The following is a 72,089-nucleotide window of genomic DNA, read 5'->3' on the forward strand; positions in this document are numbered from 1 at the left end:
GATATTTACTAAGTGATGTCCTAAAGTGTTTATATACTACACAGCTACAACAGATTAATCTAAGATATGCATTATCAAAAACTAACTGAAACTGATACATATCTTAAACTAAACAGATAAAGTCCTATCTCTTAGACGTAACAGATATCTTCTCCACATTATAAGGAACAGAACAAATCCTCTAATGCTGACCGTCTTCAAATACTGATGTCATACAAATCCCGATGACATACCAAATCCTGACGGTACATCAGATCCTGATGACATCCGAACAACTAGATCCTGAGCTTCTTCTTGATCATTGAGAATTCAATATGTAACAGTAAGTGAACAAGTTATGAAAATTATTAAATTTTATTTTTAGCAAGTTATACTTGTGTCTTTTTTAGGAATATACTTGTATTTTGGATTTTTTCATAAATATCCAAAGTTAAAATATTTTATAAAAAGAATATTTTACTTTAAAATATTTGCAAAAATAAGTTTTGTAACTTTAATTTGCAATTCGAATTTTTAAAATTATTTGCATAAATATGTTCTACAACCTTACAACTTTAAATAGTTGCACAATTTAAATTCAATGTAACATATTATGCAAAATTGATTTTTTTTTCTTTCAAATATTTGCATAATTAAATAGAATTTTTTTAAATATTTTCAAAGAGTTTCATACACATAACATAAATTATTATGCACTTAAAAACTAGATAAATATCTAACATTTTTATTATTTATATGTGCAAAAAAATTATTTAAATAAAAATGACATTTACATAAATTTGATATTTTGATTAGATATTTTATTTATTTTTGTCTAGAGCAATGTTAGGGATTTTAAAATGAAATTCAAATTTGTTCCTGAATTATACTTGACATGTTTTAATTAGTGAAATTCATATTAGTTTCAAAATATATATCTATATAAAGGAAGATCTCAGTTGGCTGACATGGCGGACTTAAGCTTTCTCCAACTCAGTTTCTCTCATTTTCATCTATCTATATCTATCTATCTATATATCTATATATCTATATATCTATATAAAGGAAGATCTCGGTTGGCTGACGTGGCGGGCTTAAGCTTTCTCCAACTCAGTTTCTCTCATTTTCAGCTTTCTTATATTTTGGACAATTTTGTTTATTTTAAATTATATTAAAGACAATCGATATATCTATATAAAGGATCTCAGTTGGTTGATGTAATATCCCGTAATTTTTAGAATTAGATTAATAATAGAATAATAGATTAAAAATGATTAAAATTGGATAAGGATTAGGATTTAAAAATGAATTAGAGTAATGGGCCTAAAATTTGGATCAGATTCTAATATGGATAACTTGTAGGTTAATATATTGGGTTTTGTAGCATTATAAATACATTATAAATACATTATATTCGTCTTCCTCATCTTTAATATCAAAATCCGTAGGCCTTTATTCATAAAAATCAGCAGTTTTGTAAAATTCGTAAAAAAACCATCGTAGGTCAGAATTTGTTGATTCTGGACTTTTCAGAAAGATCTTTTCGTTCTCTACAACTTCAGTATTTTGTGTTTTTTAAGATAATGTCATTTAGAGGGTCAAAAGGGCTATATTCAGATTTGTTCAGGCTTTGAGGTAAGTACTTTTTGACTTACTTTTATTTTCGGAAAAGTTTTGATACTCTGATTTTCGAATTTCGTATAAGATATAAGAATTTTGTTTTGAACTGTATAAGAAATAAGATACGAGAATCTTTTAAAACCCAGTCTCAACGTTTTCGAACCCGTTCATAATTTATGTTATAGTTCCGGAACTAGCCTTAGATACCCTTATTAGGCGCACACGTGTGCAACTTTAGATACCTATTAAGAGCGCATAATTATTGAACTTTAGATGCCGACCACTGGCAATGTGTGGTATAAAGAATAAGAATAAGAATTAGATGTCGGCTACTGGAAAAGTGTGGCCGTAGATCAAGACTGTGGTATTTATAAGAATTATCGTTTCATTTTATTTTATTCTGTTCTGATCTGTTATAAAATCTGCTCTGTTCTATTTTAAATTCTGAATTTTCAAAATATAAAACTTTGGGTTGGATTTATTTTAAAAAATATTTTACAAAATTATTATTGTTTTGAGAAAAAACCGTTTTATTTAAAACACCCATTATTTTTCGGTTAAATAGTTAGTCAATTTGTACTTGCTGAGCTTTGTAGCTCACCCCTTCTATATTTCAGGTTTCATGTAAGAGTTCGAGTTGGATAATATTGGAGTTTCGTGGACTTAGAATTGGAGTAGATTGATTTTTGGTCTTTGGACTTCCGCTAGCTGCGCTTTCGTGACAGTACCTTTGTAATAGATTTTTGAATTAGTAAATTGTTTAATATTGTAGTTTTGATTTAGATTTAATAGTCCGGAAGTGCGGGCTGTTACAGCTGACGTGGCGGGCTTAAACTTTCTCCAACTCAGTTTCTCTCATTTTCAGCTTTCTTATATTTTGGACAATTTTGTTTATTTCAAATTATATTAAAGCCGATCAATTATAGGACCTTTCATCTCTCAAATCCATTTGTCCAACTTTTGGCTTTCTATCTTCCATATTCGGTCAGTTTTAGGCTTCCTCCTATTAAATTCTATCAGTTAGTAAATTCTATATGTCTATCTATTTATTAATAATCGTGCAGCTACAGAAGCTATGCCAGAAGAGAGATGGAAGTCACCGTAATTTTTCGTCTAATTAGGTTTGTTTCTACGCAATTTTCGATTTATAATTTAGTTATTGCCTTTTAATTCGATCGCATGCCTTGGAACTACAGAAAGGGGTACATACTCAACACAATATATTTTACATAAATTAAAATTTTAGTAATAAAGCTCTTTGCGGTAATTGTACAAATGCAGATTGTTGTCAAGCCACTAGCATTTAATTCAGCATGTGTGTGTTTGAGGTTTTTTTAAAATTCTCGTATTTGTTCTTGGTGTTCTGTTCACATTATTTTAGACTAGATTTATGAAGGGTTTATTATTTACATATATTAACTTTGGGTTTTGGATCAGAAGGATGAACATTATGATTCTGTTATATTAAAATAAGGGCTATGGAGAACTCTGATATTATTTTATGATAGTATGTTAGTGTGTTGTATTTGCATATATTATATGTGTCAATTGTGTGTACATTCTTCGAATTTTCTAAATATGCACATAACATTTATTTTCAATTTTCTATTACTAATCTTCATTTAAATATGTAGTTAGCTAAAGAAGTTTATTTATCAACGTCTGACCAAGTACTGTTGTCACAGTCTTACCAAAAGCTGCACTAACAGCCCCTTCCACAGCATTAGTGCCTCCTACTAAGGGTGCTTCAGGAGTAAATGGTGGCTCAAGTGCCGGAGGTAGTTTGAGTTGTTTTATCAGGTAAATTTATGTATTATAGTAATTTTTTGACTTAGGGGGTGTATTGAACTAGGATTCTAAATGATTTTTTTTCATTCATGAAATCCAGGTGTATTCAACTGGGATTTTTAAAAATGTATCAAAATTTTATGGTATTCAACTAGGATTTTAAATTATGCTACAAAATCTGGTGGTATTCAATCGGGATTTTAAATTATACTTAAAAATCTAAAGGTATTCAACTGGGATTATTTAAAATCCATTAAAATCTGAAGGTATTCACATGCTGATGGATTTTTTTGAACTTCATAAAATGATGGATTTTGTGGCATTGTTCAATGTATTTTATGGTTTTTGAAATCCCACCATAATTCATGAGATTTTGAAGGATTGTGTTTAAATCATAAAGACTTTTCTTCAACTCTACGACCTTTTATCTAGAATCCGCGTAAAAACAAAATCTGATCTAATCCATTAAAATCCATGGATTATATATAATACATTAAAATCCTAATTCAATAGACCCCCTTAGTATTTGCTCCTAATACCGTTCATTATATATGAAGCGCCCTCGAGGATTCACATCAAAGATTTGGCTTCTGATGTCACACAAGATTCCTTATTGAGAGTGGTCCAGAAATATGATATTGTTAAACCAAGGGGTGTCCAAATCAGTGAATATCCAGATGTGTAATGGGTTTACGTTACATGTTAATAAATGTAATTACAGGATTAAGGAATTGGTTAGTTTATTTGTAGAGTTAAGTGGTCGTAATCTTCTAGACTCTGGACTACTACTACCAGGATAGTAAAGTAGGCAGATTTTCTTGTACCCTTTCCATGTCCATATTATTATCATTTTTCCACTGTTTAGAAAAGATATATACTTCTATATAGTGAAATAATTGTGTGTGAGCCTTTTTAAATGAAATTTAGCATAATAGAATTAGTAGCCTTTTAACTGTAATTTTTAACTTTTTATTAAACCTTAATGTTCTTAAAATTGGGTGTACATTGTTTGTGAGCATTTTGAATAAAAAATAACAGGATACATGATGTTACATTGTACATCCCCTGACTTTTAGTTTTGGTTCCTTCTAATTTTGGTGGTTGTTACTTGAATTTTAGAGTCCCAAGAATATAATCAGTAGTATTTTATCCACTCTCTAAATGGATTAACTTTTGTAGTATAAAAGAAGATTCACTTAGTTCTTTTTATAAGTACACATTGTTACATTGTTTTGTGTACCAAAATCGAGATTTCATTGCACTATGCAGGTTGCCTTTAAAACAGGTGACTAGAAATAATAGATATTTATTGGCTGGCTGACAGACGGATTTTTTACTATTGAGTATGTCAAATGTTGATTGCTCAATTTTTATTCTTCCCAGATGATTTAAACCTTTACTTTCTAGCACATTATATATTATCTTGTAACTGCTTTCTCCTTAAAAATGGTCAGATATCATTTGAACCCTTCATTTTGGTAAAGTAGCTACAAAAACTATATGCTGAAAGGAGCAAGAATCGGCGATACCGGAGGAAATTACATTCAATCAGGTATCGTTCAATCAGGTTTGTCTTCACTCATCTTTCTCATTTTTTTTTATTTTTAAAGTGTTATATATATATTCAACTGGAGTGCAATGATTCGAGATTGTTACTTTGTTGTTAAAGATTCAATTTGATTGGGAGTTATTTCATGTGATAATGAGCGAAGGATTAGGTGGATTTTACAGTGGTTTGAAGCCTTCTTAGTTTGGAGTGCAGCTTCCTTCCTGTTTACTACTTTTTGCCTCTTTTAACCTCCCATTTTTATATCATTTTCCTCTTGATATAAAAATAACTAATATATTGAAAACCACTGCAAGATATTTTTATTTGGATTACGAAGTTAGATTTTGGATTCTGATGATGCTTAGCTACCTTCTCATAGTAATCGTGAAAAAATGGAGCACACAATAGTTTATACTCATACAAATATGTAAAATTTGGAAACTCTTTTTAGCAAGATTAGGCTTATAGCGATTTCTAACAGGTTCTTACAGTTGGTTAATTTTGTCTTAGAAAGTAGGCGATTGAATTTTCCCTATGCCCCCAAACAAAAAAAATCGATGCACAATTGACTTGAGGTTGAGGAAACTATTTGCATAGATTAAACTCAAACTGATATCTTCTACAAACCATGAGTAAAATACTTCATTATTGTGATTCGCGGAACCACATGTCTTCTTATTTAGTTGTATTTTTGTATTTACAGTACTTTGCTAATGGTGGCTGACATGGCACCTCCCGAATGTGTTTAAATATTTCCTCTAAATTCTCACGCCCCATCCTTTTCCCCATTTTCCCTCATCATCTCTTGGTAACTCTTTGTGACTACACTGCAATTGATGCAGAGAACCAACAGACGATCCCTAATGCAAAAAATAACTAGAAGGGACATCAATAACCAATTCATTTGACTCAGTTTGGACTCATACTTACATGCTAAGGTTTGCCATTTTATGTCTAATTGGTCTATTAATATTTCCGTTGCTCATTGCGTTGTTATAACATTATTATTCAAATCGTGCTCCAAAGACGAGTCTTACTGAGTATATATGCAAATAATAGGTTTACCGGGTCTTAGAATTCCTGATCTATAAATGATAAAGTTCTTTGAAAACATATTTTTCATAATTTACTTCCCTTCTCTAATCCAATTAATATTGGTGTTGTTCACAAGTACAAATTACAAATGAATAATGAAAAGGTTGGATCTGGTTGGATGATTCCCCTGCCAACAAGCTCGGGCCACTTGGCTACTGAACGTATTATTTTATGTGTGGCTGCAGTAAGTGTGCTCTAAGTCAAGGTTTGTAATCTTGCGCCTATATTGTAGTAAGAGAAAAGTATGAAAGATGAATGAAAAAGAATATTTTCTCCAGCTGTTGGGATAGAGTTATATGAATGTATTTATTATGTACCTCCTATTTGATTTTGTTAGTATTTTTAAATAATATTTGTTTATCATGAATTACTTTCTCTAATCTATCAGAGCAAGTATCTGATCGACTAATGCTAAAATGCTAGATATAATTATAAAGTGTGATCGAATATTACTTTGGATTATAATGTTCTTTATACAATATGTTGGTGACATGGTGTTCTTGATATCATAGGAGTGTTGTATTTTTCTTAGCCCGTACGAGGATGGAACAGATTCATTCACTGCCTTGTGACCATTATTTTGTGATGGGGCTCAAAATGAATGTCACTTTTCAGCTCTGCAAGTATACGCAAGAGTGGTGAGCCGGTTTAAACTTTGAAGCATGTGGATGGCTATGAAACATGTAGATTCAGGTTTTTCAAATCCATATGCAAATTGTGAGTGTACATCGAAGATGAAGGTCAAATAATGTCCTAGAAATTCACCAATTAAGTTATTCGAACCATTTTATTTAGCGTTTCTATAATATCTTAAACTCTTCGAGATGTTGTTATATTATCGCCAAACTTTTGCTAACATACATTTAATCTGTTGTTAGTTTTGTGTATTCGCTACTTATATGATTGTTTTTCGATTTTAATAGTAATTTGTAAATGAATTATGTGTATAATTTTACATGTTTGTAGATTTATTTTTGCATCATGAACTTTAGAAGATGAATTTTTCCAATTGGCTTTGAAACCACGTGGATGTATAAGAAATACTAGCGTAAAAGCCCGTGCGATGCACGGGTCTGTATATGTATATATATGTGTGTGTGTGTATTAAAATATTAGCTCGAACGAACTTGTACCTGTAAAGAAATATTTTTTAATACGTAAAATGATTATTTTAACTTAGTTTTATATTCACATAGCAATTATATAATAAAGAATGATATATTTTTTTATAAATTTGATTACATCTCATAAATATATATATATGAAAATGTGATGACATAAAATTCATCACTGAATTATCTTACTTATTCTTTCCATACATATTGTTAAAGTTTGATTAGATAATTTAAGTGGTGAGAGTTTACTTTTTGTAGAGGGATTCGATTATCGCTCATCGCGTGAAATGTGAATTTTGAGATTAGATACTTATTGTAAGGTATATAAGACTAATTATTGAACAAACCAAAATTATGTTATTATAACAAAAATATTTGAAGTTTGTTTGTAGGGATATGTAACTGGTCACTTCTGGATCCAGAAATGTTATCACCACCCCTAATCCCGAACTGGGATTCATTTACTGTCTGATCCCCGCCCGAACGGGAATTCTCACGGGATTTGGGAAATAATTAATAATAATAACCTTGTAGTTTTAATAAGTTTTTATGATTAAAAACAATCTACCAATTTTTATTATATAAAAAACACTAATAATATCTCAATTTTTTAACATCAAATCATATTAAAATTGATTTCTAATATAAAAAAATGACATTAAAAATTAAAAAATATATATTATAATGCATTGTAAAAAGAATTGGTCAAGAAAAGTATGGATTATTTTAAAAATATAATAATAGTATAAACCCTATAATATATATAGACACATATACACACACATATCGGGGTCGGGGAGACACTGATATTAGACTCCGCCCAAATCCCTGAAATATCTATAAAACTTTCCTCGTTCCCTGCCCCCTAAGAATTCCCTGAATCCTCGACCTAAACAGGGCGGGGATCGTATCGGGGTCAGGCGGGGCGAGATTAATGCACATCCCTATTTGTTTGGTTGAGACGCTTTCCGACTAATCCAAATCATTGTTAAAAACTCGACCATATTAACCAATATATCGACCGAGTACACATACTCGAACATATTCACGAGCTGATTTTTTATTAGTCAAATAAAACCCTATTTTGAGTCTAACTCGGATCAAACTCGGTCTTACTCGGATTAAAAATTAAAAAGTCTAAAAATAAATAATAAAATAAAATATTGAACCACTACAGTTATTAATTATTTAAGAGTATTACAAAATTTACTCATTCAACTCACTATGTAATCTATATATACCCGATTTTATAAAAAAATTAAAGTTTTTCACCTTCGTAATGAATTATAATCAATATTTTTTCCGCTATATAAGAGGTATATGCAATAATGTTTAGAATAAGAGTAATATATATTTTTCTAGTTGGTTTCATCTTTAAAATAATATATAATTTTTATATTATACATATCTATGCTAATAAATTAGTTTTAAAATTTAACTTTTAAATATATTTAATATTTTTACCCAAGTACTCACTCTAAGTACTCCCGAATTAAACTAAATACTCTTGACTCGACAAACTCATTAAGTCAAACTTAATTAAACTAAATTATGATTTTTTAAAAAACAAATACAAATAGAGTAAAAAGAAATATTTAATATTATTAAAAAATATAAATGATGACAATTAACAAAATGATTTATATAAATGTGTGTATGTGTTTGCTTAAATGACATAGTCACATGAATACTATAAGCCAACTCTTTATTCACAAAAAAGTTAAAGTTATAAAAAAAGAATTTGATAAAAATAGAGAATCTTATCAAATAAGAATTTCAAAATGAATGTAGTAGGTAGAGACTTGAAGTTTGTAAGTAGGAGGCGTGGGGTTTGATTTCTATTGAATACAAAACACTACTTAATTTTAACAATAATTTCGTAAAAATGACATTTTTATAATTTTTCAATATAAAAGGGCAAAATCGTAAATTTACAACCATTAAAATGACTCTTTTTATCCCGTGTTTCCATTTAATGTATAGGAGTAATAGTAATTGATAATAGATAGAAACCAACATTTTATTCACTCAAAATTTAAAGTAAAAAAAAATTTAATAAAAAGAAAGATTGTGCCTTATCAAATAAGAATTTCAAAGTTAACTAAGAAATTATATAGCACATCTGGTAGGAACATAAAGTTTGTAAATAGGAGGTGTGGGGTTCAACTCCTAATTAATACTAAAATAGTACTTAATTTTAACAATAATTTTGTAATAATGATATTTTTATAATTTTTCAATATAAAAAAGTAAAATCGTAATTTTATAACCATTAAAATGACTTTTTTTACCCTTTTATTGCCATTTAATATATAGTAATAGATACAAGATTTACCAAATTGGCTTTTGAACCATGGGGATGTATAAGGAATTATGAATGAAGTTGAGAATGGATCAAAGTTTTATTTATTAATTGCGGTCCCGTTAGACTATGTCATTTCTAAGTTGTAGGTAAATTTTGGAGCAAATGCTTGCGATTAGTCTTTATCAACTGTCATAAATACTAATAAAGTCAACGAAACAAATAGCTTAAATTTTTTTGTACTATCAACAAGTGTTTGTGTTGGCAATCATATATAGTTATTATCAATCAAATATAACATGATGCAATTCTGTAAACTAAATCTCTATGAATATGCAAGTTTGACATTAAAAGGTAGGATAATTTTATTTAGCCATTAAATTTGATGCAGTATTAATATCCATTCAATATAATGTGAGATAATTTTATGGCCAATAAATTTGAAGTACGGGGTTACTAAAAATTAACTTGAAAAATTATTCTCATTTCTTAAAATATATTTATATTATCCATTTTCTTGAACCGCGAATTTAAAAAGAAATAACCAAGTAAGTTGACACATCATTATTTGATAACCATTTCAAGAACGGGAAGCTCTAGCAATTCAGTAGTTTTGGGAACTCTTACATTTGTCTCTGCAGTTATTGTCAGCTTATCAACATGAACTACAAGAGCATGCATTACATATTCCTGTAAACCGCCTGTGGTTGTGGAGCCTGGGAGCACCCGTCCAACCGATTTAAGCGGTAATTTAAATTTAACGGTTATATCCTTTCTGCACAAACCGATGTTTCCAATTTTCAAATATTGGATGCCCAAATAACTACTCTACTTTCAAAATCCCTCAAGTCTACACTTCACTAAACTTCATCGTATTCCAGAGACCACAAGTGTTCTCCGATTAAGACATTCCAAGGCGAAAAGAATATTAGCATCCTCTACTGCTCTTCTTAGTCTCAAATCACTTGGCACTTGCATGTTAGTGGTTTCTCTGTATTAGGTACATATCTGAAATCGGAATGTATTATCGGTTTGTTGCAAATTTAGATAATTCTTGATCATGATAGACATACGAACACGCATTATTTTGTTACTAACTTATCGAAATTTCTTTGCAGTTTATTGGGTTGCCGATGTACGTTGGCAGGATGAATGATCTAATGACAAAGTCATTTATAAGTTATGTGGATTTGAAGAAACAAGCCCGGATGGATCTCCTGGCAGAGGCAGACTTAGAAAAAGGCTTACGTAATCCTAGCCAGGAATTGAATTTATCTCGATTCTTTGAAGAAGTTGAGGCTATCAAGTCTGAACTGGATAACATTACTAAACTCCAGTATGATCTTCAGAAACTTAATGAAGAGACAAAGTCTACTCGCAGTGCTAAAATCCTAAGAGGGATTAGGGATCGTATGGACTCTAATATGGTCTCTGTTCTTCGCACAGCAAAAATCATTAGATCAAGGCTTGAATCACTGGACAAATCTAATGTTTCTAATCGCAAGATATCAGTGGCATATAGAGAAGGCAGCACAGTGGACAGGACTAGGATTTCAGTCACAAATGGATTGAGAGTCAAGCTAAGGGAGATGATGAATGATTTTCAGTTGATGCGAGAGAGAATTCTGTTGGATTACAAGGAATATCTGAAGAGACGGTATTATAATATGACCGGAGATGCCCCAAAGGAGGAGATGATTGAGAAAATGGTTTCAGGAAGTGGGAAAATTGAGATATTTGAAGGGAAAGCCGAACTACACTTGGAGAACAAAGAAAGACATGAAGCTGCCATGGATATCCAAAGAAGTTTGAATAAGCTTCATCAGGTGTTTCTTGATATGGCAGTTCTGGTCGATACTCAAGGTGAACAGATTAATAATATCGAACATACTGTAGTCAGTGCTAGAAGCCATGTTGGTGGTGGAACTAATAGCCTACTTTCTGCAAAGCAGATGAAGAAGGAAGACAGGTCATGGGCTTACTGGCTATCTGCAGCGGGATTTATTGTGTTGCTGGTGTGCTTCGTTGCGATGTTATCAGCTTGATAATCATCATTCTAGTTCTATAATTTAGGGTAAGAGTAGTTTAAACTTTATAGCATGGGTCTGGAGATTTCCTTTATGGCCTGCTTTCCTCATTAATGTTATCACTTCTGAACTATGTTATTGTTCCTGTTATGTTGATAAATTCCTAGTATTTCTCAATTGCTTAAGTTAATCCAATAAGTTTCTCCACTATAATGGATTTTTCTGCATCTTTTGTATATCGACTGCATCAATGACTTAATGTTGCAAAAGTGATCTCAATTAACTGTAGTTCCAGGTTCCAGATATGATCTCATATGTACTAATCCAACAATGCAAAATAGCATGTAAAAAACTCGTTAAATCAAATTTTCCACATTATTATTACCTCTGATGTAGACAACTATGGATATCGAGATCTTTTAGGAAATATATTATTTGGAGGACACAAAAGAAACAAAATCATCTCAGCAGACATCACAGATCTCGACTTCAGATTACACTTAGTTGTTGAGTAGCTGTCCATGATTGCTGAGGCTCTAGCTGAACTTGTCCAATCTAAGTTGCACATGAGGACAAGGGAAAAAAGAGCAATAAGAAGTAGAAATAAGGTATCTAGCTTACAAGAAGGTAACATACATTTTCAAATTGATAAGATGAGTTGCATAAAAAATTCTTTGCAAATTGTTCGATTAGCAAGCACGTCTATTTCCCGAGAATAGGGATCATAGAGAATGATTCTACCATATTATTTTGTAATTGGAGTTGTCTTTATTAACTTGATTTAATTTTGCATGACAAAAGATAGAATTCAGTACATAAACTGATCTAGTTTTAAGGACATAGTATGCAACTTTACATGCCACGGTTTTTGTACATACCTTGGCATTTTCAACACAAACAAAGTCTTTGTAGCATGCCTCCATCGTCAAATGTGGGTTCCACAATACCGCGTCTGTCCAACTTTATAAACAAGAATGTTAAATACAAGTGAAATGCATATAATAATGTGGATAGAATAAAGCATCACTTGATTTACTTTGTATTGCTAATGGATATAGTGTTGCCTAAACCATTGTCCAGTTGTAGCTCACTAGGGGCGTCAAGGTAAACACAATCAACAAATCCAGGAAAGGTCACGGTATCCCTGTTTATTCAAGAAATAATAAGAATCTTTAGTAATTATAAAAGGGTTGATGAGTTTTATTTTCTTGTCATGATTAATGCTTAAATAATAAGGTATCTCATGCGATTTATATGTGAAACTTCTGATTGCACAATGTATTAGCAGAACGGCAGAACAACTCAATCAGCATAAATATGACTTGTAAGGGTCAAATATAATTTTCGGAAACAATTGTTTAATTGAATGGCGTCAGAACTGGAAGGACGTAGATACGTTGATTAAAGCTTTATGAGATGGGATACAAACCTTTCCTCTTTACTTTCTACTGGATTTTTAGGATCTGGGTCTTTGTTCAGAGTTTTGCAACCTTTCAAACCTTTCACTGACGCGCCACTTACAGAAGCCTGCACATAAACATATAAACTCTATTAAATGGTTGAGAACATAATCCCAGATATAAATTTGGAGAAGTTGCTGTTACTATGCTAGCATATTCTGGAAAAATGAAAGAATCTAGTTAGCAGCTAAACATTATGATTTTCAAAAGCAATGCACGCTCTATGGAGAACAAATGTTAATGTGTGAACAGGGAGACAATGATTCTGCACTCTTAAAAAAGGGTGGAACGATATGATCGAAAAAGTGTAAAATATGTGCATAGGTTGCACACTTCTTTACGAGTGCAGAACAACTGGCCTCACTATTCTCCTGGTAAAAACTGTTCTCACCTACATCATTGCCTATATATATAATATATATTCACTATACACTGTTAACTATTAACCATCCACCAAAGTAGCATTGTTTATGCTAAAATCTTGTAATTCATTTAGCAGTTAGGGAAATAGAACACATACACTGAAGTATGTGTGCAGAGCTGTGGTGAATGAAAACTTTTTCGAGTCATTATTTGTAATAACTAACTCTGTTGAAAGGCTCTTTTCATCGAGAATAATCTGCAAGCAAGAAAAAAGACATATTACATTTAGATCAAGTATATTTTAATGAAAAGAGTGCAACAAATACAACAGCAGAGCGGCAGATGTTACTCTGACTCTTCTGTTTAGGCTGCCGTACCCGTGTCGGACACTCGGACACGACACTTATTCCGTGTCGGATCCTTTGACTAAAATAGGGACACTTTGACCAATTAATAAACCAAATATTAGTCGCACTTAATATTCAAAACTAATATTTAAGAAGAAAAAAGAAGAACGAGATAAAAGTGGGGAAGATGCCAAATTCGCAAAGTTCTCTAGAAAATCAAGTTTGATCAAAGTTCTAATGCTACTTCATACTAAGATGTCTAGCTTAACGTACTTGTTTATTACAAAAATATGTCGTATCCCCGTACCCGTGTCCAAAAATAGGACAGTGTCCCCGTGTCCCCAATTTTTAGACTTGATAAGTCCGACAATCGGATATGTGTCGTGTCCGACACTCCATACTCGAGTCAGAGTAACATAGAGTGGCACCAAGGCACAAAGAGATAAGACTTGTCTAACATGTAGTTAGGGTTGATTATGAACAGATTTTAACAGTTTTTTTAGTGCACTTTTTACAGTTGCGGTTGTGGTTCTTACTAGTATAAACCACACATAGTCGGTTGCCACTGTATTTTAATATTCAAAATCACATCAATTAAACCAAGCCCTGCCATGCACTTTTATGTATAGTTTAGATTTTTTCTAGTTCTGTATAATCATAATCTATTTTAATAATCTATATAACATATTAAACTAGGCATATGTCTCATTAATTGTTACTTAAAACTTGACATCTTTTTAGAATACGTCTTTGTTTTATTTTATAATACCACTTATAAACAGAAAACATACAAAGTCTAGAAATTTTAATTATTAGTGTTCTTTATTAACGCACAACACCTTTGGTCATAGTAAAAACTTAAGTAAACATTCTAGTTGAAACTTATAACCTATATTTTGTATAGTACTGTTTAAAACAAATATAAAATTGATGACAAAGTGACAAATCTTTTCAAATGATTTCGGAATTGGACTGAGCCATTTAGTACTGAAACTTTACATAACTGAACAGTATGGCACCAACGATATAGTTGTGGACTAGTTATTCCTAACGCTAGAAACTCCACCTAGTTGGCTTCCATTATGGTATAGGGTAAAGTTTTCCAACATGCACCATGATCATCCCTACCCTTAGTCACTTGGTGTTTAAAATCATGGCTAATGGCTTATGTATTGTTAATAAAGAAGAGATAATAAGAGATCACATGCTTGACCTATTCAATCTGTACTGCATGTATAGAATGCTTATTACAAATCACCTTGTACAGTGCCTGAAAACTGAAATTCCACATAGCACGACTGTAAGCGTCATCCTTCAACTCCAGAGTGATTACAGGATTCCCTTCCACATTTTCAGAATCAAGAATCGACCAGTTAACATTCCTTGCAAATCCATGCTGTTACAGATAAGCATCTCTAAACGTCAAAAGAGTATGGCAACCAACATTCCAATTTTGCGAGGTTCAACAAAAAATTGACAGGAGTGCAAAATTTGAATTGAAATAGTGCGTTTTTTTGGTGACTTTGGACAACTCTTACTGAACAACACTGCTCCTACAATTGCTCGCTAGATAACTTAAAAAATGATGTTTTCCTGCCCTCAAAAGACAGATTAGACCCAGATCAAGGATGAGGTAAATCATAGAATGTTTATGTGGAGTATGGAAGGGTTAAACAAACATCATCTGATTTTGATTTAGGAATACAAGTATAAAGCTAATCTTAGTGATTAGTTATTATGTAATTAAAACTTCATAAAAAGATCAGCAAGTCCCAAAGTGAGAGATATTTACAGGCAACTTGTACAACTGCTAAAGAAATTAATGATGGATTTTGTACCTGCTGTATTGCGCCAGGTCCAAATTGTGGGAAGCAATGTGGCACACCTCCACTGTTCCAAGAGTATGCAGTCAGTTAAATGAGAGATTCAAGTCTTTAGGAGAATAGGCAATTCAAAATTTCTGCTATGCAAAGTGATTTTGAGGAAGTAAGACAGATTCAAAAGTTATCAATTTTTGAGTTTGCAATATAAATATAAGTCACAATCTGAAAAATAATACTCCTGTAACACATAAAAACTCATTTAGTATCAAGAAATAAAAAAAATGAAGTAGAAGAGTTGTTCATGCATGTATAATGAACCAATTTCATCAACTTTGATAGCTTAGTTTCAGTGTCATGTCATTATTTCCACATCAAAAGTTTAAAAACTCCAGAGAAACATGGAACAAAAATGCTTCCCAAAATGTTTGAATTTTGACTAAGGAGACATTTTTACAAGGACGGGAGCAAGTGTGCTTCTGTAAGTAATGAGTTTGGTCAAGGAACAGCAGTCAACCTGATTGGTTTTTGTCCATTAAATACAGCATCTGGCCGGACGAACAGGAGATCTTTTCCAGCAACTTTCCAAGATGTAACACAACCTCCAAATAAGTACAGCTCAGCCTCGCTGCAATTAATTCCCCAACAAAAAATAGCCCAATTAGAGGTCTTACACAAAATACTTTACCACATCTTTCAGATACATTGTGTGCATAACAGCCTAGCAGAAGCAATATTATAAATCTTATAAATACTAAATGATCACACATATATGCACTACATTTTTGCAGTAAGACTTCGGAAAGAAAAATCTATGTTAAAAGCTTCCTACATGAGGTTCAACACAAAGTTCAGATTTTCTCATCTTTCCTTACATGGTAGAATACCATCACACACACAAAACAAGTATCAAGCCTATGGCAAAGTGATCGAAGAAGAAACGTAACTCATTGAAATCAAGTTTATATCCATAAGTCAACTTCCTAGTGACAAACACAGCGTAATTAACTTAATCAAATAGAACTACCCTATCGAATTTATAGAATCAATACCCCTAAAATTACATTAATTTCGGTCTAAACGTGCTACCCCTATCGAATTTCAAACAAAATGTGGGAGAAATAACAATCAAGATACATTTGCAAAAGAGTCAACCCAAACAATCAACATAGCAATTTTGAAAAAACACCTATGTACACACACAATGTAAAAATTAGAGGGCGATAAATGGTACCTGCCATGAGAAGAAGTCAAAACAACCTTAGGCAAATTGCCTAAACCTTCAGTAAGCTGCACCCCTAAACATTTGTTTACACTTGCAATTGACATTCTTGTATTATATCTGTGCCCAAACTGTAATTTCTTAAATTTCACTCTTTTTAGTTCAAGTTTCTAACTTTAATAATGGAATTAAAGAATAAAATAAAAAGAATCAATCAATAACACGAAATGGGGAATAATAAAAATCAAAACTTGCCTTCTGAGTTGGCGATTCTTGGAAAATCTTGCAGTGGGGAGAAAGGTGCATGACATTGATATTGTCGCCATCTTTTTGTTGATGAAATTAGAAACAATAGAAGTTTGAGTTTGTGTTGTCCAAATTGTAGTGGATCAGCTCAGAAGATTTATTTGTATTAAATAAAAATTAGAAGTTTATTAAAAAGTCCACTGGCCATGTATATATTTTTTTGCAGGTGACACTTTTTTTATGGTTGGTTGTGTGATGTTCTTGTGTGTGGATATATTTGGATATTCCTTTTTTAATTCCATTCTCCTCTATTTCTACATTTTAACAAAAAATTAAATGTTGATTTAAATTTGTGAAAGTGAGATGCCTCACACACTTGTTGAATATTAACTATATAAGTTTTTTTTATGCATACGAGCCACAAAAACAATACAAATTATAAAGGGGTGGGAGAATCGAACATGTGACATATCGTACACATAATCTCAGTCTTCGTCACTAGATTAGAACCTCATCGGTATTTTAAATGATTGTAACGAAAATCTGCGGCTTTGAGTACTGTTGAATTTTCACAAATTTATGGTAAAAGAAAGCTATGTTAAACAACCTCCCTAAAAATAATGATAAGACGGCATACATGAGGAACTTTTAGACAGGCTTATTCGAGAGTTTTTACTTTACCTAGATTATCTGCGGTAAATCTGATAGCATTCCAGGACAAAGTGGAAACTCCAGATGGTTGATCAAGTTCAATTTAGCAGGGAGCCATTTTTATTATCAAAAAGTTGAGTAAGCTGGTTTGTGAAGTCTTGTTCCTTCTGTTGTCCTAAGATTGGCTGTCAGTGTGCTGTCTGCAGAGTGGGAAATCAGTTATAAACACCCCTTTTGTTTAATGTAAAGAGCTCACAAATGTCACCAACTATGACGAACATTGCAGCTAGTTTTTTAATTTAAAATCGAGTGAATTTAGATTGCACCCCGTAATTTTGGCAGAAATTTAAAGTTAAATACCTGTTTTTAGAAATTGCAAATTGCATCCCTCAATTTTAAAACCCGTTTTATATTACACCCCTTCCGTCATTTTCTGTGAAAATTGACTCTTAACGTTAGACAACTGGGGTATTTTAGTACTTGCACAACTTAAACATAATTACATCCAATTTCACTCTTATTTACCCGGCATTTTTACCCCCAATTACCTATCGATTGAAACCCTAATTACTTGTTATTGAAATTGGCATCAATTGAAAGCGTAAAATGAGGGGAAAAGTAAGATTTGTGGACGATGAAGCTCCCGATTACAGTGTAGTACCAGGATTTGCATTCATCCAAGCTTTCGATGTACGACAATTACACTTCTCTACCATGATTACTTAAGAAAAAGTGTGTGACTTGGATGAAGAAGACAACTGTTGGGTATATACTGATTAAACATGAGCACAATATATACACACACAGAGTTTTTACCGTTCAAAAACAAAATGCCAACTTTACCCTTCAACCCATTAACGTTAACGGTCAATTTTGACGGAAGGGATGCAATGTGAAACGGGTTTCAAAATTAAGGGGTGCATTATGCAATTTATGAAAACAGATAAACAACTTTGAATTTCAGCCGAAGTAAAGGGTGCAATCTGCAATTTACTCTTAAAAATTTGAAAAGGTAGTTAAAGCGGTTAAGGTACCATTATTACAATAAAAAAGTCTCATCTTTGTTATATTTGAATATTTACAAACGCATGCTTGAAGAACATCTGAAGATTGGGACATTTTGATTGACCGGAGAAATTTAAGCTTTGTAGCTTGATAATAATAAATGCTAGCTGAAGACGCTTGATTTGACGAACCAGTGTTGCAAAAGATATTCTTAGTCCCCAGACTGTATGAAGATCTAAATGACTGTCTGTGGATGAAGCATGCTCCTATACATAATGTTAAAAGCAGGAGGAATCGTGTTGGTATCTTTTAACTGCAAAAGGTCTGAAAACTGTTGATGCATTTCTTGGAAAAGTTTCTCCTTATTTGCTTTGCATTGATTATCAGCTGATAATCCAATAGTAGTCCAGCCACCAATGATCAAGCTATATTTCGCAGGGTCATTTATAGGATCAGAATTTTAAATTCTCGTTCCAACTACCTCAACTGTCAAATTCCTTGTGCTGTCAGCAGGGAACCAGTGTAATTAAATGGAGTTGGAGGCGAGTCTTGAAAATCAGTTTTAAAACCCTTTTGTAAAAAAGATAATGAGCTTTAGTACTCCGATATATGGTGGCATAAATGTGATGGTTCCATTAGCACACAATGGACGAGAAAGGAATCCATATCGGCTGAAAGAAGTAGGTCCATGTTCACTTTTAAGGTAACATTTGCTGGTCATTTTGGAGTAGTTAGGCTCTTGAGCTTTTTCTTGTGACTCCCAGCATTGTTGGGTTCTACAGTGCCTGGGATTCCTTTTATGCAATAATGTGGTTTTAACTTTTGTTGTCTACTGATATTTGGGGCGTCCATAAGCCTAATAGCCATGAAATTGTATCGACCTGCCATTTGGTTCGAGTGAACTAGAACTTCTGTGGTCTAATTATGTGCAATTAGAACTGTAGAGGTGGTTAAGAATTTTGTGCCAACCGTATCGATCTCCTCTCCTGTGAAATTGTGACCATCTATGGCACAGACTAGCTGAGAGTGCCTTCCTATTTCCGAAAGTAATATTCAGAAGTATCCTGCAATGTGCAAAGTGTAAACAAGAAAGTACTTCAACAGATAATTCTCATGTAGCAGTATCAATCAGTAAAATGATCCTACTAACTTTTGTAAGAACGCGGAACACATATATTTTCATAGATTGTATGTGCATCTACTTACATAGAGGCTTTCCCTTATTTACGCAGACTCACCAAAGAGCAATGTTTATTCACCCACTGGCCTTTGGAAAATAAATGGAGTTCCCAGTATTGGCTTATTGAAAGGTTTATCAGAAACAGTAGCTCTGAGCTAAAAAAAATTATACAGCATAATGTTCCCCTTTGTCCCTGTCACATTGAAGCTAACCATGTAAGTGTATGACTGCATTTGGGTGCTGCCAATCTGAACTGGAAACTGAGTTCTACTAGCCGGTCCAACAGTCCAACCATTCCAGAACTGTTTCAGCTCATGCCTAATGGAGATAAAGAAGAAGCATCAACTTTTTAAATTGATAGCATTCTCTGAAACTAAGTTAATAAAAGTATACAAAACATAAACTCAGTACCCAGGAATAGAAAAGTTATGTTGTCTATAATTGTAAACATTGATTTGAACGCTGTGACCTTCCCAAGCATAGACAAGGTAAGATAAGTACTTGCAGAAAACATTGATCTGTTACGAGAAATAATAATTTACCCAAGACAAGCTCAGTTAGCTCTTGCAGATTAATATATGCTTATTTGAATTGTTGGGTTTGGCTGAGGTGAGCACATTTAAAATTTTGAATTTCATTGGCTACGACATTAAGAAAAAGGCATTAGGCCATAAAACAGAAATATGAAGATGCGGTTCAAATTATTGAGTTTGTAGTTTGTACTTTGTAGGATTCAGATATGCATTGTATAACCAATTCTTAAGCACATTCACAACACTAATCACTAAAGACACTCCATATATATAGTCCAAACAATAAACCAACATATAGATGTGCGATTGGTAACTTACCAACATAAATATTGGAATGCAGAAGAAGAACTAATGTAGCACCAATACATTTTCATTTTTCAAATGTTTTTACTGTAAGCCTTAAAATGGTAATTAGGTTCTACATGTATATCATGTTGTATAAAACTAATGTGATACTCCATCATAGACATGTTACATAGATAGATAGATTCAATGCAAAAGAAGCTAGCTAGGATACGAGCACGTTCAAAGGATCCAGATCGAGTAGGATTGCAGAAATCAAGCTGGTGAATAATGATAAGATCTCCCATGCTACTTTTTATCTTATAGGTTAATAAATGAATGATGACAAGTAAATACAATAGAAGCAGCAGAGCATGCATATGGGACGGCTGCAAAACTCTCTGCCACTCCGAAAACATGGAGGGAAGGGTTGGTGACAGAGTCGCAGCATAGGGGTTGCTGCTGTTGCTGCATGAAGGGGTGTGTCAGGTCAGGTGTTGTTTGAAGAACAAATTGAACCATGACATTATTATGACAATGTTTGCGTTTAAAATACAAGAATATCTCTTTGGCGTTATCGCTAATTAAACTAAAATTTCTAGATCCGCCATCTTAATCTCATGACTTGTGATTGTATCACATTTCCCTTTAAAAACATCCTCAACTCACTGCATGCAGTTCCAGAACTTCGCTACACTCAGTCCCCAACTCCCCGTAGCGATGGATGGGTTCGTTTTAATAAAAGAATTGTAGCCTAAATACTGGGCATTTACTTTTAGTGGAGAACCGACTGGCGATCATTTTTAGACTCGAATCTATAAAGACTTTTATTGCACTTGTATTGCTTTATTATAGATTCAATTTGGATACCGAAACTAATAACTTAATGAAAATATAAAATCCGGTTCACGTGGGTTCATGATATGGAATTCAAAAAAGTCTGAGTATTTCTTTGACAATACAATTTGAATCTCGTATATACTTCCTGGTCTTGGTTTCAAAGTAGCGTCAGTGGTGCAATGCAGTAGGGGTGACCGTGTGCCGTTTTCGGCTCGGTTTCCGGATAAAACCGGAATCGCAATTAAATATGTTCAGTTTTTAAAATCGAAAATCGTAATCGCCGGTTCGGATTCGGATTCACGTTCGGTTTAAAAAATCCCGGTTCGACTATAATCAGCTCGATTTCGGTTACAAAACCAACAATTATAAAAAATGAAAAGTAATATACAAATGTGACTTTTTTAATTATGATTTTTATTTTTTAATCGAAATTTTAACAAACGAGACTCAGTTGTGATGTTGCATATTGCTGCCAAGACTCAGTTATGAACATATGATGTTGCATTTTGCAACCAAGGTGCAAAGGCAAGGTTAATTTTAAAAAGGCAGTAACATAAACAACAGCCATTTATATCTTGGTAGGGAAAGTGATTCACTTGTGTATTCTTGAACCGGAAAGTCATTCCCTATATACTGTTTTGCATTTTGGAATGGCAAGAGTATATAATTCTATACTCAAACAGTTTAACACATATGATAGATTAAGGATTTAAAGCAAGCATAGATTAATATAAATGATTGCAGCCATATCCAAAATCTTTAACAAAATGTCGAACATATGTATTATTTTTCAAAAAATTATTTAGATAATATATAAAATTACATGTAATATATATTACTTAATTAGTTTTTAATAACCGGTTCGGTTCGATTTTTATCGGTTCGGGTGTGACGTATAACCGGAACCCAACCATTTAAATCGGATCGATTTTTAATTTTTTGGCTTCGGTTTCGAATTGATTTTATCCGAATCGGTTTTCTTCGGGTTTTCCCGATTTCAGTTCAGTTTCGATTCTAATTCAGTTTTTTACTCAGCCCTAGTGTTAGTGTAATGTAATGCTCTAAAGGCAATTTAAAATCATTTAAATGTTTTTTCAATCCTTATATTTTACTCATATAATATCGATATATTACATATTCATTCACAAAATTACACTACTATTACTTTTTGTGTTATATTTTTTTAGTTCGTAGTAACCGTATCTTTTAAATCTAACCATAATACAAATAATATATTAATTTGATATATTAAAAATCTAAATATTATTGATATAAAAATGTTGACTTTCATTATTTTACTTTGAATTTCAATGATAAAATAACCTTTTTTTGTTAATTTTAATTGGTTATGATTTGAGATCACTGTCCGCATTATAAATTTAAAATATGATTAGATATGTACGTCAAGTTATTTGCACCTAAATTTTTTAGTTTAAAGATCGTTGAGACTGCGAAAATTTTTAAACACATTTTTTTATAATTTTTGTTGGGAACCGGTATCCGTTATGTATTTACTTCTAGATTGTGGTAATTTTGTTGATTCATTCGCATAAATAAAATGAAGTGACTGATAATGCGTATGCATAAAATAAAATGAATAAAAAATAAAACTGAAACAGTGGGAGTGGGACTAGTATATTAGACGGCTACGATTTCGAAAACTCATCAAGCCACACAAAAAGTTAAAAAGGCGCGGGGGCTAAACATATCAGTGTGCGTGCCTATTGTGATCATTTCGAGAAACTTCACGCCGGTTAACCCCCTCCGTCGTCGCGGCGGCGTTGGTGGTGGTTTACCGGTTACCTTTTTCTCCGGCTGCACCTCTAACTCTTAACATGCTTCACATTTCATAACTTTTCCCTGCTTCTCCAATCTTTAATATATAAAATCATATTATTATTTTAAACAATTCGAGATCTGATCAAATTTATTCAATTTTTCACGCTCTTCTTGTACAGGTATCTCTTCATTCTATGTCATTTTCATTTATATTATAAACATTTGTTTTTTTAATTTATTTTTGTATTTTATCATGCTTAGCATTTTTTTTTATTTGGCATTGTGATATAATTCAAATTCATATGATCTGGTCTAGTGTTTGAATTACATTGTTGGTGGTGGATCTGAGTTTGCAGCTGGTGATTATTATAACTAGTCGTGTTTTCTATTTTTCGATAAATGAGGAGAATCTTTTATTAAAGGAAATTGCTAAATGGAAATGAATTTGTATGCTAAGTTAGTTATTTTAGTTTTCGAAATTCGATTATCTGATTTTGTTATATTGTTTGTACATTTTTATGTGTTGAAGGGAAGTACATTGACATCGAGTAAGATGTCTCTCAAGTTCCTTGTACGAGAACTGCGAAAGCTAAAATATGGGATTGGGGGGAAGATTCGGGGAAAAGGGAAGCATTGGCGTAACCGTGCACGCTCACATATTGCACCTATTGAAGCCCCGTTGGAACAGACTGAGCAGGGTAAATGGGCGGATATGCCTCCTGAATTGCTTTTAGATATAATTAGAAGGGTTGAAGAGAGTGAGACGTCGTGGCCTGCCAGAAATGCTGTTGTTTGTTGTGCATCAGTGTGTAAGTCGTGGAGGGATGTTACTAAGGAGATTGTTAAGACTCCGGAAGAATGTGGAAGACTTACGTTTCCCGTTTCATTGAAGCAGGTAATGGTTTATTATTGCTTTTGTAGCTCTAGTTGTACCCCATCATGTTCTCGTTGTGTTAATTTTTTCTTTTCTGCAAGTAGCCTGGTCCTCGTAATGATCCAATCCAGTGCTTTATCAGAAGAGATAGAACATCTTCCATTTTTCGCTTGTACAGCGGTCTAGCCCCATGTAAGTCGGGTTTCTCAATTGAACTTACCTTTTTTTATTTATATTTAAAATCAATGAAGATGGATAGGTTGTGCCGACTATCTTGCAGATTCGCCTGATATCAGAGGTGTATAGCTCTTGTTGGTAATGGTGTATGTGGATGATTTACCTAATTATCTTGAAGTCTATTAGTTAAACCGATCTTGTGCATTAATCATTTATTTCCATTAAGTCATGGAAATTTAATAACATTCATGCTATTTCAGGATAAGCTATATTTCCATGCCATTTATTGAATCATTTTATTTATAGTTGTCAAGCTTTTATACTAGGATTGGAAGGTCTTGACCATATGTAGCAGCTCTGGTTACTTTTTCTATTTCCCAGGATTTTTTTATGCATTATTAAATTAAGTGCAGTGGTAGTTTGCAGCAGATCCTCTCTTTTAAAAGTTTATATTCTACACAATTCTTTGTAATCGGACGGACAGGCCAAGTTTTAACTCCAGGAAATTTAAACCGTTTAAATGAGACTCTTTCGAAGTAGTTTAATGTTAGGTCAGAGTCCAAGGTATACTTGCTTAGTCACTTGCCATGTTACAGGACTCTAAGCTAGCCATTGCTGCACATCCTTTGTGTTGATAGGTGTAATATCTGTTAGCGTCAAAGAATCTATTGTTGATTAAAGAAGCAGTTTGACCAAGTGTATTGGGACAAGGTTTGGGACTTAGACGCTGATAAGCCAATAATTATATATATATATATGACACATACTTATAAAAGTAAAATTAAAGCTCTCTATTCCTTCTAAAAAGTATTCATATGATCATATCTATGCATTAAAGATGAAAACTTTAATATTTTATCACCATTGACTATCGACTTTGTGTCATGACATCAACAATTGTGTGTACTCGTAATAGTTTTTTGCTCGAGTATTTGATTAAGCACCTTATGTTATGCACATATGAAAAAAATCTAATTAGTTAGAGTACATAAATGACAGCTGAGGACGGGAATGATAAGCTATTGTTAGCAGCCAAAAAGATCAGGAGAGCGACCTGCACAGAATTTGTAATATCTTTGGTTTCCGACAATTTTTCGCAATCCAGCAGCACATATATTGGCAAATTGAGGCAAGTTGTCAATTACAATAAAAAAGTCTTTGCGTTAGGTAACATACTTCTGTATTTTAATATACTTTTCTGATTGTTGATATCAGGTCAAATTTTATGGGCACTAAGTTCAAGATATATGACAACCAATCTTCAGATGATGCAGCTGCTCAATCTAAAGGTAAGCTGGGTTGGAGACTGCATACAACTGCATGTAACTACCACACTGCCACCATTTCCTATGAGCTTAATGTCCTCCGCACAAGAGGGCCTAGGAGAATGAATTGCGATATGCATTCAATTCCTATCTCCTCCGTTCAGGAAGGAGGCACAGCCCCAACACCAATATCACTACCAAACTCTGTTGCCAAAACATCTTCTTCATTAGTCTCAAAAAGAAAAGCACAGCCAGCCAGAGACTGTAGCCCCTCTAAATTTCCTTCTACAAAAGTCCCTTCTTTTGAGGAGTCGATGATTCTTAAAAATAAATCCCCTAGATGGCATGAGCAGTTACAATGCTGGTGCCTTAATTTTAAAGGCCGTGTGACTGTAGCTTCTGTAAAGAATTTTCAGCTCGTCGCAGCCGTTGATCCTTCACACAATGTATCAGAAGCCGAGCAAGAGAGAGTTATTTTACAGTTTGGGAAAATTGGAAGAGACATATTCACCATGGATTATTCCTACCCGATATCTGCATTCCAAGCCTTTGCTATTTGCTTGAGCAGCTTTGACACCAAACCCGCATGTGAATGAATGTTATTCATATGAATGCATAGAGCACGTATGCTTAGCTGCTTCCTCAAAACCTTGAGCTTATACTCTAACGTTGTACATTGTAATGATTATGAAGATCTTACAAGTAGAGGACAGTTGCTTAAGAAAGTGGTTATCTCCATCAGAATTTTTGTAGCTGGATAGCTTTCTTACACACATCTTGTTTTGGTGTTATCTGTTATCTATCATTATCATCAATCCACTATATATTATCTATGAAATGGAGAGACATGGGGAAAAGAGGGGGTCAAGACAGTCATTTTTTTACGAGTCTTTATACAAAGATAAAATAACCGAGTTAGTCTTGCCTAATATTAAAATTTTGGTTGATTTATTTAATAAATCTAAATTTTCGAACAATTTATAAAAGTCTAGTTTTCAAATCTTGTTAATCACATCAAAAATTATTTTTTATATCAATTTTTTTAAACTAGATATATGTTACAGTCAGGGTTAGCGAGGGAAGATAAAGATCCGGCAAAATGCACATTTACTATTTCACATCCTTGACCAATAATGCTCATATTATACCCAAAATTTGGCATCAGATCAAAACGGATTGAAAACGAGTCAATTGGAATAAAATTGGATCAAAAGAATGAAGGGTTAATTTGTAGGCTCTAATGTGCTAAAGGAGGACGCGTCCTCTATATATATGAATGCGCCCAATATTAATTGGACAGTGTAATTTGGATCGTTTATAGTCAACGTTGTCAACTTAAGGGATTTGGGACGCGTCCGGCTCTCAGGGCGCGCCTAGCATAGGTGAGGTTAACAAGATTGCTTGTCCACATGACATGTTTGCAATGCAGGGAAAATGTGTGCATTTCACGGGGGGAGGACGCGTCCTGTCTTTGAGGGATGCATATTTTGGATGGTTGGGATTGTCCTCGTATAGGATAAGGCAAGCATGGAAAGGAGAATGAGGATTTTTTTACTAATGTATTTTTTGCAGGTACTCCTTGAAGAATTCCCTCCTTGAGTCGGTCAAGGAAGGGGATGTCCGTGAAAAGCTTGAAGGCCTCCAGGGGTACACCTGATGATTGCAGGCCTCCTTCTGTATTCAACGGGTGTCCTCGTTGGGGATGCGGGGTTATCATTGATGTGTGCTTTAGGAACTCTGTTCTTGTATTCAACGGATGTCCTCGTTGGAGAACTTTGGAGTCGGCCTGCACTTTGCACCCAAGAGCTTGGGATCACCTGTCCTATTATCTGGTGGGTTATCCTCATTCGGGGGACAGGGACGCGTCCGACATTTGGGGTGAACCGTGGCTATACATGCGTCCGTAAATCAAGGGAGATAGCTTTAGCGGAGTGTCATCCTTGCGCAGGGAGATGCACAATCCGTGAAATCCTACGATTACGGACGAGCCTTGGGCCTTCACGGTTGGGTCTCATAGTTGGACATTCATAAAGCTAGCGGAAGATGGATTCTGGAAGGATTTCTACAGGGCCTAGGAATATGAAGTCTAAGCCTATTAGATTTCTAGCTCCCCAAGAACTACGTCAGGCTTGATCCCTATATAAAGGGTACGTAGGCACATTGAGAGGGGTAAGAAGTTGAGAGCTGAAAAGGAGCCACCACTTTCTTTAATCAATCTCAGCCACCAATTAACATATACCACCACACACCGCTTGATTTTCCGGTAAAGAATCACTGTCATAGATCTTAATTCCGGCGAGAAATCTCAAACTTTGTTGTTACCAGATTCCTCCGTCAACAAATTGGCGCTAGAAGGAGGGGTGCTGATTAAGATCATAGTCTTGGGAGGAAAAGATGTCTTACAATCATGATGGAAGTTCTTATGATGGAAGTGATAGCAGGTCTGAAGGAGAGGGAGAGGGAGGCTACACTCGCCATGAACCCTACGTGCGCAGAAACATAGTAGATCCTCCGAGAGCTCCAGATGTGGGAGGAACACCTCCAGTTCTCATCAGCAATGCTGATATCTTGGAGCAGTTGTATTGCATGGGGGATACTTTGAACAACTTCCACTCGAGGCTGAGCACGGCGGAGCGTCGCAAAACGAGGAGGGGTCATCGTTTTTCCCGCCTTGGCCACGCTGTGGGGAAAGTACCCGTGGTTGAGGGAGATGCCCAGGATGCCTGTGGCCAGGCCCGCGGAGAAAACCTGCGAATCACTCTACAGCGCTTGGAATACTCTGATGATGTAGAGCCTATTGTGGAGCTTATCAACGAGGATATTGACGGAAGAGAAATGCCTCTTATCGGAAATCAGGTTGTTCCGCACCCACATAGGTATGGGCATACAATGGACGAGCGCCGTCGTGCAGAAAATATTCAGAATCAAGATGAGGAAAGAAGAGATTTTTCAACTCTAAAAAGAAGACTTGGCATAAGGTTGGAAGACGACGATTTGAGAATGTTGCTGCTAGAATGACAAAAGGAAGGAAATGGTGGAGAAGCGAGGCCCCGTGATACAACACGTGTGTGTTAGGACGTTAACACGCGCTAATAATACACGCAAGTATTCGCGTTCACAATTAGTATAAGATTTAGATCAAATTCATTCACACAGAGACTCTTTGGTTAATTTAAGAATATGCACCTATGCAACAATGACATGGTTCTTATCCAATGCTAAGACAAATAACAAATTGAGATTATTTATAACTAAGAATTAAACTAACAATTATAACTAAGAGAACAAGAATGGTTGAATCAATATATATGACAAACATGGGATCCTAACTTCATTAAATACTTCGTTCAATAGCTTTTTTTGTTCTTAACCTTAGCATGTAATGGTGATGACACTAATTAGATAACACGAAACTAGTAAACGCCAACTTTCGTTGTACGAATACCCTACTACCAAGCATTCACAAAAGAGATAGAAGTTGAATATACACCAATTATGCTTAGTCTTTATATGTCTATAAGAATTGAAAATATAACGGTTTAATGCACAAGTTATCTATCGTGATTATATAAGGCAAGTAAGATGGTTAAAATTACCTATGAATCATGCATAACAATAACACATGAACCTATGCTAGCATGGCAAGTTCTAAACCCTTAAATTCACTTTCGCTTCATTAAGAATTAACACACTATCTTATAAGTTCGCGACACTCATAAAACGAATAAGCACAACCAATACTAGGTTATCATACAATCACCACACACTAAGGTATCGAAATAAATTAATTAAAGAAATCCATAAATAAATCCGCTAGAACCCCATGATAACGATTAGCCCATAATCGGACTCATCATCAACGTGGGTTTCAATGAAAGCATGGTATAATAAACGTAGTCTTTATACTGAATAAATAATAAAACCAAGTATGAAACAAAAGTAAGGTTCACGAATAAGAAAACTAGCATCCAAGTTACAACTTCGAACAAAGATTCACAAGTACAAACAAGATCTTCTTCGTCTTTGTTGAATCGTGCTAACACGGTCTTCTTACGGCTCTCCTTGTGCTCTGGTGTATCCGTCTCTCTAGAATACATCCTTTATTTAAGTATATATAGCAGCCTGTGCAAGATAGAAGTCCTCCAATTGTAAATCAACTAGAATTAGGATTCTGGAATCCCGACCCGGAGCGGTCGCACGCTTCATCAGCGCGGGCGTGCTGGCTTTTTGACAAATGGGCGCGGGCGCGCCGTGCTTTTGGAAAAACTTTTGAATTTCTTTAATTCCTCCTGCAATCGAGTTGGCTTCCAGAGCTTTATTCTTTGGACATCATCCTAACACCATATTAGCACCAAAATAATGCTAATTCACCTGATTTTTAGAATAATGCCTAAAATGCAAAAATACTAGATAACACATTAAAACACCAACAACTTGAGCACATTTACACCAATTCGAAGCTTTATAGAGCGTAATAAAGTGTCATAAATGCCACTCAACACACCCCCAAACTTGAACCGATGCTTGTTCTCAAGCATAAACAGACTCAAAGAACAAGAAATAAAAATGCAATAATGCAACTAAATGAATGCAACGATCCCCAATAGAATAACTAAACCAATCAACAAGTAACATTTCAACAAATGCAATTATTCGTATAAGATCAATCAAACCTCACAAATCAATCTACAAACCAGAGACGTGCGTGTGTGTAACTGTTTACAAATATATTATCGCCACTAGATCAATAATCATGACTCATTATTCATCAAATCAATCACAAGGTTATAAACAGAATAAAAGCTAGACTCAAAATAACTTATAACACTTCAATTCTTATATTGGAGTTTTATATGGATTCATGCTTTTATTCAAACACAACAACACACTTATGCTTAATTGATCGTGCAATAAGTGAGGTCCATAAATGAATAATACAATAGTACCCATGTAGCGAGCGTTAGATTAGCGGATCCCACACTATAAAAGCCTTAGGTCACTAGGCACAAAGTCCCCTAAGAACCTAATAACTCGAGTACTAAAGAGCCCACTCGTGATCAATTATACATAACAATCATTTTTTTTCCTCTTTTTCTCTCTCTTTTTTTTCTTTTTCTTTTTTCACAATTTCTGAACGAGTGCGTTTCGCTCCATCTCATTTAAACCTAAACTACTCATATAAATATGAGCCGACTACTAGCCATTTGACACCTAGCCAACACAACTAGCAATGCAATCCCATTTTTCTCCAATTTCTAAAAATCCGTGTTATATTATTATTAAGAGAATATCCTAAATTCTAAATATAAACAAGTGATTAAACCTCGACAAATAAACAAACCATGACCATGATCTAGTACTTTAGCAACCTATAAGTCTTAGTGAAATACAGTTGTCTCTAGCATGCAAATCAATTCGATAAGACTTAACATCACTAAATACGACATCACTATACTAACATCAATATCACAAGTCAATCGGAAAAAATTATCTACAAGATCATGTTATTATGCAAATGCATGAACTATATGAACAGACTACTATAAAAACTACCAAAAATAAAAAAAAAGCTACATGAAAAAATATACAACTATATGAACTAAACTATCATGAATATGCAAACTATATGCGACTCATACAAAACATATTCCTCTAACTACTACCCCCAAACTTAAAATATTCAATGTCATCAGTGAAGGTAATAGTAAGGAATCATGCATACCTAATCCGAATCAGGATCCTCACCCTCAACGAGTGGAGTGTCAGGCGTATCTGGAGGTGAATACATGGAGTCCTCACCAAATACTGGCCATTGGATGTCAACACCTGTGGCTCTGAAAGCCATCCTCAATGCCTAGGTGAGATAACGTATAAACCTGCTGTGGATGTCATGCATCGCATCCATCCTCCTAGACAGACGCTGTTAGTCCCTAATAATGCAACAAGAATTACAAAAGGGGGGTTGAATGGAATTCTTGAACCTTTTTCAAAAATATAAAATGTTCTAACTTAAAATATATATGACAGTGTTTTGATTTGCAAAGTGCGGAATAACAAGTCAAATATAAATCAAAACACAGATTAATAAAAACACAAGTCTTTAAAACTTTCTGGTGGATTAGAAAGTATCCACCAAATATATATATATATATATATATATATATATATATCGAGAGAACTCTGTGAAGCTTGAATAGCTCACAGCTGCTTACAAATAAGAACAACTAAACTTACAGAGAAATCCTAAGGATACAATTTACAAATGTTTCTCTGAGAATTTTTTGCTTAGTCTTCTCGTTGTTCTAATTGCTACTCTTAGTTTATATATATCACCAAGATTACACAGTAATAAGACAAGATAATAAAACAAAACCTATCAAGTCTAATACTATGCTACTTCATTACTCTATTCTAGCATCTTTGAATATCTTCATAATAGCATGGAAATGGAAATGCTTCTTTGTTCTCAAAAACCCAGTTGAATGGGCTTCCACATTCCTTTTGCATACACTCGACGCATGTGACTGTGTTGTCACTGTCAACAGATGTTTGAATTGATTATCCGTCAGATACATGATCATCCGTCGGGTTGCCTTATTGATCATCCGTCGAGTATCTTTGTTGATCATCCGTCGAGTAGCTTTGTTGATCATCCGTCGGGTAGCTATTTGGCACCTGACTTCATTTCATTTATACAGAATTACAAGACATCATTTATGTACAATTAATCAACCTATTCTGCAGATCTAATTAAAGTCAACATGACTTATATGATACTACATAATCTAAACAAAGGTGTCTACAGAAATGTACTTATTATTACATAAGTTACTCACTCGATGGATGTCAAATCCTTATCCGTCGGGACTATATTGAGTCATCCGTCGGGACAATATTTGCTTATCCGTCGAGTGCTATATTTTTCACTAAGTTAAATCTACTAAGGTATTTTGTTAATGAGATCATCAAGTCCACAACATATACACAACAATCTCCCCCAATTTATGTCTACTAGAATTGTATCCATAAATTAAAAGAAACTTGATGATAACAAAACACCCTAAAAAATACAAATTTAAATGGAAATAGATAAAACTGTAAAGTGCTTCAATTAACAAAACGTACAAAGATTTGCTCACAGTCATTTTCAAGGTGTTCCTCTAGCCTGAGCAGATTAATCTATTTCCTTGAAGATCTGGATCTCTTTCCAAGCTTTCTTTTGTTTTCTTCTATCTGATTTCGGAGCTGTCTGTGGAATTCCAGTTCATCAGATTTTGAGAGATTTAGCATTTCTTGCATTTCCAAAAGAGTCTCATTGCTAGAGATGCTCAATTGGTCTTCTAATATGAAGAATCTTCTAACTCCTTTATCATCCATGAATTCTATCAGCCAGTAGGGCCTTAGATGCACTCTAGTTCCTGTGTACGGAATAGTTAGAGTCTTTGGGAGTGTATCTTTGGCTCTAATACTCCTCAGTTCTTCAATCTTCTTTAGAACAAGTCTTCTAGCTGTCACATTGAATCCAAAGTTCTTCTTGAAGGATGAATAAACCTCTATCAGCACATATTGGCTTTTTTGAAGGATCCTGTGAAGTGGCCATTGTATCTCTTTTCCTCCCTTGTACTTGAATACTAACCTTTCAGGTAGATTCCTGTAAGCATCAATCTCTCTAACTTCTTCCAGTTCATCTAGATAGAGGTTTAAATCTGAGAATTCCTTGATGTCACGGATGTACATGATGTCTCCCTTATTGACTTTGGTTTGAGCTTTGGTTAGAGACTTGGATCTGAGAGTTGATGGCTTCACTTTCTTGACTGCTCTTGTCTTTGTCTTCTTTGGCTTCATGAAGTGAGGTAGATTGAGTTCAGGTATTGGTAGACTATCCCAGTCTATTGGCTCATCCTTTGGAATGATAGGTTTACCATGAAAATTCTTGGTTGGATCTATCTTGAATTCTTCATGTGCCACAGAGGGCATGGATGTTTGAGTTGTTGTAGAACTAGACTCTTTGGGAAAGTACCCTTCCATCTCCTCATCACTGAAATCCAACTTTCTCTTTATTCTTTGCTTGTACCTTGGCTTCTTTGTCTGTGGAGGTTCATTTTGCATTACCTGATCTTGAGATTCAACTGTTTCAGATGGTTGTACAGAAACTTGTTGGGTAGGTTTCACAGCTTGTAGCTTGGTCAAGATAGTAACTTGCTCCTTCTTTTGTTTGACCTTTTTAGCATCTAGAGCAGCTAGCTTCTTTTCTTGCTTCAATCTTACCTTTTCTTCTCTCTTTGCTTCAGCAAATTGAGGGTGTCCAGCCACCACACAAATTTCTTTACCATTCCTGAAAACTTTAGCAATTCTTCTTTTCAATGCTGAATCAACTGGATCCTTGTAGAATGCTATGGACCTGGCCAACAGCTTCTTTTCATCAGGATTTGGTGTCTCATACATTATGTCCAAGGGGTTCTTTAGTGAAGATTTTGGATAGTTCACCCTTGGCTTCAAAATTAGCTTAGCCTTTGGAGACTTGATGCAGGATGGTTGTCCTCTTTCCAGATTCTTCATGCTCATTTCATTCACAGATATTTGCCTGAATTGAGAGTGATGAATGGCTGATTTTTCTGGATTCTTTACTAACTCAAATCTCTTTTGTATATCCTTATCAATTTTCTCCCAGTTGATTGGACTCAACTGCTTCTTCTCAGCTGCTCTCAATATGGCTGCTGCTTCATTTATGAGATCAATACTGTTTGTTGTTGGTGGCTTGCAATTATAGGCACAATTATTTTACTGACTTGAATGTTAAGCTGTTTCTCCCCCTCACTTGATCCTTTCTCCCCCTTTTTGTTATCATCAAGTTGTGTGGGAGGGAGTTGAGCTACCATTAGTTGTTGGAGGAATGCAGTTTGAGCTTTTTGATTGTTTAGTATCTTGGCCATTGACTTCTCTACTGCAGATAGTCTTGAATCCATGGCCTCAATTTTCCTGTTTAGATCAGCCTCCTTCCTTAGTTTGTGAGCAATTTCAGTCATGGTGGTTGCAGGGAGTCTAGCATCCATCCTTTCTATAACATCCTGCTTGACTTCAGAAATTTCCTGCTTGATGGCATCCACACTCTGACTATTTTGGAGGGCTTGAATCTTATGCAGCTGGAGTGCTTCAAGATGTGCTTTGAGTAGTTGCTTTGTGCTAGGATTGGAAGATGCCTGAATGGCTGCTTGGGTGACATGAATCAGCTTGAAAAGTGTTGATTGGAGATGTGAGTATGAGCATTCTTTTGTGAACATCCAGGCAGGAATATCTGCATCTCCCCCTATGTCCATGCTATCTTCCTCATCATCACCACCATTATCCCCAAAAGAAGTCTCATCCAGTTCTAAATCACTGCCAATATTGGAAGACATAGCAGTGATTGCATCCTTTGCTCTTTGTAAAGATTGTGTTGTATGCACCAAGTTCATCAATCTTTCAGCCTCCTCATTGCCCTGTACAACTAGAGTTTGGTAAGATGTCACAGGGTGAGTAAATATCTCAGCATCCAGGGAAATGGAATCTATAACAGCTTGATATTCTTGCTGAAATCGCCTTTTCCTTTTTGTATCATTGACACTCACTGACTCACTTGCAATGGTTTCCACCCTTATCACTCCTGTACCTGCATTTCTCTCTTGATCTCTCTTTGTTGCATCAAGGTCTCACCTTGGCTCCCCACCCTCACACCCTCACCTTTACCATCTAAGGTAGGACTCCTCACACTCACTTTTGCCAATCCTGAAGAAATAGATTGCATTTGTTCACTCTTTTCCTCTCCTTTTCCTGGGAGCAACCCATAATCTCACTCATTTCACTCCCTTCCCTCAATCCTAGGAGTGATTACACTACCACTAAGTCTTCTGCACTTGTAATAATTGAAGAAATTTGAAGCTGTGCAGAGACACTCGACGGATAATGGATATCCGTCGGGTTAGCAGTTTGACTATCCGATGGATAACTGCTGTTAAGCTTATCTGTCGGGATACAATCACTACTCGACGGATAAACAATATCCATCAAGAGAGTAGAAATAAATGAGTTTGGAGTGGAGACTATTGTAGACTCTGTGCAGATTGATGAAAGTTTTGGCACGGATGTCTCAACAGTCTTAGAAAGAAATGGCAAGTGAGCCAACAAATCATCTAAAAGATGATGCTCACTTGCTTGGATTTTTGGCTTCTCCAAGAGAGTTAAAGATGAAGAATTTGGAAGTAATGTGTTTATCATGTCAACATCCGAGGAGTGTGTGGGAGAGTTTGGTGTTTCAGGGGCTTCAATTTTTAGAGATTTTGGCTGTGACTCCACAGTGCAGTGACTGTGTCTTTAGCACTAGTTTGCATAGTGTGTGAACCCTGTGTATCCCCAAGGGTCTTTGGTTTCTTTTTTCTAGTATAGGTTTGGGGTGAGCTTGTGTCCCTTACCCTTTTGACCTCTGCTCTTGGTTGAGAGCTTTGTTCAATAGTCATTACTTTTGGGAGGATGCAACTAGCAATGAGCTTATATCCTTATTAAGCACTGCAGTTTGTTGGGAAACTGCAGTGTCGCTAGGCTGGGAAACACTCGCCTCTCCAACCTTATTCTTAGGGTTTCTTTGATGTTCACCCTGTCCCTCACCTTTATTACCCACCTTCACACACTCCCCTCTTTAGGTTTGATGGATTTTACAACTGGCATCTTTTGAGAGACACCAGAGGGGGCTTTCTTTGTCTTGTTTTTTGAAATTTTGGATTTGGCAGCTTGGGTAGGAAACTGTTGGGTCAATGACACAGTTTCCATAGCTACACTAGAATGCAAAGAAGTGTGTGAGATTGGAAGAGTAGAGATAGATGAACTTACCTCACTTACCTGAGGTGCCTCCATAACAGGAAAATAGAAAAGTGGCACCTCTTTGTGATGGTTTGCCCTGTTCAAATCTGCAATGATTCTCCTTTCTTGAACCCAACAATCTAATTTGTTGGTTGGGTTCTCAAGCACAATATCCTCAGAGAGGTGGTTAGCAATCATCATTAAAAATCTAGCATAGTAAACATTTTTACCCCTCTTATTTTGCTCCCCTAACTTAAACCCCAACTCAATTATAACAAGATCACTAAAGTTGAAAAATTTATCAGTTACAAGAATGTAAAACATGTTAAGCATAGAGATATTAACTGAATCAAAATTACTGATTTTACCAGAAAATACCTTAGTAACTACATCACATAAATAACTTCATTCCTTCCTAAGACCCAACCTCCTAATTTCACTTATTTAGAAGTAGAGAGTGCATAGCCCATGTAGTTAAGCATATTAACAATGTCAGTGTCTGTGTGTGGTGAAGTTACTGTATTATCAGGAATTTTGAAACATGCTTTAATAATGTCACTATTAACACAGAATTCCTTACCCTTAATAGTGAAAGTGATAGTCTTATCAGCTGAGTTGTATATTACAGTCGTCTACATCTCTTCAACAACTTCACAGTATATGGTGGGTGATTCCAGCATGGCATAGTTTAGTTTGCAGTTCTTTACAAAATCCATCATCTTGTGGTAGTCGCCAGACTGTTGAATCCCCTTGTTCACAAGAGTAGTGAAGTTTTTTTTCTCATAGATAAATCCAGTTTGAGACATTATCTTGACGACTGGTGCCATTGTTAGAGAGTAAAAACTTGCAGAGAGAGAGAGTAAGTGCTTTTAAGAAAGAGAGAAGTTAGAACAGATGATTTGAGAATAATAAAAGAAAAGCAATGAAAATGAATTATGCTTTTATACTATCTCAAAAATAACTGTCAAAAATAATAAAGTAAAATAAAGTGACCAATAAGAATTGCCCAAAATAGCCGTTTAAAAATAAACTGTAAAAATTTCATCAATTATCCGTCGTGTTATGCTTACAAACTGTAAATATACTCGATGGATAATGTTCAGAGAATCAACGGCTAAAAATAAGACAATTCGATGGATGAGGATAAATCAGTTATCCGTCGAGACATAAAATATTCTAGAAAAATAATTGATTTTATTAACAAATAGTATACCGACGGATGATCAAACTCGATGGATAATGATCATCCGTCGAGATGTAAATTTTGACTTAGCCAAAATTTCATCCAAGACTGAAAAATCAATTAAATTTCTGGCTTCATTACAACTTGAAAAATATCTATAAATATTCAAGAGTAATTTAGCATACCTAACTCACTTACCAACCTTGAAAAGGTGGATTCATCCAGTGGCTTAGTAAATATATCTGCAAGCTGCTTTTCACTTGGAATAAAATGTAGTTCAACAGTACCATTCATTACATGTTCCCTTATGAAGTGGTACTTGATGTATATGTGCTTTGTTCTTGAATGTTGTACTGGATTTTCAGTGATGACAATTGCACTTGTGTTATCACAGAAACTAGGAATTCTTTCCACTTGCAGACCATAGTCTAGCAATTGGTTTCTCATCCACAAAATCTGTGCACAGCAACTGCCAGCAGCAATATATTCAGCTTCAGCTGTAGAAGTAGAAACTGAATTTTGCTTTTTACTGAACCAGGACACAAGCTTGTTTCCCATAAATTGACAGGTTCCTGTTGTACTTTTTCTATCAATTCTACAACCTGTATAATCTGCATCTGATTAACCAGTTAGATCAAAACCAGAATCTCTAGGGTACCAAATGCCAAGTTTTGGTGTTCCCTTGAGATATTTGAAAATTCTCTTAATAGCTACTAAGTGAGATTCTCTAGGATCAGCCTGATATCTATCACAAAGACATGTAGCAAATATTATATCTGGCCTACTAGCTGTTAAGTACAGAAGTGAGCCAACCATGCCTCTATAACTTGAAATATCCACAGACTTTTCAGTAGTATTTAATTCAAGCTTAGTTGCAGTGGCCATGGGAGTTTTTACAGATGTGCAATTCATTAGATCAAACTTCTTTAAAAGATCATAAATATATTTAGTTTGACTAATGAATATTCCATCATTAACTTGCTTAACTTGCAAACCAAGAAAGTAAGTTAGTTCTCCCATCATGCTCATTTCATACTTACTTTGCATCAATTTGGCAAATGTTTTGCAAAGTTTCTCATCTGTAGAGCCAAAAATAATGTCATCTACATAAATTTGAACAAGTATACTAGAGCCATTAATATTTCTAAAGAATAAAGTTTTGTCTATGGTACCTCTAGTGAAGTGATTCTCTAAAAGAAACTTTGACAAAGTGTCATACCATGCTCTAGGTGCTTGCTTCAGTCCATAAAATGCTTTCAAAAGATAGTAGACATATTCTAGGAAATTTGGATCTTCAAAACCAGGAGGCTGACTGACATAGACTTCCTCCTCCAAATCTCCATTCAAAAAGGCACTTTTGACATTCATTTGATAGACCTTGAAATTGGCATGGGTTGCATAGGCTAAGAAGATTCTGATGGCTTCAAGTCTTGCAACAGGAGCAAATGATTCATTAAAATCTATTCCTTCTTGTTGACAATAGCCCTTAGCAACCAATCTAGCTTTGTTCCTGACTACTATGCCATTTTCATCCATCTTGTTTCTGAATACCCATTTGGTGTCTATTGGATTCTTCCCTTTAGGCTTGGGCATCAGCTTCCATACCTTATTCCTTTCAAATTGGCTTAGCTCCTCCTGCATAGCTAAAATCCAATCAGGATCCAACAAAGCTTCTTCTACCTTCTTCGGTTCTTCCTTAGAGAGGAAGCTGCTATATAGGCATTCTTCTTGAGTTGCTCTCCTTGTTTGAACTCTAGAAGATACATCACCAATGATGAGCTCAAAGGTGATCCTTTGTCCATTTCCTTTGTTGAGGTAGATTAGCTCTAGATGAAGAGGCCTCATTGTTGTCTTGATGTGTGATTGAGTTTTGATTATTAGAAACCCCCCCTGAATTAATGGATCTTTGATTTGAGAAAGGGGAACTTTCTGTAAGTGATCTATTCTAACTTCCAGCTTCTTTTGATGATCCGACGGATGGTGAATTTTGAGTACCGACGGACGAAGCTAGTTGTCTCCCGATGGATAAAGCAGATTGTCTCCCGACGGATGAAACATTTTGCAACTCGACAGATGTTGAATTTTGTGCTTCATTGTTAGTGGATTTTTCTGCATTATCCTTTGATACTATTTCTTGATCACTTTCATCATCACTGTCATCACTAACCATCTCCACATTGTCAAATTTGAGGCTCTCATGGTAATCTCCATCTTGCAGTCCTTCAATCTTTTTATCATCAAACATAACATGTATTGATTCCACAACAATGTTGGTTCTCAGATTGTAGACTCTGTATGCTTTACCAACAACATATCCAACAAAAATTCCTTTCATCTGCTTTAGCATCAAACTTCCCATTCTGATCAGTTTGATTTCTCAAGATATATCATTTGCAGCCAAAGACATGAAGAAAGTTTAGAGTTGGATTCTTGTTCTTGAACAATTGATAGGGAGTCATGCATTTTGCTTGATTAATCAGAGAAATATTCTGAGTATAGCATGCAGTATTTACAGCTTCAGCCCAGAAATATGTTGGTAACTTAGACTCTTCAAGAATTGTTCTTGCAGCTTCAATAAGTGATCTATTCTTTCTTTCTACTACTCCATTTTGTTGTGGAGTTCTTGCTGCTGAAAACTCATGCAAAATCCCATTTTCTTCATAAAATACTCTCATGACAGAATTCTTGAACTCAGTTTCATTGTCACTCCTGATTCTTCTAACTTTGAAATCAGGATGATTGTTGACTTGCCTTATGTGATTGATGATGATTTCACTAGCCTCATCTTTGGACTTAAGGAAATATGCCCAGGAGGACTTTGAGAAATCATCTACAATTACTAGGTAAAATCTTTTCCTTAAAATGGACAACACATTGACTGGTCCAAACAAATTCATGTGTAGCAGTTGCAGAGGTTCTTCAATTGTTTAATCAAGCTTCTTTCCGAATGATGCTTTAATTTGCTTTCCATTTTGGCAAGCATCACACAGTCCCTCCTTAGAAAACTCCACTTGAGGAATACCTATAACCAGTTCTTTCTTTACAAGTTCATTCATGGTCTTGAAGTTTAGATGGGATAGCTTCTTGTGCCATAACCAACTTTCATCTTGACTTGCTTTACTTAGAAGACAAGTAACATATTCTGTATTTGATGAGTTGAAGTCAACTAAGTACATATTTCCTTTTCTCACTCCAGTGAGAACCACTTTGTTGCTCCTCTTGTTTGTCACAACACAGGCTTCTGAGGTGAAGGTTACTGAATTGCCTTTGTCACACAGCTGGCTAATACTCAACAAACTGTGCTTGAGACCATCCACTAAGGCAACCTCCTCAATGATGACATTGTCTTTTGAAATCAAGTCATATCCCACAGTATAACCCTTGCTGTCATCTCCAAAAGTAATACTTGGGCCAACTCTCTCTTTGAACTCTGTGAGCAGGGTAGAATCACCAGTCATGTGTCTTGAACAACCACTATCCAAGTACCATAGATTCTTTCCATTTCCCTGCACACATTAAAATCAAATCAAGTTGATTTTGGTATCCAAGTTTCATTGGAACCAGCCTTGTTAGCTTTCTTTTTCTGTTTCTTAGGTTTTATCTCATTTGACTTGGGGATATCAGATTCATCCTTAGTCATTTGAGTTGAACCTTTGAAACCATTCATTACAACAGAATTATCATGCATATTTTGATTAACAGGAAATGACATGCTATTAGTAAACATGTTATTCCAATAGGGCATGCTAAATGGCATTTGAGGCATACTAAATGCAGCATAATAAGGATTAGGTGCAAATGGCATATTAGCAAATTGTGCATTCGTATTCTGTGTAGACATAGCATTCATAGGCATAGAAGGCATGGCATTCATGTTGGGAAAAGAAGGTGGCACAGATATGAAAGTAGGTATGGCAGTTTTGTAGTTAACATGCAGATGATTTACACTACCACACTTAACACAGATTTTTCTTGGAGCATATTTATCAGGTGTGTAGTTGTTATGCTTTTTAATCCCTACTTTACCATTTCTATTATTTTTCCTTTTAGCCTCTGGTTTAACCTCAATCTTTTCTAGTCTGTCATTCAATTGCTTGATAGACAGATGACCAACATTCACTATCTTTTCCTTCTTCACTTGACTAGATTCTCCTGAAATGAAGTTTTTGGAAACTGATCCATACTTTTCATTTAACTTGGCAAGTTTGGCTTTACTCACAGGTTTGCTCACAGCCGACGGATGAGGATTTATGTCACTCGATGGATAATCCTTTTGGTTATCCGATGGATGACTCTCATCATCCGTCGAGTCCACATCTGTTAGCAATCCCTCAACCAAGTTGGATTCCAGCTTCTCCTTATTTTTCTTCCAAGCTGCATCACAAAAGGACTCAATACCTTGAACTTTGGTGATTTGAGCATGAACATCTCTAGATGTTTTCCATGCCTTGAACACCTCTTGTTCTCGTTCAAGCTGCTTCTTCAAGATCTCTTCTTTCTTCAAGGACTCAATTAATTCATCCTTAGCAATTTTAAACTTAATTCTCAATTTTTCAAATTCAATAAACTGAGATTCTAGCACATTATTCCTCTCACTTAAAAACAAATTATTTTCTTTGATTTTAGCATTTTCCTTAGTAAGAGACTTAAGTGTAACACGCAAATGATATAATTATGTAGACATGTCATTTATTGCATCATTACACCCAGCTTTACATAAATGTGCAAGGTTAGTGGTGATTACCTGATTACTTGAAGAACTTGTCTCTGTTTCATCAGACTTGGCCATTAGGGCTAGATTGACATAGCTGACATCCTCATCCTCATCCAGACCATTTGCTGCCCAGTCATTTTCTTGTGTAATGAAAGCCCTTTCCTTTTGTTTGAGCAAATCAAAATATTTCTGTTCATAATCCACAGGCTCAAACTTCTTCTGTTTACAAATAAGAACAACTAAACTTACAGAGAAATGCTAAGGATACAGTTTACAAATGTTTCTCTGAGAATTTTTTGCTTAGTCTTCTCGTTATTCTAATTGCTACTCTTGGTTTATATATATCACCAAGATTACACAGTAATAAGACAAGATAATAAAACAAAACCTATCAAGTCTAATACTATGCTACTTCATTACTCTATTCCAGCATCTTTGAATATCTTCATAATAACATGAAAATGGCAATGTTTTTTGTTCTAAAAAACCCAGTTGAATAGGCTTCCACATTCCTTTTGCATACACTTAATGCATGTAACTGTGTTGTTACTGTCAACAGATGTTTGAATTGATTATCCGTCGGATACATGATCATCCATCGGGTTGCCTTGTTGATCATCTGTCGAGTAGCTTTGTTGATCATCTGTCGAGTAGCTTTGTTGATTATCCGTCGGGTAGCTATTTGGCACTTGACTTTATTTCATTTATGCAGAATTACAAGACATCATTTATGTACAATTAATCAACCCATTCTGCATATCTAATTAAAGTCAACATGACTTATATGCTACTACAGAATATAAACAAAGGTGTTTGCAGAAATGTGCTTCGTGACTTATTATTACATAAGCTACTCACTCGATGGATGTCAAATCCTTATCCGTCGGGACTATATTGAGTCATCTGTTGGGACAATATTTGCTTATCCGTCGAGTGCTACATTTTTCACTAAGTTAAATCTACTAAGGTGTTTTGTTATTGAGATCATCAAGTCAACAACATATACATAACAGACGCCTATATTGCGTCATGCTCATGCCAGCTCCAATATCAACTCCTTCATCCTCCTCATGTGCCTGCTGTGATGGCCCCGCCTTATCTCCTAGCTGAGATCTCCAAGCAGTCCTGCTCATCTGGGTGGCCCCAGCAGCTGGCCTCCCATCAGGTAAATAGTCAAAAGTATAACCAAGCCCCTTCAGATAGGGCTTACCTCTATCCCACTTCTGCATCGTAGCCAAAGTAGTGCTATCAATAGGAGCACTCGGGATCTGCAACTGCTCATGTACTGGCCAATGAACACCAACTGCCACGCATAATTTTCGTGACAACGGACGCATACGGAATAGACCCCGTGGTACTCCCCCTTAAGAACTTCAGAATATCCTGATAAATCACTATCCCAAGATCCACATAATTGCCTTGAAGAATGCCCCACAATAGTCGTGCACGCTCCACAGTAATCTCATGCACATGCAAAGATGGCATGATGTTAGCACAAATAAACGCGTTCCATGCACGGGAAAACCTGTTTATGCTGGAAGCTGGGAACGTAGAGTACTCAGTAGTTCCCCTCTTAATCTTCCAATATGTATCAGGCATGCATAGTGTAGCAACAATAAGATCCAGATCAAAGTCCTCTAGAGTCTTATCATTCCAAGTGTCCTGCCCGGGCTTCCTCGCGGGCTGCTCAATCATTCTTCTAATAGCATCAGCACTATACTTTACAGTCATCCCTTGCACCACCGTGAAGCCATTCTTCTCAGCCTTCGCGTTCGCATAGAACTCGTGAATAACAGTCATGGGCACAACAGCGGGTGCCTTACAAAAAGAAACCCAACCCATCTCCAGAATCATCTCCAACAGCTTACCATCCTTCCCCGATGGCATAAAACCTCTCTCCTTGATGTTAGGCTTCGAAAGAAGCCTCGTATACTCCGCTTCAGCCTCGGGAGTAGAAAACTTCGGCCTCACACCACCCGCACTAGAAAAATCGGTGGTGCTGCTGCTTACTTGTGTTCTTTGTCTCTTGGGTGCCATTGGAATTGAGTAAAGAGAATAAGAGTTTATGTTTGAGAGAGAATTTGTGTTTGAGAAATCTGTGAAGTGGTGAATAAGTTTGTGTATAAGTGTATGTATTTATAGGAGGTGAAAAGAGAATTATATATGGAATAGAAGTGGGATTTGATTATGGAAATAGTGGGAATAATAGGTTTGATTTGGAGAGGGAATTTTGGGATGTGGGAGAGTAAAATTCAGGTAGGAATTGATTTTGTAGCAAAAATCCCGTTTTTCCTCTTCAAAACTGCTTTTTTTATTTTTCTAAGTCAGGACCTCGGCGCGGGCGCGCTCTACTTCTGCCAAATCGGCGCGGGCGCGTGCTTGATCAGCGCAGGTGCGCCATGTCTCTGTAATTTCAGCGCGGCCGCGCGCTATATCAGAGCGGCCGCGCCGTGTCTCTGAAGTTGGCCCTGAATTTTTCTGTTTTCTGATTTTTTTTGTGATTTTCTCTTTTCTTCTTGCTTCCTCTACTTACTAATGTACAACAAACTTGGGTTGCCTCCCAAGAAGCGCTTGCTTTACATCGTTAGCTTGACGTAGAAACTCGAGATCAAACGGACAACAAAACGACACTAACCACCTCGCGGTTTGCCGTGTCACCATAGTAATGCTTCAACCTCTGGCTATTTACCTTGAATGCTTGGCCCAGATCATTCTCAAAAATCTCCACCGCTCCATGTGGAAATACAGTTTTGACAACGAACGGCCCTGACCATCTTGACTTCAACTTTCCAGGAAAAAGACGGAGACGAGAGTTGAATAAAAGAACTTGTTGCCCCGACACAAATGATTTAAGCACTAGACCCCGATCGTGCCACCTCTTGACTTTCTCCTTATACATTTTGTTGTTCTCATAAGCTTGAAGTCGAAACTCGTCGAGCTCATTTAATTGAAACATCCTCTTCTTACCAGCTGCATCCAAATCCAGATTCAATTTCTTCAAAGCCCAATACACTTTATGCTCTAGCTCCACCGACAAATGACACCCCTTACCATAAACCAACTGATATGGTGACATTCCTAACGGAGTCTTGTACGCTATTCGATACGCCCAAACAGCTTCATCAAGCTTCAAAGACCAGTCCTTCCTTGATGGACACACAACTTTCTCCAAAATTCGCTTGATCTCTCTGTTAGACACCTCAGCTTGACCATTCGTCTGAGGATTATAAGCCTTAGCAATGCGATGATTCACATTATACCTTTGTATCATAGCGGTGAACTTGCGGTTGCAAAAATACGACCCCTCATCATTGATTATGACTCTTAGAGTTCCAAAACTTATGAATATCTTCTTGTGAAGAAAATTAAGCACCACTTTTGCATTGTTCGTTGGAAACGCCTTAACTTCAACCCATTTCGACACATAATCAACTACCAACAAGAAATACTGATTGTTACCAGATGAGATAAATGGCCCCATAAATTCAATTCCCCAAACCTCGAAGACTTCAACCTCGAGAAGCACATTAAGAGGCATCTCATCCCTCTTAGACATATTACCCACACATTGACATCAATCACATTTCAAAATGAACTAATGAGCATCTTTAAATAAAGTTGGCCAAAAGAAACCTGCTTGAAGAATACGAGATGTTGTCTTTTCTCCCCCATAATGTCCTCCATAATCCGTTGAATGGCAATCTCGCAAGATCCCCCTCGTTTCGCTGTAAGGAATACGTCTCCTGATAATTTGGTCAGCTCCTTGTCAAAAAAGAAACGGCTCATCCCACATATACCACTTCACTTCATGTAGAAACTTCTTTCTTTGAGCGTATGATAAGTCGGGAGGCATGATATTACTCACAAGGTGTTCACAATGTCTGTGAACCACAGTTCTTCCTCTTACACTCCAAACAACTGCTCATCGGGAAAAGACTCATTTATCAATGTCTTGTCCAGTGAAGTAGGATTAGGGTTCTCCAAACACGGAAGATGATCAACGACTTGATTTTCAGTCCCCTTTCTGTCCTTGATCTCTAATTCAAATTCTTGAAGCAAAAGAACCCATCGAATCAACCTTAGCTTCAAGTCCTTCTTCGAGATGAGATAACGAATTTCAGCATGATCAGTGAAAACTGTCACCTTTGTCCCGAGTAGATAAGATCAAAATTTCTCAAAACCATAGACAATAGCCAAGAGTTCTTTCTCCGTAGTAGTATAATTCAGTTGAGCACCATTCAAGGTCTTACTAGTATAGTAGACCACATGAAATATGTTTTTTTTCACTGCCCAAGAACTGCTCCAACTGCATAGTCACTTGCATCGCACATCATCTCAAAAGGTTCATTCCAGTCAGGTGCAGTTATGATAGGTGCCGTGATTAAACTCTTCTTCAATATATCAAAAGCAGCAAGGCACTCGTCATCAAACTTGAAAGGGACATCTTTCTCTAGCAAATTGCACAATGGCTTTGAAATCTTAAAGAAGTCCTTGATGAAATGCCTATGGAAACCCGCATGACCAAAAAAACTGTGAATTCCCTTAACATAAATTGGCGGAGGAAGATTTTCAATGACCCCCACCTTAGCCTTGTCTACCTTAAGACCCTTACTAGAAACCTTGTGCCCAAGAATAATGCCCTTTCGCATCATAAAGTGACATTTCTAACACATCTCTTGAGAACATGTCCAAGATTCTGCAAGCATTCGTCAAAAGAATCGCCAGATACAGAGAAGTTGTCCATGAACACCTCAACATTCTGGCCAATCATATTAGAAAAGATGACCATCATACATCTCTGAAATGTGGCTGGTGCACCACACAGACCAAAAGAAACTCGTCTAAAGGCAAAAGTACCAAATGGATAAGTGAAGGTAGACTTCTCCTGATCTTCTGGAGCGATACAAATCTGATGTAAACCGAATAACCATCCAGAAAGTAATACTCATGACCAGCCAACCGGTCAAGCATCTGTTCAATAAAAGGCAGAGGGAAGTGATCCTTCCTAGTGGCCTTGTTCAGCTTCCTGTAGTCCATACAAACTCTCCATCCCGTGACTGTTCGAGTAGGAATGAGCTCATTCTTCTCATTAGCAACAACTGTGATACCTCCCTTCTTTGGTACACACTGAACTGGACTTACCCAAGAACTTTCAGAAATGGGATAAATAATCCCTGCATCCAGCCACTTAAGAATTTATTTCTTCACTACTTCCTTCATGATCGGATTAAGTCTTCTTTGCTGCTCAACCGTAGGCTTGCTACCTTCCTCTAGCAGAATTTTATGCATGCAATAAGAAGAGTTGATTCCCTTAATATCTGCTATAGTCCATCCAATTGCCGATTTAAACTCTCTTAGAATCCTCAAAGCTTCTCCTCGTCGCTACCTGAAAGGTCAGATGCAATAATAACAAGCAAAGTAGATGCGTCACCTAAAAATGCATACCTCTATTGTTCGTGTAAAGGTTTAAGCTCAAGAGTAGAAGCTTCCTCAATAGATGGCTTGAGGCGTTTAGGAGCTTTATTCAATTCCTCCATTCCAAGAGATTCAAGAGGCATATCAATCTTCCTCTTCCAGGGAGAAACAATCAGATATTTCAATTGCTCTTCACCTTCGTCATCTTCACTATCTGAATTCCCCAATAAGGCCTTCTCTAAAGCATCAGACCTTAGTAATTGATCAAGTTCTGAAGTAATCAAAGAATCGACCAACTCTACTTTTAAGCACTCCTCCTTTCCGTAGGAAATTTCATAGCATTGAATACATTAAAAGTTACATCCTGATCTAGCACTCGCATTGTAAGCTCATCCTTCTGAACATTTATCAAGGTTCGGCCAGTCGCCAAGAAAGGTCTTCCCAAGATTATGGGAATCTTCTTATCCTCCTCGAAATCAAGAATTACGAAATCAGCAGGGAAGATGAGTTTATCAACCTTGACCAAGACATCCTCTACAATACCTCGCGGATATGAAATAGAACGGTCGGCCAACTGCAAAGTCATATAAGTTGGTTTCGGATCATGCATATTTAACTTCTTGAAGATTGACAAAGGCATCAGATTGATGCTAGCTCCCAAGTCACATAAGCATATGTCAAAAGACACTTTTCTAATAGTGCATGGAGTAGTGAAGCTTCCTAGATCTTTAAGCTTCGGAGGCAACTTCCGTTGCAGCACAGCACTGCATTCCTCCGTGAGAGCGACAGTCTCTAATTCATCTAGCTTCACTTTTCGAAAGAGAATACCTTTCATAAATTTTACATAACTAGGCATCTGCTCAAGAGCCTCAGCGAAAGGTATGTTGATATGAAGTTTCTTGAACACCTCCAGAAACTTCTCAAATTGCTTATCCAGCTTTTTCTTCTGCAACCGCTTAAAAAAATGTGGTGGAGGATAGATCTATTTCTCCCTTGTATTACCCTCAGAAGGAGTGTGCTCAATAGTAGTCTTCCTTGGTTCCACTTCTGCTTCCTGCTGCTCTACTTCTTCTTCAGCCCCAACTTCTTCATTTGAAACCTGAGTTTGTTGGGGATTTGCAACCTTTCCAGACCTCAAAGTGATTGCCTTCACCTGCTCATTAGCTTCCCTCTTTCCTGACACTTCAGTGTCACTAGGTAATGTACCAGGTTGACGATTTAGCAAGGCATTGGTAATTTATCCAATTTGATTTTCCAAGGTCTTGATGGAAACAGCTTGACTCTTGCACATAAGCTTCAACTCCTCTAATTCAGATTTTTCATTAGCTTGTTGCAACTGAAGTTGCTGCCTTGGTACATATTGTAGTTGCTGAAAAATAGGGGGTTGTACTGCTTAGCTGGGTACTGTTGATAAGGCTGTTGAACCGCATTCTAAGCGTTGCTCCAGCTGAATTAGCATGATTGCGGTTGTTGGGATGATAAGTGGTTGGCACAGGTTGCTGCGATCGCTGAAAAGTGCTCACGAACTGAGCTGATTCACTAGAAATAGCACACTGATCAGTCTCATGGGCACCATCACAAAGCTCACAGACACTAGTGATTTGATTAACTCCATAATTGGCCAAAGTGTCCACCTTCAACGTCAAAGCCTTAAGTTGGGCAGCAATAGCAGTTACTGCATCCAACTCCAGAATTCCTGCTACTTTTCCCTGAGTCAGTCTCTGAGAAGGATTCTGGTATTTATTAGCAGCCATCAGTTCAATCAATTCATAAGCTTCATTGTAGCTTTTAGCCCACAAGGCTCCTCCTGATGCTGCATCGAGCATGGGTCTAGAAGTAGCACCAATCCATTATAGAAACAGTTTATAATCATCCAATCATGCATGCCATGGTGTGGGCACTTCCTTAGCATCTCCTTATATTGATCCCAAGCCTCACACAGAGATTCTCCAGTTTGCTGAGAAAACTGAGTAAGAGCATTCCTGATTGTAGCAGTCTTCGCCATATGGAAGAATTTAGTGAGAAACTTTTGAGGAAGATCCCCATGTGGTAATAGACCCTTGTGGTAGAGAATGTAACCAGCACTTTGATTTATCCCTTAGAGAGAATGAGAAGAGTCGCAGCTTGATAGCATCTTCAGTCATACCATTGAACTTGAAAGTGTCGTGGATCTCGATGAAATCTCTGATGTGCATGTTGGGGTCTTCAGTAGGAGAACCCCCAAACTGAATTGAGTTATGTATCATCTGAATCGTGCTTGACTTGATCTCAAAAGCGTTAGCCGAAATGGATGGTCTGATGATGCTTGACTGAATATCATTGATCTTAGGCTGAGAATAGTCCATCAAAGCCTTAAAAATTTCTGCTTGATCTCCCATCACTACTAAAACTGGTTCCTCGATTTTCTCTTCTTCTTCTTCTACCTTCTCTTCATCCTCAAAAACTTCCCTTCGAACCACTACAACTTCTTCCTCGGCTTTATCCAGAGTTCTCTTACGAGACCGCGAACGCGTATACTTACACGCTCGCTAGAGTACCTCAAATAAGAAAAGAAAACAGATAAGTAACAATGTCCGAGTCAATGAACTTTAACGATCATAGATGACAAACACATAAACAAAAAATTAACACTTGTTAGGACGTGTTAGTCCCTTAACAATATAGCAAGAATTACAGAAGGGGGGTTGAATGGAATTCTTGAACCTTTTTCTTGAAATAAAAATGTTCAACTTGATTATGGATATATTTGTTTTGATTAGCACAATGCGGAATGTAAACTTGAATGAATCAAAACATAAGTAATTAAAAACAAGAGTCTTTAAAAACTTTCTGGTGGATTTAAACAATTCCACCAGAGATATATATAATATATCGAGAGGACTCTGTGTGCAGAAATGCTCACAACTGCTTACAAAATAGAACTGCTGAGAATACAGGAAATGCTAAAGATTGTGCTTACAAAGATTTCTCTGTTTGTATGTTTTTCAGCTATCTCAGTTATATTTCTATTTGCTACTCTCTTGGTTTATATATTACCAAGATTACAAAGTCAAAAGAATTGAACAAATATAAAATCTAACAGTCTTGATCTTTGCTGCTTTTCGTCCTCTATTACCCAGTTAATGGGCTTCCACAGTGTGTTTGTATCCAACTCGACGGCTGTGTGTCAGCTTTCACTGTTCAACTGATGTTTGAATCTTGATATGATCATCCGTCGACTTTCAGATCATCCGTCGATGACTTAATTGATCATCCGTCGACTGCTATGTTAAACATCCGTTGATAGTCATTTGATCATCCGTCGAAGCTTTGTTAATCATCCGTCGGTAGCTATTTTGGCACTTGACTTCATTTCACTTATACAGAATTACAAGACATTGCTTATGTACAGTTAATCAACCTATTCTGCATATCTAGTTAAATTCAACATGACTTATATGCTATTACAGATTCTATACAAAGGTGCATACATCACCGTGCTACAAACTTATTATTACATAAGCTACTCACTCAATGGATAATAAGTTAATCATCTGTCGGGACTATAATGAGTTATCCGTCGGGACTAAAACTCTTATCCGTCGAGTGCTACATAATTTCACTAAGTAAAATCTACGTAGACATTTTGTTTAAGTGATCATCAAGTACACAACATGTTCACAACAATCTCCCCCAATTTATGTCTACTGGAATTGTAGCCATAAATTAAGAGACACTTGATGATTACAAAACATCCTTAATATATATCTTTAAAGATAAGTAGATAAAACTGAAAGTGCTTCTATTTAAACAAAATGTACAAGGTTTGGCTCACAGTCAGTTCAAGATGCTCCTCTAGCCTGAGCAGATTTTTCTAGTTTCTTGAAGGTCTGGATCTTCTTCTAAGCTTTCTGTTGTTTTCTTCAATTTGATTCTGGAGCTGCCTGTGGAATTCTAATTCATCAGATTCTGAGAGATCTAACATTTCTTGCATCTCCAAGAGAGTCTCATTGCTAGAGATACTCAATTGGTCTTCTAATCTGAAGAATCTTCTCACACCCTTGTCGTCCATGAATTCCATCAGCCAGTAGGGCCTTAGATGCACTCTTCTCCCTGTGTATGGGATGATAAGAGTCTTGGGAAGTGCATCTTTGGCTCTAACACTCCTTAGCTCTTCAATCTTCTTTAATACTAATCTTCTTGCAGTTACATTGAACCCAAAGTTTTTCTTGAAGGATGAATAGACTTTGATCAACACAGCTTGGCTTTCTTGAAGTATCATGTGAAGAAGCCACTGAATCTCCCTTCCTCCTTTGTACTTGAACACCAACCTTTCAGGTAGGTTTCTGTATGCATCAATTGCCCTTACCTCATCCAGCTCCTCCAGATAAAGGTTTAGATCTGAGAATTCTTTGATGTCACATAAGTACAAGTAGTCTCCCCTGTTGACCTTGGGTTGAGCTTTGACTACTGACTTGGATTTGAGAGGTTGCAACTTCACTTTCTTGACTGCCCTTGACTTTGTCCTTCTTGGCTTAGTAAGAATTGGCAAGTTGAAGTCAGGAATTGGTAATTTGTCCCACTCTATTGGCTCATCCTTTGGCACAATAGGCTCTCCATGTATGTTCCTGTAGGGGTCCACCACCCTTATACCTTCAAATACCACAAAGGGCTTTGATGATTGAGTTTTAGCTTGAGTGGATTCCTTAGGAAATTGATCTTCCAATTCCTTGTCAACAACATCCAATTTCCTTTTTGTTCTTTTAGCCAGTTCTTTCTTTCTTGGGGATTTCTTCTGTTCTTCAATCTTCTTCTTTGATTTAGTAGCTTGAGATGGTTGAGAGGGAATTTGTTGAGAAGAATTCACAGCCTGTAGCTTGGCCAAGATAGCAAACTGTTCTTTCTTTTGTTTAGACTTCTTTGCATCTAGAGCAACTTGCCTCTTTTCCTGCTTCAATCTGGCTTTTTCTTCTTTCTTTGCATGATCAAATTGTGGATGTCCAGCTACCACACAAATTTCCTTCCCATTTCTGAATATCTTTGCAATTCTCTTTCTTGAGGCTGAATCAGCTGGATCTTTGTAGAAGACAATAGATCTTGACAGAAGCTTCTTTTCATCAGGCTTGGGTGTCTCATACACAGTATCCATAGGGTTCTTCAAAGATGACTTTGGATAGTTTGCCCTTGGTTTAAGAATTATCTCAGCCTTTGTAGTCTTGATGCAGGAAGATTGTCCTTTCTCCAGATAGTTCATGCTCATCTCATTCACACTGATTGGCTTGACATGAGAGTGATGGATGGATGACTGAACTGGTTCCTTGACTAATTCAAACTTTTTCTGTATGTCCTCATCAATCTTTTTCCAGTTGATCAGAGTCAACTTTCCTTTATCAGCATCTTTCAAATTTTCTGCTGCTGCATTGATAAGATCTATACCATCTGCAACTGGTGGCTTGGAGATAGTAATTGAAGGTACAATTACTTTGCTGATTTGAACTAGAAGTTTCTCCCCTCAGTTGGTCCTTTCTCCCCCTTACTTGATTCTCTCTCCCCCTTTTTGTTATCATCAAGTGGAGGAGTTAGTCCTTGTGCTTTAGCCAGTTGTATAAGAAGATTTGTCTGAGTCTGTTGATTTTGAAGAAGTAGAGCCACTGAATTCTCAATAACTTGAACTCTGTTCTCCAGCTTGGCTATCTTCTTGTCAGAATCTGATTCTCTCCTTAATCTCAGTAATAGATCTTGCATGGTACCATATGGCATTACTGAATCCAGCTTCTCAGAGTTATAGGTCTTCAAGTCAGCTATATCCTTTTTCAATTCATCCACACTGAGATTCTGTTTTAAGTGCTGGATCTTCATTAGATGTAGATAGTCCAGGCGAGCTTGAAGAACAGCCTTGGTACCAGCATCTGAAGTTTCCTGAAGGGCCTGTTGAATAGCTATTACTTGTTTGACCAAAGACACCTCAAATTATCCTGGTGTAGATTCCTTTGCCCATGCCCATTCAGGTAAACTTAAAGCAGAACTTGGGCCTTCAGCTCCCCCTAAGTTCATGCTTCCATCCAAAGAACCAGAGTCATCATCATCAAAATTTACTCCAAATTCTTCAAATGGCTCTCCAGCTTGAGAAGGCATTCTGTTCACAGCAGCTTTATCTCTTTGAAGAGATTCTGTGGTGTGCACTAAATTCAAAGTCTACTCTGCCTCCACATTGCCCTGAGCAGCCAACAATTGATAGGCTGAAACAGGGTGAGTAAAAGTGTCAGCATCCAAGGAAATGTTATCAATTACAGCTTTGTAATGTTGCTGAAATTGTCTTTCCTTTTCAGCATCATCCACAATCATTGACTCACTAGCAATGGCTGGTTCCATCCTTATTTCTCCAGTACCTGCCTTTCTCTCATATTCTCTCTTTTGTTACATCAGGGTCTCACCCTGGCTCCCCACCCTCACACCCTCACCTTCACCTACTAAGGTGGGACTCCTCTCACTCACTTTTGCCAATCCTGAATGAATGGATTGCTGAGATTCACTCTTTTCCTCTCCTTTTGCCTGGGAGCAACCCAGCCTCTCACTCAATGCACTCTCCTCTCTCACTCCTAAGAGTGATTGTATTACCACTAAATCTTCTGCACTTGAAATTATTGAAGTTTAAAGTTGTGCAGAGACACTCGACGGATAAGTGATATCCGTCAGGTGAGTGGTAAAGCTATCCGACGGATAACTGCTGTTAAGCTTATCCGTCAGGATACAATCACTACTCGACGGATGAGCAATATCCATCGAGAGAGTAGAAATGAATGAGGTGGGAAGAGAAACTATTGTTGACTCTGTGTTGATTGAAGTTATTTGAGGCACAGATGTCACAATAGAATCTGAAAGAATTGGCAAGTGAGCCAACAAATCATCTAAAAGATGATGCTCACTTGCACTAGATTTTGGCTTCCCCAACAGAGTTAAAGAAGGGGAATCAGGAATTGAAGTGTTTATCATGTCCACTTCCAGTGAGTTAGTTGGTGAGTATTGTGTTTCAGTGGCTTCTATAATGAGAGATTTTGGCTGTGACTCCACATTTATTGGAGCCACATCAATCTGAATTTGAGAAGGTGCAGGGACTGTGTCTTTAGCACCAGTTTGCACTAAGTGTGTGCCCTGTGCATCCCCAGTTGTTTTGGATTTCTTCTTTCTAGTGTAAGTTTGGGGTGAGCTTGTGTCCCTAACCCTCTTGACATGTGCTCTTGGATGAGAGCTTTGTTCAATAGCCACATCCTTTTGGGAGGATGCAGCTAGAAGTGAGCTTTTGTCCTTTTTAAGCACTACAGTTTGTTGGGAAACTGCAGTGTGGCTAGGCTGGGATTCACTCAACTCTCCATCCTTATCCTTGGGGTTTCTTTGATGTTCACCCCTTCCCTCACCTATCTTACCCTCCTTCACACTCCCCTCTTTGGCTTTGGTAGATTTTTCAACTGGTACCTTTTGAGAGATACCAGAGGGGGTTTTCTTTGATTTGGATTTAGAAATTACAGTTGTTTTAGCAGCTTTGGTAGGAAACTGTTTGGTCATTGTCACAGTTGCCATAGTTATGCCTGAAGTCAAAGAAATATAAGAGATTGGAATAGTTGAGGGTATGGATGAACTTACCTTAGGTGTCAGCATTACAGGAAAATAGAACATTGGCACATCCCTGTGATGGTTGGCTCTGTTCAAGTCTGCAATGATTCTTCTCTCTTGGACCCAACAAGCTAATTTATTGTTTGGGTTCTCAAGCACAATCTCTTGACAAAGATGGTTAGCCAAAAGCATAAAAAATCTAGCATAGTAAACATTCTTTCCTCTTTTGGCTAAGTCACCTAATTTAAAACCTAACTCATACACAATAAGATCACTGAAATTGATTTGTCTGTAACTAGCATGTATAGCATGTTAAGCATGGAAATGTTCACAGAATCAAAATTACTGATTTTTCCAGAAAAGACTTTAGTTACAACATCACACATGTAACTCCATTCCTTCCTAAAACCTAGTCTCCTAATGTCACTTAGTTTTATAGTAGGAAGTGCATAATGAATGGAATTGAGCATATTGACAATATCAGTGTCAGTGTGTGGTGCAGTTACATTATCATCAGGAATCTTGAAACATGCTTTTATTACATCACTATTGATACATAATTCATTACCTTTGATGGTCAGAGTGATGGTTTTGTCAGTAGAGTTGTAGATTGTTGTTGTCCACATCTCTTCAACAACTTCACAATAAATTGTGGGTGATTCCAGCATGGCAAAACTTAACTTGCAGTTCTTCACGAAGTCCATCATCTTATGATAGTCTTCTGATTGCTGAATACCCTTATTGACCAAAGCAGTGAAGTTGTTCTTCTCATATATGAACTCAGTCTGTGACATGATCTTTACTACGGGTGCCATTGTTAGAGAAGAAAAGCTTGAAGAGAAAGAGGATTTTTGCTTGAGAGAGAATGAAATAACACAGTTGAATTTGAGAATGATAAAAGAAAATGATTAGAATGAAATAAGCTTTTATACTTTACTCAAAACAACGGATAAAAATAATAAAGAGAAGTAAATTACCCAATAGAAATTGCCTAAAATAGCCGTTTTAGAAATAAACTGTAAAAAATCCACTCATTATCCGTCGTGTAATGCTTACAAACTGTAAGTATACTCGATGGATAATGTTCAGTGAATTAACGGTTAAGATTTAGACACTTCGACGGATGAGGATAAACTGTTATCCGACGAATTTGAAAAGATTCCAGAAAAAAATACTTGATTTTTATTTACAATTTGTATATCGACGGATGACTCAACTCGATGGATAATGGTCATCCGTCGAGATGCAAATTTTGACTTAGCCAAAATTTCATCCAAGACTAAAAATCAGTTAAATTTCTGGCTACTTTTCAACTTGCAAAATAGTTCAGATAAATTCAAGAGTAATTAAGCATACCTAACTCACTTACCAACCTAGAAAAGGTGGATTCATCCAGTGGCTTGGTAAAAATATCTGCAAGTTGCTTCTCACTTGGAACAAAATGTAACTCTACATTACCGTTCATAATATGTTCCCTTATGAAATGGTACTTGATGTCTATATGCTTTGTCCTTGAATGTTGCACTGGATTTTCAGTGATGGCAATTGCACTTGTGTTGTCACAGAAAATAGGAATCCTTTCAACTTGCAAACCATAGTCTAGCAATTGATTTTTCATCCATAAAATCTGTGCACAGCATGCCAGCAGCAATATATTCAGCTTCAGCTGTAGAAGTAGAAACTAAATTTTGCTTTTTACTGAACCAGGACACAAGCTTGTCTCTTAAAAATTGACAGGTTCCTGTTGTGCTTTTTCTATCAATTCTGCAACCTGCATAATCTGCATCTGAATAACCAGTTAGATCAAAACCAGAATCTCTAGGATACTAAATGCCAAGTTTTGGTGTTCCTTTGAGATATCTGAAAATTCTCTTAATAGCTATCAAGTGAGACTCTCTAGGATCAGCCTGAAATCTAGCACACAAACATGTAGCAAACATTATATCTGGCCTACTAGCTGTTAAGTACAGAAGTGAGCCAACTATGCCTCTATAACTTGAAATATCCACAGACTTTTCAGTAGTGTTTAGTTCAAGCTTAGTTGCAGTGGCCATGGGAGTTTTTGCAGATGTAACACCCCCAAATCCGGGGTCGGGGATCCGGGTTGTCACGAGTTCCATTTCCCTTAATAATACCCAATCTTAATAGTTAATCAACTACTCTGTACTGTGACCCCACAATAAACACACACACCACACGTTATAGTCTCAGAGATGAACATCCAAAAATAATCACAAGTCATTTTATTCCACAATTATCTGCCAATACACCTTAAAAGGTTTTCTGAATAAATTTACATTTCTTTGCCATTATTACAATTCATAAATATACATAATCTGGTACATCAAAAGTTGAAAGCCTAGCCTATTGGTAGTTCCTACCTCAGCTACAGCGACATCAACGCCTATAGGAAACTGCGGAACGTTTCCTATCCGCTCGCGAATTGGGAGCTTAGTCCTGTTCATCTTGCCTATCTGATGTTGTGTGATGAGAGAAGAAAGCAAGGGTGAAGAGCAAGCCCACCAAAATAATATTTATAATAACTTACAATATATGAGCATTCTCATAGTACTCAAGAAAGTCTTGGTTAAGAAGAAATGAACCAAGTTGATATCTTACTGCGATGAAGTCGCAAAATATTCAGTATATATACATATATACTTTTCAAAATCTTGGAAGTCCTCTTCCATGTATAATATACACAAAGTTCCAGTTTATAACTGTATAAAAAATATCGTTGCAAGGTGATCTCATATATCTAACCTTGTCTCAACATTTTTCTGAAAGTCTTTGTCATTCATAAGACAACCATTAACTAGATATAATTTTAAAAGGTGAAGTTACAAGATACTCCAATATACTTATATCTTTTCCAAATACTACTTGAACTACCACCGTTCAAGTTATAAATAGTTTCAAAAGTTCATCACATAGATGAGACTACAAGACCAGATTTGAATAGATTAAATCTTTTAAAATATCATCAAAATAAAATGAAGTTACGAGATACTTCATTTGATGCAAACATCATTTTGAAAACTTGACCCTGCCAACACTCAATAATCGCCCAACCGTAGCCTTTCTATCGAAGTGCTCTGGGTAGTGTTGCAGAAATATCCAATTGGATGATGAACTCATTACGGGAGTTTGCCGCGCCAGGAAGACCACTTACGATGATCAGTCGTAGTAGTGCAACCCCACCATTTTCTACATGTAGAGGAGAACCTGTCGGATTTACTTGTCAACCGAACACTGAACTCCTAAGGAATGGACCGCCTTAGCGGAACTTCCAGGCCATTTGGGCCAATATAATAAGGCTGGGCCGGCGCTACTCGACCACTTACGCCACTCCTAGTTCAGATGAAATCCATGACTCTGAAACGTAAAGCTCGTCCCCACTTTCCCCAAGTAGAAACTTGTTGATACGGCTCCACCAAGAAGTCGTATCTAGTTGGAAAGGAAAACTCACCGATATTTCCCAGGCGATGCCTGTTAATGGATTAACTTGTTCCAAGAATTGTACTTCCCGAGTATTGGGTAAGTAATCAAAAACTCCTTTATCAAGACCGTAATCTTGTTGCGAATATAAAACACACCACAGAGCCGGATCCCTCAGGTTTTGAGCGAGTATTTAAATCCTCTTTTTAAAAGGGAGATCTTAAATATAAAAAAAAATGAGTTTTGGGATCCGCTCTAATTTTTGAAAATCATTTTAAAGACTCGAAAATACTTTAAAGAGTGTTTGGAATAATGCTGATTTAATAAAGTAAATCAGTCTCAATAAAAAGAAATATCTGAATATTATTATTTAAATAATATTCCCATAAAGAATACTTGAGGTAGAAGTTGGAAAACTTACTTGAAATGAATAGTAAATAATCAAAGATATACTTATACAAAAGTAATATCTTTATTTGAATTATCAAAGATAAGTTTGATTATCGATACCTTATTCTTTAATAAAATAAAGAATATATCTCAGCAAATAATCGGAGTCATAGATCCTCAAATGAATATTCAAATAATATTCATTAAATAATATAAAGTTATCGAATAAACCTTATTCGATTAATAGTTTTGAAAACTATAACCATGTATATATAAATATATATATATATACAAAATCTACTCGGGATCCTCAACTCCCGGTTTTAGAAAATGTTTTCACCTTTGGGTCCCTATACTAAGGGTATATGCAAATTACCGCTATTCTCTAGCATAGGTATTATCAACTGAACCAACAGATATATATGGCAAGAATACGAAACAGGCATGCATATATATACCATATCAGCATGCTTCAATATATCACAAAATTTGCTAATTAACCAACATGCATCTATCACAAGATAATGCATATACATATATACATCACAACAACAGTATAACGGGTAGAAAACTTGCCTGAGCGACCGGGGGTTACAATGGCTCGGGACGAGTCTGGTAACCTATAAACAACAAGTAAGTTGGAATTATACCAAAGTCACTTGTAAATCTATACTTTAACCAACTTAGACTCTAACGCTCGTTTTGCGCTTACTGATTCTCTTAAGTCACTCGAGTACCCTCGGCTCCACCATTTTTAATAAATTAACCATTACGAATTTTAAGGCGATTCTTTCGCAAGTGTCTTACCAACTGCCTATTACACCTTACATAAATGTTTCATACTTCAATTAGTCCTTTAAGGTCTTTAACCTATGTTTCAAAGTAAGGTGAGGGGTAAGGGTTCGTTCGCGAAACGTCGTTACTTAAAACGGCCGTTTCTCCTAAACCGTTCATCGGAATCAAACGAACCACATATCAAAAAGAAGCTCGTAACATGAACTATCTAAACATGGTAATGGTCAAAACCTAGCAGTGAGTTCAAGGGTTTTGATGTTAAGAACAAAAACAGTCTACGGTAAATTGGGCATTACGACGGCTATGTTTACGTGATTTCCCAAATTTAAACCATTCCCAAACAACCACCAATCAATCCCAATTCACAACCCAATCAAAACTCCATCCATCCTACATCATAACAGCCCCAACAACTCCACATTAACAATTTATACTTATTCCCCACATGAACTAAAAGCTTTACTTAGGTTCCTTAACTAATTATCAAGATTTACAACCCCAAAAATACCACAAAACCAACTAAGCTCTACAAACTCAACCAAACTTTACACAATCAAGCATCATGCTTCACATATACTATATCAATCATATTCATTCCTAATTACTCAAAACTAAAGCTAGGGTTTGGAGTTTATACCTTCCTTGGAGAGTGGAGAATCAAGAGAATGGCTTGGAATCACCCTTAAAGTCCTTATCCAAGCTTAAACAAAACAAAACTTCAAGAACAAAAAAATTTAGTTCTTAAAAAACACTATTCACCATCTTCTTCCATGATTTATTGGAAGAGATTGTGAAGGAAATAGAAGCTTAAACTCATGGGTTAGCTATATCTATGTATAAGGAACCTTAGATAATTACCTCATAATTTAACAAAGCTTGGATCTTGGTTTTGGATTTTTCTTTCCTTTGAAAATGGCAAAAGCCGAGAGCTAGGAAGAAGGAAATGAAAAGTTTGTGTTTTTTTGGTGAAAATGTAATATTTGGCTTGGTTGGTTGATTATTGATTTATTTTGTTTTTGGTTAATTACCTTAATAACCTTGTCTTTGTGTGGTTATAAACCAACCACATCTCCTTCCTCCCTATGTTATGCTTATGTCATCATGTGATGTCATCCTCCCCTCTTTGTCCTCTTCTCATTGGTTGGATGACATCATCCCCTCTAATCTCTTTGATTAACTTCCTAATTGTTTGCCTAATGACCGCTGATCTGTTATACGGTTCGCTTAACTTTCGTTTTCGTTTATCGTTTGAGGGATCATACCCAGGATCTTATTACTTAGGTTCCCTTGACCTTTCTCAATATATTATATTCCTTTTATGATCCTCTCTTATAATCCTTTAATTTAAATCCTTTTTATCCTGTTACCTTATACTCAATTCTTTCCGTATCTAGTGGATTTCCGGGGAAAATCAAAGTGTTCGGAATTGGATTCTGACGATCTTTACATACACTTATATACCACATAGAGTACTAATAATATCCCAGAAGATCAATAACAGAACCCCTACGTAGTGTGGCATGAAAAGTTTTCTCATTCAGCAAAAACACTATTCATAAGGGTTTCAAAATTTCCAAAAATTGGGGTTATTACAGCAGATGTGCAATCCATTAGATCAAACTTCTTTAAAAGATCAAAAATATATTTAGTTTGACTAATGAATATTCCATCACTAACTTGCTTAACTTGTAAACCAAGAAAGTAAGTTAGTTCTCCCATCATACTCATTTCATACTTGCTTTGCATCAGTTTGGCAAACTTTTTACAAAGTTTCTCATCTGTAGAGCCAAAAATAATATCATCTACATAAATTTGAACAAGTATGCTAGAGCCATTAACATTTCTGAAAAATAAAGTTTTATCTACAGTACCTCTTGTGAAGTGATTTTTCAAAAGGAACTTTGATAAAGTGTCATACTAGGCTCTAGGTGCTTGCTTCAGTCCATAAAGTGCTTTCAGTAGATAATAGACATACTCTGGGAAATTTGGATCTTCAAAGCCAGGAGGTTGACTTACATACACTTCTTCCTCCAAATCTCCATTCAGAAAGGCACTTTTGACATCCATTTGATAGACCTTGAAATTGGCATGGGCTGCATAGGCTAAGAAGATTCTGATGGCTTCAAGTCTTGCAACAGGAGCAAATGTTTCATCAAAATCTATCCCTTCTTGCTGACAATAGCCTTTAGCAACCAATCTTGCTTTGTTCCTTACTACTATGCCATTTTCATCCATCTTGTTTCTGAATACCCATTTGCTGTCTATTGGATTCTTTCCTGTAGGCTTGGGTACCAACTTCCATACTTTATTCCTTTCAAATTGGTTTAGCTCCTCTTGCATAGCTAAAATCCAATTAGGATCTAACAAGGTTTACCTTCTTTGGTTCTTCCTTAGACAGGAAGCTGCTGTATAGACATTCTTCCTGAGTTGCTCTCCTGGTTTGAACTCTGGAAGAAACATCACCAATAATCAGTTCAAAGGGGTGATCTTTTGTCCATTTTCTTGGTTGAGGTAGAATAGCCCTAGATGAAGAGACCTCAATGTTGTCTTATTGTGTGATTGAGTTTTGATTGCTAGAAACTCCCCCTGAGTTTGTGGATCTTTGATTTGAGATAGGGGTACTTTCTATGGGTGATCTGCCTTGACTTCCTGCTCCTTTTGATATCCCGACGGATGGTGAATTTTGAGTACCGACGGATGAGGCAGGTTGACTTCCGACGGATAATACAGATTGCCTTCCGACGGATGAAGCATTACGTAACTCGACGGATGTTGAGTTTTGTGCTTCATTTGTGGTAGATTTGTCTGCATTATCCTTAGACACTGTTTCTTGATCACTCTCATCATCACTTTCATCACTGACCATCTCAACATTGTCGAATTTGAGGCTTTCATGGTAATCTCCATCTTTTAGTCCTTCAATCTTTTTATCATCAAACACAACATGTATAGATTCAACAACAATGTTGGTTCTTAGATTGTAGACTCTATATGCTTTACCAACAGCATATCCAACAAAAATTCCTTCATCTGCTTTAGCATCAAACTTCCCATTTTGATCAGTTTGATTTCTCAGAATATAGCATTTACAGCCAAAGACATGAAAAAAGTTTAGAGTTGGCTTCTTGTTCTTGAACAATTGATAAGGTGTCATGCATCTTGCTTGATTAATCAGAGAGATGTTCTGAGTGTAGCATGCAGTGTTTACAGCTTCAGCCCAGAAATAAGTTGGTAATTTTGATTCTTCAAGCATTGTCCTTGCAGCTTCAATAAGAGATCTATTCTTTCTTTCCACTACTCCATTCTGTTGTGGAGTCCTTGCTGCTGAAAACTCATGCAAGATCCCATTTTCCTCACAAAATACTCTCATGACATAGTTCTTGAACTCAGTTCCATTGTCACTCCTGATTCTTCTAACTTTGAAATCAGGATAATTGTTAACTTGCCTTATGTGATTGATGATGATTTCACTAGCCTCATCTTTGGACTTTAGGAAATAGGTCCAAGAGAACTTTGAGAAATCATCTACAATTACTAGGCAAAATCTTTTCTTTGAAATTGACAATACATTAACTGGTCCAAACAAATCCATGTGAAGCAGTTGCAGTGGCTCTTCAATTGCTGAATCAAGTTTCTTCCTGAATGATGCTTTAATCTGCTTCCCTTTTTGGCAGGCATCACACCGTCCATCCTTTGTAAACTCCACCAGAGGAATGCCTCTAACTAGCTCTTTCTTTACCAGCTCATTCATGGTCTTGAAGTTCAAATGGGATAGCTTCTTGTGCCATAGCCAACTTTCATCTTGACTTGCTTTACTAAGAAGACAAGTTACAGATTCTGCTTTAGTTGAGTTGAAGTCAGCTAGGTACACATTTCCTCTTCTCACACCAGTGAGAACCACTTTGTTGTTTTGATTATTAATCACAACACAGGTTTCTTTGTTGAAGGTTACTGAGTTGCCTTTGTCACAAAGCTGGCTGATACTCAACAGATTGTGTTTGAGACCATCCACTAAGGCAACCTCTTCAATGATGACATTGTCCTTTGAAATCAAGCCATATCCCACAGTATAACCTTTGTTGTCATCTCCAAAAGTGATACTTGGGCCAGCTCTCTCTTCAAACTCTGTGAGCAGGGTAGAATCACCAGTCATGTGTCTTGAACAACCACTATCCAAGTACCAAAGATTCCTTATGTTTCCCTGCACACATCAAAATCAAATCAAGTTGATTTTGGTACCCAAGTTTCCTTGGGTCATGCCTTGTTAGCTTTCTTCTTCTATTTCTTAGGTCTTAACTCATTTGACTTAGGAATTTCAGATTCTTCCTTAGTCATTTGGGTTGGGCCTTTGAAACCACTAGATGCAACAGAATTATCATGTATGTTATGGCTAACAGGAAATGGCATGCTTGGTGCAAACATGTTATTCCAGTAAGGCATGCTAAATGGCATTTGAGGCATATTGTATGCAGCATAATATGGATTAGGTGCAAATGGCATATTAGCAAACTGCGCATTCATGTTCTGTGTAGGCATAGCATTAACAGGCATGGGAGGCATGGCATTCATATTAGAGAATTGAGGCTGAACAGACATGGGAGTAGGCATGGCAGATTTGCAATTAATAGACAAATGATTTACACTACCACACTTGACACAAATTTTTCTAGGAGCATATTTGTCAGGTGTGTAGTTATTATGTTTGTTAATCCCTACTTTACCATTCCTATTGTTTTTCCTTTTAGTCTCTGTTTTTACCTCTATCTTCTCAAGTCTGTCACTTAACTGTTTGACAGTCATGTGACCAACATTAGCCTTCTTCCCTTTCTTGGCTTGACTTGACTCTCCTGAAACAAAGTTCTTGGAAACAGACCCATACTTATCATTTAGCTTGGTTAATTTGGCTTTGCTAATGGGTTTGCTTACAGCCGACGGATGAGGATTTTTATCATTCGACGGATAACATTTTTTGTTATCCGACGGATAGTCCTCATCATTCGTCGAGTCTACATCTGTCAGCAACCCATCTACCAAAATAGGTTCTAGTTTCTCCTTATTCTTTTTCCAGGCTTCATCACAAAAAGACTCAATTCCTTGAACCTTGGTGATTTGAGCATGAACATCTCTGGATGTTTTCCATGCTTTAATCACCACTTGTTCACGATCGAGCTGCTTCTTTAAAATTTCTTCCTTTTTCAAGGACTCAGTTAATTCCTCCTTGGCAATTCTACACTCAATTTTTAGTTTCTCAAACTCAACAAACTGAGACTCAAGCACATTATTCCTCTCACTCAAAAACAAGTTGTTTTCTTTGATTTTAGCATTTTCTTTAGTGAGGGACTTAAGTGTAACACGCAAATGATACAATTCTGTAGACATGTCATTTATTGCATCATTACACTCAGCTTTAGATAAATGTGCAAGGTTTGTAGTGATTACCTGATTGCTTGAGGAACTTGTCTCTGTTTCATCAGACTTGGCCATAAGGGCTAGATTGACATAGCTGACATCTTCATCTTCATCCAAGCCATCAGTTGCCCAGTCATTCTCTTGTGTAATAAAAGCCCTTTCCTTTTGTTTGAGTAGATCAAAGTATTTTTGCTTGTAATCTACAGACTCAAATCTTTTCTTACTGGAATCTGACTTTTTACAGTCATTTGCAAAATGCCCTGCCAAGCCACATTTGAAACACTTGAATTTTGATTTATCCACCATGTTTCTATTTGGCTTGGCATCTCCAAAGTTCTTCTTGAACTTGAGCTTGGAAAATCTTCTTGAAAGGAATGCTAGGTGCTCATCAATGTCCTTCATGTCATCTTGGCTCAATGAATCTTTATTTTCTGTAGCTAGCCCTTTACCCTTGCTTTCACAGGCCTTTGAAGTTGATTCCACAGCTTCCATCTTCACTTCCTTCTCCTTTTCCAAATCAGCAACTAGTGCAATGGATCCTCCTTTCTTCTTTCCTCTCTCCATTCTTTCATCCTGCTCTATTTGAAGCTCATAGGTCTTCAGAATGCCATACAGTCTCTCCAAAGTAAACTCCTTATAATCTTGTGAGTTTCTCAATGAGACTGTCATTGGTTTCCATTTTTTTGGAAGAGATCTGAGAAATTTCATATTGGAGTCTTTAGTCTGATAGACTCTTCCATGTAATTTAAGAGCATTTAGTAGCTTTTGGAATCTACTAAAAATGTCAGTGAGTGACTCACTTTCTTCATTGTGAAAATGCTCATATTGTTGAATCAGGAGCTGCATTTTATTTTCTCTTACTTGCTCAGTACCATCACAGATTATCTGTATTGTGTCCCAAACTTCCTTGGCAGTCTTGCAGTTGATAATGTTATCAAACATGTCTGCATCAACACCATTGAACAGAATGTTCATGGCCTTTTTATCTTTCCTGACTTGTTCAATATCAGGATCAGACCATTCATGCCTTGGCTTTAGAACAGATGGTTCATTTCCTGTTGCAGCTCTCATTGGAATATGAGGGCCTCTTTCTATGCAGTCCACGTAGGCCTCATCTTGAGAAAGCATATGAAGATGCATCTTTACCTTCCAATGATGGTAATTATCTTTATCAAGAAAAGGAATCTTGACTCCAACATCTTTCTTGTTCATCTTGCTGCATTGTTTTGATCTTTAAACTCTTTGTAGATTAAGAGCTCACTCTGATACCAATTGTTAGTCCCTTAACAATATAGCAAGAATTACAGAAGGGGGGTTGAATGGAATTCTTGAAACTTTTTCTTGAAATAAAAATGTTCAACTCGATTATGGATATATATTTGTTTTGATTAGCACAATGCGGAATGTAAACTTGAATGAATCAAAACATAAGTAATTAAAAATAAGAGTCTTTAAAAACTTTCTGGTGGATTTAAACAATTCCACTAGAGATATATATAATATATCGAGAGGACTCTATGTACAGAAATGCTCACAGCTGCTTACAAAATAGAACTGCTGAGAATACAGGAAATGCTAAAGATTGTGCTTACAAAGATTTCTCTGTTTGTATGTTTCTCAGCTATCTCAGTTATATTTCTATTTGCTACTCTCTTGGTTTATATATTACCAAGATTACAAAGTCAAAAGAACTGAACAAATATAAAATTTAACAGTCTTGATCTTTGCTGCTTTTCGTCCTCTATTATCCAGTTAATGGGCTTCCACAGTGTGTTTGTATCCAACTCGACGGTTGTGTGTCAGCTTTCAGTGTTCAACTGATGTTTGAATCTTGATATGATCATCCGTCGACTTTCAGATCATCCGTCGATGACTTAATTGATCATCCGTCGACTGCTATGTTAAACATCCATTGATAGTCATTTGATCATCCGTCGAAGCTTTGTTAATCATCCGTCGGTAGCTATTTTGGCACTTGACTTCATTTCACTTATACAGAATTACAAGACATTGCTTATGTACAGTTAATCAACCTATTCTGCATATCTAGTTAAAGTCGACATGACTTATATGCTACTACAGATTCTATACAAAGGTGCATACATCACTGTGCTACAAATTTATTATTACATAAGCTACTCACTCGATGGATAATAAGTTAATCATCCATCGGGACTATAATGAGTTATCCGTCGGGACTAAAACTCTTATCCGTCGAGTGCTACATAATTTCACTAAGTAAAAACTACTTAGACATTTTGTTTAAGTGATCATCAAGTACACAACATGTTCACAACAGGACGTTAACATGTGCTAATAATACACGCAAGTATACGCGTTCGCAAGTAGTATAAGATTTAGATCAAATTCGTTCCCACAGAGACTCTTTGGTTAATTTAAGAATAAGCACCTATGCAACAATGATATGGTTATTATCCAATGATAAGATAAATAACAAGTTGAGATTGTTTATAACTAAGAATTATACTAACAATTATAACTAAGAGAACAATAATGGTTTAATTAATATATATGACAAACATGGGATCCTATCATTAAATACTTCATTCAATAGCTTTTTTTTTGTTCTTAACCTTAGAATGTAATGGTTATGACACTAATCAGATAACACGAAACTAGTAAACGCCAACTTTCGTTGTATGAATACCCTACTACCAAGCATCTACAAAAGAGATAGAAGTTGAATAGACACCAATTATGCTTAGTCCTTATATGTCCATAAGAATTGAAAATATAACGGTTTAATGCACAAGTTATCTATCGTGATTATATAGGGCTAAAATTACCTACGAATCATGCATAAAAATAACACATGAACCTATGCTAGCATGGCAAGTTCTAAACCCTTAAATTCACGTTCGCTTCATTAAGAATTAACACACTATCTTATAAGTTCGCGATGCTCATAAGACGAATAAGCACAACCAATACTAGGTTATCATACAATCACTACACACTAAGGTATCGAAACAAATTAATTAAAGAAATCCATAAATAAATCCGCTAGAACCCCATGATAACAATTAGCCCATAATCGGACTCATCATCAACGTGGGTTCCGATGAAAGCATGGTATAATAAACGTAATCTTTATACTGAATAAATAATAAAACCAAGTACGAAACAAGAGTAAGGTTTATGAATAAGAAACTAGCATCCAAGTTACAACTTAGAACAAGATTCATAAGTAAAAACAAGATCTTCTTCGTCTTAGTTGAATCGTGCTAACACGGTCTTCTTACGGCTCTCCTTGTGCTCTGGTGTGTCCGTCTCTCTAGAATACGTCCTTTATTTAAAAATATATATAGCAGCCCGTGCAAGATAGAAGTCCTCCAATTATAAATCAACTAGAATCAGGATTCTGGGATCCCGACCTGGTGCGGCCGTGCGCTTCATCAGTGCGGGTGCGCTGGCTTTCTGACAAATGGGCGCGACCGCGAGCTAGATCAGCGCAGGCGCGCCGTGCTTCTGGAAAAACTTCTGAATTTCTTTAATTCCTGTTGCAATCGAGTTGGCTTCCGGAGATTTATTCTTTGGATATCATCCTAACACCATATTAGCACCAAAATAATACTAATTCACCTGATTCTTAGAATAATGCCTGAAATGCAAAAATACTAGAAAACACATAAAAATACCAATAACTTGAGCACATTTACACCAATTCGAAGCTTTACGGAGCGTAATAAAGTGTCATAAATACCACTCAACAGTGTGCCCTCTACATATCCAAGGGATGATAGGGTGTGGCACCGTGAGCACGAGCGTGCCCCTCCACGAGGAAGGTTTGTAAATTATGACCGAGGCTATCAAAGGAGTGGACGAGGAATGATGGGATACCAACATGGAAGGGCACCATATAATGGGAGACGAGAGGGTGCGCCCTCACTGTGCTATAGGAAACGGATGTCCAAATTCAAGAATGGTTAAAAAATAATAATAAAATACCGACACGCGGCCAGGAAGAACCTCGTGCACCAGGGAATGTTCAAAATCAAGATGGAAATATACCACAACCGCAGCCTCAGGGCGAGGGGCGGAAAGATCCACCGGTACATCTGGGGGGTAATCAAGGGGAACAACAACGAGCTGCAGAGCAACCCCAGCAGCTTAATGTTCAAACCGTTCCTAGAGTAGGGACATTTAATGTGAATGATCTTAAGAGGTTGCTCAACCATCTCGAAAGAGGTAGGGTAACAACAACTGCTCAAGCCCCATCCCCTTTCTCTGCTGTTGTAAGGAAAGCGCAGCTGCCTGCGGGATACAGGAACACGACCAATGATGTGCGCTTTCATGGAAACTCCGACCCCGTGGAATTCTTGGGACGTTTCAACATTGAGATGGATTTATATCAGGTACCTGACTTAGCATGATGCTGTCTTTTGGAGGTTACCTTTGGAGAAGGTGCTCAACAGTGGTTCCAAAAACTTAGTCCAGGAGTTATCACATCTTGGGAACAAATGAAAACCTTGTTTCTAACTCAGTTCCAAGTTGTGGTGAAGTATACGCTGCCTGTTACCACACTGGCGAATTTTAAACAGAAGGAAGGGGAAAACTTGACTTCATATTTTAAAAGGTTCAGTGCAGAGTCTGCCATGGTGAGAGGCGCAACTGACGAAACACTGAAAATACTTCTTATAGCTGGTCTGCGCATGGGAACTAATTTCTGGTAATATTTGCAAGGAAAAGACCCTGTGCCGTTGGCTGATGTACTTGTGCAGGCTGAGTTCTTCAAAGCGATTGAGCAATCGCTTGCCGAGACAAAGAAGAATGATAATACCCATAGTTCAAAGAGGCGAGCTAAGAGGAGGGACAGGTCTGCGAGTCCAAATTATCGACGGAATGCTCGGAGCCCTAGTAGGGTAAATGTCATGAACGTACGGAGAGAGTGGAGTCCACCGTCGAACTATGGAAAGAGGGTGAACAACTAAACTCCGCTGGCAGCATCCATTGATCACATCTTTGAGGTAAATAAGGACAGAGGAATCTTCAATAAACCAGACCGTTTGACTTCATGGCAGAGTAGAGACGAGAAAAAATATTGCGAGTATCATGAGTCTACCGGTCACAATACCCACGAATATCGTCACCTAAAGGATGAGATTGAAGAGTTGATAAAAGCTGGATATCTGGGAGAATGGATTGATAAATTGAAGCAACGCAGAGGAAACGATGATAAGGGGAAAGATGAAATACACCTCCCACAGGCAGACGTCGATGAAAAGCCAGCCGGAGTGAAGTTCCAAAGAGCTGGAAGTATTAGGGAAATTTTTTGAGGTCATCTATTTGTTGGAGATAGTAATCGGGCTCTGGAGAAAAATGCTATAGAGGCACGACATCTACCACTCACCAACATTCATAGCTTAGAAGATAGACCTCCAAAACTATTTAAAGGAGAATATGTTGATATTATTTTTAGGGAAAGAGAGTCAAGATGGGTACATCATCCTCATAACGATGCTTTGATAATAACTATGCTCATCGGAATGATGAACGTGCATCGAGTCTTCTTGGACAATGGAAGCTCAGCTAACATCTTGTATTAAACCACGTACAAGAAATTGGGATTCCCAGTTAGTGGCATGAATTTTGAAGATGCACACGTCTACGGCTTTACTGGAGAAGCGGGGAGAGTTATGGTTTCAATTAGACTTCCTGTCACTCTTGGGGAGGGAGTTCTATCTGTTACCCGGATGATAGATTTCAAAGTGCTGGATCAGAATTTCGTGCACAATGTGCTGGTGGGCAGACCTTGGTTGCGAGCATTCAGAGTGATAACCTCGATTCATCATCTGATGATAAAGTTTCCAACGCCTAACGGAGTGGACAGTATGAGGGGGTCGCAGTACGAATCACGTGACTGCTATCACAAGGCTGTTAAGGAATTTCACAGAAGAATTTATGAAGGAAAATGTCTTCCCATTGAAGAGGCGGTGGATATTTAGGTGAAACCGAATGGAGAGGTTCATGCCCATTATTTTGTGGAGGATCCAGAGGAAGAAGAGACTCATATAACCAACACTCATGCTCTGACACGGGGGAATATTTCGAGGATTCGTAGTGTGGAGAAAATCATGGTGAATCATGGAAAAGATATTGTGCGGAAGGAAATTAATGGAGAAAAGTTGGAAAGGAGTAATATTTTACAAAGTCTGAAAAGTGACCCCAAGGTAGATGCTCCTTAAAGACAGGACGCGCCCTTGGATAGTGAAAAGGAACATAAGGTTGATGCTCCTCAAAAGAAGGATGCGCCCTCCGTATTTGTGAAGGATAACGCTCCTCTAACCGAGGACGCATCCTCTACACCTGCAATGCATAAAACTAGGCCTTGTCCTGAGGTGGATGCTCCTAGCTATAAGGACGCGCCCTCAAGTGTAAGGATCGAAGTGGAAGATCCCCGAGACTTTGATTTTGATCTGAATCGTAGGATCCCTATGCCCGCTGAAAAAACGGGGCCAGATGAGGATATAATATCCGTTCCAATCGAAAAAGATGATCCGATCAAGGTTTTAAAAGTGGGGTCTCAGTTAAGTAATGAGATGAGAGAAAGGCTCACCCAATTTTTGATTAAAAATCTCGACGTCTTTGCATGGAGCCATTCAGACATGGTTGGGATCAACCCGGGGGTGATGTGTCACCGGTTGAACATCTTCCCTAATTGCACAGGCGTACGATAAAAGCGTCGCCCTGTGAGCGGAGAAAGGGCGATAACATTAAAGGAAGAGGTAGATCGACTGTTGAAAGTCGGGTTGATTAAGGAATCTTACTACCCCGAATGGCTT

General features: G+C 36.5%; 3 protein-coding genes and 1 non-coding gene across 6 annotated transcripts; 3 read left to right on the forward strand and 1 right to left on the reverse strand.

The window, feature by feature from the left end:
* The first annotated feature begins 10,238 nt into the window (after positions 1 to 10,238).
* Positions 10,239 to 11,706, forward strand: LOC141717816 (syntaxin-112-like). Its single transcript, XM_074520020.1, has 2 exons — positions 10,239 to 10,448; positions 10,567 to 11,706. Exon 2 carries the CDS (start codon positions 10,582 to 10,584, stop codon positions 11,491 to 11,493), a length of 912 nt encoding a protein of 303 aa, XP_074376121.1. The 5' UTR covers positions 10,239 to 10,448; positions 10,567 to 10,581; the 3' UTR covers positions 11,494 to 11,706.
* A 125-nt stretch (positions 11,707 to 11,831) lies between these two features.
* Positions 11,832 to 17,166, reverse strand: LOC141717815 (putative glucose-6-phosphate 1-epimerase). Its single transcript, XM_074520019.1, has 10 exons — positions 16,943 to 17,166; positions 16,700 to 16,807; positions 15,983 to 16,093; positions 15,484 to 15,535; positions 14,904 to 15,041; positions 13,456 to 13,554; positions 12,905 to 13,002; positions 12,512 to 12,619; positions 12,354 to 12,435; positions 11,832 to 12,030 (listed from the first exon to the last, which is right to left on the reverse strand). Exons 1-10 carry the CDS (start codon positions 17,011 to 17,013, stop codon positions 11,965 to 11,967), a joined length of 933 nt encoding a protein of 310 aa, XP_074376120.1. The 5' UTR covers positions 17,014 to 17,166; the 3' UTR covers positions 11,832 to 11,964.
* Positions 17,167 to 23,078: 5,912 nt separating this feature from the next.
* On the forward strand, positions 23,079 to 26,334 carry LOC141717817 (tubby-like F-box protein 5). Of its 3 annotated transcripts, none has more exons than XM_074520022.1 (5): positions 23,079 to 23,382; positions 23,733 to 24,098; positions 24,182 to 24,269; positions 25,254 to 25,421; positions 25,520 to 26,334. In XM_074520022.1, the coding sequence occupies exons 2-5, from the start codon at positions 23,757 to 23,759 to the stop codon at positions 26,113 to 26,115; spliced, it is 1,194 nt and encodes a 397-aa protein (XP_074376123.1). In that variant the 5' UTR covers positions 23,079 to 23,382; positions 23,733 to 23,756; the 3' UTR covers positions 26,116 to 26,334. The 3 variants fall into 3 exon arrangements, with proteins under 3 accessions (XP_074376123.1, XP_074376122.1, XP_074376124.1); XM_074520021.1 differs by having other exon boundaries at positions 23,082 to 23,382; positions 25,254 to 25,383; positions 25,470 to 26,334; XM_074520023.1 differs by lacking the exons at positions 23,079 to 23,382; positions 24,182 to 24,269 and having other exon boundaries at positions 23,923 to 24,098; positions 25,254 to 25,383; positions 25,470 to 26,334.
* Positions 26,335 to 49,547: 23,213 nt separating this feature from the next.
* On the forward strand, positions 49,548 to 49,654 carry LOC141722215 (small nucleolar RNA R71). The gene has a single exon (XR_012575237.1). It is a non-coding gene; the product is annotated as a small nucleolar RNA R71 (small nucleolar RNA).
* The last annotated feature ends 22,435 nt before the right edge of the window (positions 49,655 to 72,089 follow it).

The sequence above is a fragment of the Apium graveolens genome, chromosome 4, assembly GCF_009905375.1.
Source record: "Apium graveolens cultivar Ventura chromosome 4, ASM990537v1, whole genome shotgun sequence".
Classification (NCBI taxonomy): domain Eukaryota; kingdom Viridiplantae; phylum Streptophyta; class Magnoliopsida; order Apiales; family Apiaceae; genus Apium; species Apium graveolens.

Coding starts and splice junctions, on each gene's coding strand:
- LOC141717815 (XM_074520019.1), bottom strand. CDS start 17,013: ATGGCGACAATATCAATGTCATGCACCTTTCTCCCCACTGCAAGATTT. Junction 16,808..16,942: donor AAGAATCGCCAACTCAGAAG/GCAAGTTTTGAT, acceptor GTTTGGGCACAG/ATATAATACAAGAATGTCAA. Junction 16,094..16,699: donor TTGACTTCTTCTCATGGCAG/GTACCATTTATC, acceptor AATTAATTGCAG/CGAGGCTGAGCTGTACTTAT.
- LOC141717817 (XM_074520021.1), top strand. CDS start 23,757: ATGTCTCTCAAGTTCCTTGTACGAGAACTGCGAAAGCTAAAATATGGG. Junction 24,099..24,181: donor TTCCCGTTTCATTGAAGCAG/GTAATGGTTTAT, acceptor TTCTGCAAGTAG/CCTGGTCCTCGTAATGATCC. Junction 24,270..25,253: donor GTACAGCGGTCTAGCCCCAT/GTAAGTCGGGTT, acceptor CATAAATGACAG/CTGAGGACGGGAATGATAAG.
- LOC141717816 (XM_074520020.1), top strand. CDS start 10,582: ATGTACGTTGGCAGGATGAATGATCTAATGACAAAGTCATTTATAAGT.